At 38.8% G+C, this 72,089-nt stretch overlaps 4 long non-coding RNA genes across 4 annotated transcripts; all 4 read left to right on the plus strand.

Annotated features, from left to right (window-relative positions):
* Positions 1 to 5,497: 5,497 nt before the first annotated feature.
* Positions 5,498 to 12,969, plus strand: LOC113999304. Its single transcript, XR_003544808.2, has 3 exons — positions 5,498 to 5,579; positions 8,559 to 8,692; positions 12,781 to 12,969. It is a non-coding gene; the product is annotated as an uncharacterized LOC113999304 (long non-coding RNA).
* An 86-nt stretch (positions 12,970 to 13,055) lies between these two features.
* Positions 13,056 to 28,738, plus strand: LOC120324610. The gene is made up of 7 exons (XR_005566056.1): positions 13,056 to 13,151; positions 13,743 to 13,862; positions 22,900 to 22,959; positions 23,271 to 23,334; positions 23,905 to 25,859; positions 26,260 to 26,376; positions 28,085 to 28,738. It is a non-coding gene; the product is annotated as an uncharacterized LOC120324610 (long non-coding RNA).
* Positions 28,739 to 30,922: 2,184 nt separating this feature from the next.
* Positions 30,923 to 38,306, plus strand: LOC120324609. The gene is made up of 4 exons (XR_005566055.1): positions 30,923 to 31,106; positions 31,465 to 31,526; positions 33,186 to 33,318; positions 38,220 to 38,306. It is a non-coding gene; the product is annotated as an uncharacterized LOC120324609 (long non-coding RNA).
* A 10,882-nt stretch (positions 38,307 to 49,188) lies between these two features.
* LOC120324611 lies at positions 49,189 to 57,428 on the plus strand. The gene is made up of 3 exons (XR_005566057.1): positions 49,189 to 49,794; positions 50,192 to 50,379; positions 57,028 to 57,428. It is a non-coding gene; the product is annotated as an uncharacterized LOC120324611 (long non-coding RNA).
* Positions 57,429 to 72,089: the final 14,661 nt, after the last annotated feature.

Here is a 72,089-nt window from a genome sequence, read left to right on the forward strand (position 1 = left end):
GGAAAAAATGATGCAAGATCTTCAGCTTGTATTAACTTTCATGGTGCTTCTGAGCACCAGAGTTGTACTGGTCAGGACGGTGAACTGTACTGGAAGGACTGAGTTTGTCAAAGTTAAAATAAAATTATAACCCCAAAAGCCTTGATCCTCAAAACTACCAGTTTCTTAAGCAGTTTAAACATTTAATCAGTTGCATTTAGTATCTATGTATATGAATTGCATCTATAATTTTACACAATAGAGAGATCCCCTGTTCTTTCATTAATGAGGTAGAAAAACACTGAGAAGAGATGTAGAATCAGGCCTATGCTCAAAATGTATTGCTGCCACAGTAAATAGCCCCAACTGAAGAGCATGGCAGATTTACTTCTCTTGCAGAAGACATAAAGCACAACTGTGGCCAAAACCAAGCAACAGGAGAGATTCTGATGTACAATCTGCTTTGCTTTGTGTGGTTTCATGCTTTGCTAATGCCACAGTACCTTCCAGCATGCATAAGCCAAATGATAAACTGTCTTAGGTGGCTGTTCTGTATCAGTGTGTCCCCAAGAAGAAGCATCAGGATGTTAAACTGGCTAGGTTTTTCTTTTTAAAAGTTGTTGAAACAAACTTGCATGGAGGAGAAACCTCAGACAAAATCATGTTTTCTGATCTGTTAATGTATATTGTTATTATGTTGAATAATTTTAATCTATTTTTATCTTAAAAGCCTTTATGTTTAAAAGGCTGACAGGCAGAAATCATCTTGGTAACTGGGCAAATCTCATCTTGAATTCCTTGACAGCTTACAAACCTGCAACTATGTGAATTTTTTTAGAGTAATATTAGGAAGTGTAGACACACTTTCAATCGAGATCAAATATGGATCTTAATATACAGATTGGATAGTCAAATGTCCCCTGGCAAAATCTGATACAATACTAAGAGAGATGGCCCTTGATGCCAAAAAAATCAAGAAATACTTGAGATGTGGCTTATTTCAAAGGCTGACTTTCTGTGAGAAATTCCAAGCCTTGCCAGACGAATCCAAGAGGAGGTCTAGAGGCCTTGGGGTGTGTAGAAGTAGAACATGATTTTATAGTTTATGGTTCTTGATGAAACTTATTTGAGATATTACCAGTGAAAGCATGGTGACATTTAAAGGGAACCTGTGTTTCTGCTTAGAATTTCTTGGCTAGCTTATTGAATACTAAAGTCACAAAACTAATGATCGAATCAAAAATACTGTGTATTTTTTCTGGATTTGTAAACATCTATCCCTACTCCAAATTAGCAACACTGAGTGCAGTAAATTAGTCCTAGAATGTTAGGTAGGTACTGTGTTATATGTGAAAACCATACAGGGTTTGTTGTTTTTTTCTAATAACACCATTTTGTAAACAAGGACAGAAGTCTGCAATTGTCAGTAATATCATAGAATGGTTTGGGGTGGAAGCAACCTTAAAGTTCTAAACTCCCTACCATGGGCAGGGGCACCTTTCACTATTCCAGGTTGCTCAGAGCCCCATCCAACCTGTCCTTGAATATTTCCAGGGATGGGTCATGCACAGCTTCTCTGGGCAACCTGTGCCAGGGCCTCACCACTCTAACAGTAATTTCTTCTGTAGATCTAACCTACCTTTCCCCTCTTTCAGTTCGAACCCATTAGTCCTTGTCCTGTCACTTCATGCTCTTGTAAATAGTCTTTCTCCAGCAGTAATATATGTCCTTAGAACTCAAAGAGTGTTTCTCTAATCAAGGCAATTTACCCCCTTCTCCTACAGTCTTGGTGCTGAGATCAAAAGTCTCCAGCATGTTGGTGCTGTACTGTATAAAATTTTGATTTCTAAGAAGGGAGGACATCTTAAAATTCTACACAGAAAGCAGCTCAGTTCTCTGAGTGGATGAGTCAGTCAGTGATGATTTTTCCTCTGCCAAATCAGTCAGTGGCTGAGGCCCCTCTTGCTGTGCAAAACCAAGGGAATGGATGAGCAATATCTGATGGGCTAGAGAAAGGTCTTTAGATGGTCTCAATAAAACTAGAGAACGCAGGGCACAATATACAAATGCTCTTTCATAAGCTGCGCTGATCAAGTGCTGTTTCCTAACTAATAAAAAACCTAATTGCTTGAAGGGAAGGTCACATGTGGTGAAAATAACCAGGGATTGCACCAAGGACAAAGATCTTCATTAAAAAAAAATCTTTAAAATTAAAATTTTAAATGTCTACTTAATATTGGGTGCAGAACTTACTAGAAGCCAGGAACATTATTATATTCCTCTCTATACAGGAGACTCAGAAGACACCTGTCAGTGCATATTGTTTAGCTCTTGTGGCAGCTGTCTGAGTTCTGGTATTTGTCAGACTGTCCAGTCTGCCTGTTGACATTGGAAAGCCCTTAGGTGCAATAGAAGCAGAGAGCAAGCCAAAATGGATGGTATTGATGCTGCATTATCAGCACTAGGTGTGTTTTGAGGCAGGAATTGGACTGGATTTGGTCTGGTCCCCTCTAATGGAAGTCCCCGGGATCCATGTCATTTGAAGCTGTCAGCAGGGCTGATCTCCTCCAGGCCCTGTGTCCCTGGTAGAAGCTGGAGGACATTTGGTGCACATCTGGAACAATGTTCAGTTTCCTCCTAAGGAATTTAGTCCATGTGTAGTGAAATAACTCTGAGAATCAAACTAATACCCAGCAAATGAGCATGACCTGGGAATTTAACTCAAAACTGCGTGACTGCTCTGAACTGAAACAAATGTAGGTGTCATGTCTTCTCTCCTTTGTTGAACTTTGTGCTGGTAACCTGGTAAATGTAAAGAAGGTCTGTCTTCAGGAATAAAAAAAAAGATTTTCTTTTTCTCTTTGCAGGCAATGTTGCATCGCTAATTTGAAAATCAGCATTTTTGTTGACTCAAATGCTATACAGATGAATCCTATCTAACTCTGAGCACAAGTCAAGTTTTCCAAGGTAAATCCTGTGACTGAGAAGCATTAAAAAAGGGAAAGAAAACTTTTACAATTAACCTCAAATGTGCATTCATGTGTAAATACAATCAGGAGACCTGTCTAAATGTGAAATCTTTAGATGTGTTCGAATTTGTTTTATTTTTCTGAATGCAAATGATCATGTGTGCAAAGAATTATTTTAATTAGCATAACTGATATAGTTTCTTTTGTTTAACTTCAATTCACATTGCAGTAAGGGGGGATTTTGTTTCTACTGACATGGGTACAACTCACCTTTTTGGAAATGAAGTACTGTTACTTCAACAATGAGTGCTGCAATTTATAAAAATATTTTGCTGCTGCCCAATAGTCTTGGAGGGGAAGAAAAATCTTTAGACACTCACAACCTGATTCTCACACACTTTTGCACATAAAAATGGAATTACATGTATCAGTACTGAACCCTAACCCAAAAAAAAGTTCTCCAAAGAGACATATCTCATTAATGTATTACCTTTTTAAAGTCACTTTCCCAAACCTCTGCTACACTTTTAACACCATTCCCTTTCCCCGTGGTATCTGCTTAAAAGAGATCAAAGGATTTTTTACAAATTCATATTGATTATGGTGAACTGGTTTACTCAGAAAAATATTCTGAATTGTTTCAGGTTTAAATTTAAAAAAACCAGCATCTTTTTAGCGTTCAAATGGTTTGAACACAGTTCTGAATACTGAATGCACTACTAAGCACTGCAATACTATAGGAAGTTTAACTCACACAGTAGGCTAGTTTATACCCTCTTTCAAAAGTCAAGCAAAGTAAAAGGTGCTGTTTGTGTAACTCTTAGTGGAAGTTCTCCTGCATGCTGCCAAAAGGCAATTTTTACCAAGTTCTTATATTCTACATATAAAGTATGTAGACAGGATGTGTGTAGTATGAAGATGGCTAATCAGAGCTTGCTATGCTATTCTTAGTAGAGTATGCAAAGAAAATGAGATAAAAGTGTGAAGGGCGAGGTTCATGAAGAACCAAAGAGGGGAAGTGCAGTGGGAAGAGGGATAAAAAAATATGTAAGCTCCTATCTGCCCCAAGGAGTCCAACAGTGGGGGACCAAGTGCTCTGCAGTGAGTGTTTGGGTTTAGAAAGGAGATGGCAGAGAATCCTGACTTGCTCAGTGGAAATCTTGACAAAACGTCTGGTCTCAGACTCATTTCTCTGATAGTCGTGCAGATTGCTCCTGTCTAGTTTTCCCTATGCATTCTTTCCCCTGCTTTACTAGGGCCTTGAGAAATAGAAAAGAAGATGTCATCTCAAGCTAATTCTATAAACACTGCTATCAGAAAAGACATTTTAAACTATCGTAAAAAGACTCATTGTGCAACTGAAGTCTTGGAACAAGAGTGGGTTATAGCTCAACCATTGTTAAAGGTTAATGTTCCTATCATTGCATTCCTTTTTCTAGTTCCCATAACCAGGCTGTAATGATAGATAAATATATGAGCTATTTCTTTGTGTTGGCAAAATCACAATTCAGAAAGACATAGTTTCCTAAGTTATTTTTAAACTAATATGCTGGTTTATAGCTAGATGAACAAACCCATCTTTTTTTAAGAGAAAGGAGAAAGACTTTTTATGTTATGTTGCTTTTGCAGAAAGTGAGCGTTTTTGTCTATCAACACAGAGTAGCAGCTTTATGAAGTCAACTCATGAACTGAAAAGGAAACTAATTAAAACAATAACATTAATTTACTGTTGCCAATTGTTAACCAATCTTGTACTTTCCACAATTATTTTTACGGTTGTAAAATAATTTGACTGTCTTTGCCATTGTTTTGTATTGTTACGTTCCTGTAAGTGCTGAATGCTGATTCCAGGGCAGAAATTTTATTTGCTATTAACTGACTGAGCAACAGAGTGTGCACATCTCTCTTCCCAGCTCTTTCAATTTTCCTGCAAGGAGCAAAGTAACGTCTTCTCTATTTTGGTGGATTTCTGTGCTTCTTGATTAGTGCACGAAGAGTACCTTTTATCAGTGAGGCATTCTGATATAATATTATAATTCCTAGGCAACTCTGCAGATTGAGACCTAAAAGTTTTCTTATGACGGGGGAGGGGTAGAGCATCTTAGCCCAGGCTTTCTTTAGAAGTCAGGAGCAAGAATATTTACTATTCACAGTTTAATCAGATTTGGAGAAGCTTCTGAGTTTCCCTAAAATTCCTCTTGCCCAGCACTACTAGTCTGCTCAACCACCTGCAGAGTCTCAGGTGCTTCTGAGCTGGTAGGTCTGAGTGATGGATCTCGTGTGTTGTTCACTCTGTGTTTTACAGGCAATTTTCTGGTGAGTCTTTAGCACAGCTTAGCTGTGCTGTGCTCAGCATCTGTTCAAAAAGCTTGAATACCATTTTACTGCCACTGCTTACAGGTTTTCTGGTTCAGGGACAAACTGAGAGGAGGAAGCAGACCAGTTGCAGCTACCTCCTATTTTTGGAGTCCAATCTACTGGAAATGTTTCTGAACTAAAAGTAATCTCAAACAATTTTTTTTTTTTCCAGGAAAAGAAAGCATCCTCTTAACTCTTTCCTGGCTTGTGGTGGTTTTGAAGGAAAGTAAATAATTCCCTCTTTAACAATCTCAAGGGAAATACCTGTGAAATGTAAGTCAGATGAGATATTTTAATAGCATGACTCCATGGCAGTGGTATATCCTAGTGAACAGAGCCACTCAAACTGGGGCCCCAGATGGTGTCTGAGTAGAAGACTGTGGTTCCCTGCAGAGGTTCAATAATCAGATTGTTCTTTAGAGTGTGTGTTAAATATCCTTAAGCAAGAGATGGATGGGGAACCCTCCTAAGGAAATTCTTATTGAAACATTCTTGGTTTTTTAACACAAGAAGAAATAATGAAGGTCCTTCTGAAATTGCTTTCTGTATATTAGTGGTATATCTGCTAATACTGTTTAGGTAAATTGTTAGGTAATCTTTTAATGAAAAATTTAGCCTTTTTTATTAAAAAAAAAAAAACAACAAACAAACCAAAGCCCCCCAAAAGACTCCAAAAAACAACCAAAGGGAAAGGCAAACATGTATTAACCTTTCAGCAAAGAACAACCGGTGCATCTTTGTGAACAGTGAACCCTTTATTCATTTTCTGAAATTGTTAACTCTGAAATCTAGTAAGCCCTCAAAAAATTATGGGCACTAGCTCTTTGGTTCCTGCTATATTGACCCTGAATGCAAAGAACCAGTAATAAACAATTTTAAACTCTGTTATCATTAAAGTAACCTCCTGCATCTCTTCTTTTGTGCAGATCTACTGTTCACGGTGCTGTGTGTTGGTTGTTTACACAGAGGAGCACATAGTACTGTTTATAAGCCTCATGTGAATATAACTTAATTTTGCCCCTTGTTAGCACTGAAGTAGCAACTCTAATATGTTTTTCAAATTTTACTTTTTCTCTATAGACTGCTTCTAGTCTCCTGTGCAACCCTTCTGTTGTGTCTGACAGAAAACATCAGAGAAAAGAATCTATGGCATTTGAGGAGGAGGTTATTAGGGAGAGCGTGGTGGCAGTAGTTTGGACTAAATATGTTTTAATAGATACAGGGGTACAAAACTGCTGTTTCCATAACTTTTGCCTCTCTTTCAATGATTTGGTAAAGATTTGAATTTCTGATTTTATTCCCAACTGTGGGGTTTACTATATTAAAATTGAACAAACATTATCTGTAGTATTGTTTTATGTGCTGCTGAGACAGATATCACTAAAGGATGAGACAAATGTGTTGTATCTGTACAGCAGGAGAAACACAGGGCAGGGATACCTGCCCTTTAAAAGAGTTTCAGTGACTAGTGCTTATATGGAAAAATTATGTTCTTCTTTTCTTGACTGACACCATGTACTGAGCTCTTTGCAAAACCTAGAAACTCAGCATCACACATTATGTCTGGTTTGCCTTCACTGGGATTATAAAATTAATATGGTTTCAGGTACTAGTTTGGGTGTAACCTCTTCAAAATCTATGCAAATTTTAAGCAATGAAGTAGGCCTATAGATTTTGGCCTCTGATAAAAGACTATGATAATACAGCTAATTACATGCTCGTTTACCCACAATATGCAAGTATTTGTAAGAAAGCAAAAAAAAAAAAATCAGTGACATTGAAAGAGGTCTAAGAGCAGTTTTATTCAAGAGATCTCTTTAGGGTTAAGTAGTATGCTTTTTGTTTACACAAAAAAGCTCTGTTTAATTAAATAGGGTGATATATAGTATACACACTTTGGTTGATGACACATAACATGAAGAATTGGGAGGTTATGCTATATATAATAACCGAGTTTGCTCAAGGCTGTCCCCTGAAGTTTTACTAAAGATGTTTTCAAAGCCTGCACAACTACCAGCTTTCATGAACTCCCTGTAAAATGTCACCCATGCTTATGCAGTACAGTTTATTCCTCCAATTTTTATGGAATATAATGCTAAATACTGAGGTTCTGCAAAAATCAGCATGACTTTATTTTTTGCACATTTTTATTCAGCATAGAAATTAATCTAACTCTGAAGCATTCTTTTTATTAGAAGCAGCAAAATTATAAAGCAATTTTTGCTAAATTGAAAGTTAGTATGTGATTTGCTGGTTTCAGAGTTAGAGATATTATTTTGTTAAATCCAGTTTTTCTTTAGTATTGCTTTAGGTTTTTAAGCTTAGTTGTGACATTTCTGTACAGTAAATTAAATATTTTTCAAAGTTATAAATTTTTAACTTGGACTGGTGTTGAAATTTAAAACTTCAGCATGGAGACACAAATTTTAACTTTTGAATCTTTCACAAAAAATGAATAAGAGCATAATGAATTGTAAGAAAGGACTGCATTTTTTTTCACTAGGTATTCTAATTAGATTTTTGCAACCCCCAAAACTATTTCTAAAAACATATTTTGCAATCCGTTCCACTCCCTCTGAAAGCACAGTGCTTTAAATAAAAACAGTTCAATTTGTCTTAAAGAAGTAAACACTCAAAATCTTGCAACAAAGGAAATTTTGACAGCCATTTTTAAACTACTGCATCTGATCAGACTATCACATTAAAAATATGAAACATGATTTGTAAGAGGATATGAACAACTTTGGGTGGATTTTTTTAATACATTCATCACATTTCCGTATGAAAAGGAAAATGTCTTTTTGAGAAAGTAATTTTTATTTCATAGTATTAAAAATAGTAAGCCCTGACCCTCCTTTTACACTTAGGTATTACTAAGTAATACTTTTTTGAAATATACATATGGTAGTCCTTCAAGTTCAAGGGAACTACCCCTGCCTTGGAATCAGTAAGAATATTCATTTTAATTTATCTGAATTATCTTCAGTGTTTGAGGATTTAGGATAAAAAAAAAAAAAAGTCTATTATTTCCAAAAGAGGGACAACATTTGTTGTGATATTCATTGATAGGATAAATTATCTTTTATTAAATATGACATAATATGTTTACCTGTAAAGATTTAGTTCAGAGACATGAAAAAAATTAAACAGAGAGAAACTGATAACCCAGAGCCTCCACACATCTTAATTTTTCAGCAAGACTTTATGGTAGCCCCTGAAATTTTTCCATCTTGTTCTTCTGTTTTAAAACAGGCTTTGCACAGATCGAACCCCAGAATTTTCATTGTGAGAAACTGCAGCATTTCAAACCAGATTTTTGTTTGGCACAGGTAGTCTAGATGTCTTTTACATAGGAATTTCAGTCCAGAGGCACTGGATAATTCCAGGTAAGCATCCAGGATGGCCACCATGCTCTTACTGAAATGGTTTTGCTGGTCCCTCAGCACCCTTCCACTGAGTGCTGATTCCTCTCTGCCTTCTGTGCACTGGAAAACGTTGACGGTTCGATCATATTTGGGTTGTTTTGACATTTGATTATCACCTATGACTAGTGTGAAAAAACCTATCTTGCTGTGCTCGTGCAGCTCTATCTTATGGTGGAGCTTTGCAGATCTGCAGACTGATCTGTATGTGCACTCAGACTCTGTACACTTAGAAGGCTCTCACAGATTTAGTTGCCTTGCCAACAACTTTTGTTCAGTAAAATTGGCCGGCTCTTCCCAGCCTAGGAAAGAGAAGGCAAGGCCAGAGTTGGTCCTTACTGGAAAGGGAGAGTGCAGCCCTGCTAAATTGGTGAAGACTTTTCCCTAGCTCTTAAGTGGGACTTAAGCTGGATGCTGCAGTGCAGTTGTGAAGAATGTTGCTCTGCAACCTGAAAGATTGATTAGGGAACTTAGACAAAAACAAACCCATCCTTCCCTTTCTTCCCTCCTCTCTCTTTTCCCAGCCCTTCACTCGAACAACCTCCTGTAACAAAAAAATATTACTTAAAAATGTGTGACACATTCTGAGGAAGATTGCTGGACCTAATTTCCTTTCTGTTTTTCCTTGCCTCCCTATATAACCTTCAATGTCACAGCTCAGAAGCTTTCTTTGGCAAGAGGAGAGGGTTGTGTCAAGAACAGAGACAGCCAGTGATATGCTTTAGTGTATCATGATATAAATGCAAACACATGCCTTGGGTACTGGGCGAGGGAACATCGAGGAATTGCTGGGGGGAGAGAACAGGATGAATGTGGCCCATGAGAAATGCCACTGTAGGATATAGTGGTCCATGGTCCATGTATTGGTCACATCATGAATATTTTTTCTTACAACTGATTTTGTTGCACATATAAAGCTGTTTTTGTAGTAATAGACCACGCAAAGATGGCTGGTGATGAATGTGTCTGTCTCTTACCTGTAAAGCAGATTCAAGTAACAAGAAGTGATTGTCCTGCTCTGCTCTGCAGAATTTTGAATACTGTGGCAGTTTTGGGCACCACAATATAAGAATGATGTTAAACCATTAGAGAGTGACCAAAGGAGGGCAATGAAGATGGTGAGGGGACTTGAGGGGAACCTGTATGAGGAGTGGCTGAGGGCACTTGATCTGTTCAGCCTGGAGAGAAGGAGACTGAGGGAAGACTTCATTGCAGTTACAACTTCCTCAGGAGAGGCAGACACTGATCTCTTCTCTGTGGTGACCAGTGACAGGACCTGAGAGAGTGGCCTGAGGTTGTGACAGGGAGATTCAGGTTATATACTAGATAAAGGTTCTTCACCCAGAGGGTGGTTGGGCTCTCTAACAGGCTCCCCAGAGAAGTGGTCACAGCACCAGGACTGGCAGAGTTCAAGAAGAATTTGGATGACACTCTCAGGCACATGGTGTGACTCTTGGGGATGGTCCTGTGCAGGGCTAAGAGTTGGACTTGATGATCCTTGTGGGTCCCTTCCAACTCAGCATATTCTGTGATTCTGTGAAATGGCTGCCTTGAAAGTGTAGTCAGTGCCCCATTATCACTCTTTGGGTGTTCCCATTTGCAGTGCAATCCTCTCAGCATCACCTTCATCCCTGTATGATGTCAATAGTTGTTAGATCCCGTCAAACATCACAAACAGCAATGACTCATGCTGAGGCAGATGTAATTAATTACAGTTGCATTTTTTGTGCTAATACTGATGTTTTTTGCTCCTTATGTAAAAGAAACAGGGAAGAAGGGAAAGGGACAGCATTCTCCTTTCTAGTAGCAACGTTATAAAGTGTTTGTAGCTTTCAAAATAAATGACTGTTCTTTTCCAATTTTTTTTAAGGGGGGAAAAATATCCTGCTGAGATGCAATCTTAAGCAAAGTACAAGAAGTTCCCAAAGGATGCTGAACATGAACAAAAACATTTCCAGCATTCTTATAATAATACTGTGTTTACTTTGTCAATTAATGATTCATTACCCAAAACAGCTTGTGCATTACAAATGGCTCTGCACTGTATTTATGGAGCTGCAAACTGTAAAAGGCAAAGATGGCTTCACTTTTCTTGCAGCCATTTTTTATCTGAATAGCAGAAAACAGACTTTTAGAGAGAGTTAGTATATTATGTGTTTGTTTACTTAGTCTTTCTTCTAGTGTCTTTGATGAGGAGCTCATATCCTATCAAGTTTACCACACTAGAAACGAACAGGTCTGGGTTATCTTTATTTTCCTTTACAAAGCGACAGTAGGAATGTAGGCAGGACTTACAGACTGGATATACAGCCAGGAGTTAGTCCCCTAAGTCTGGGAGTATCAGGTAGAGGATTTCTAGTCCTGTTTATTTCTTCAGATTTAAAGAGACCCATAACATGGCCTCTACCACTGCCACTGCTCCTGGGTCTGAGAGACACCTGGGCCACAAATTACCTCTATTTCCCCTTCAAGAAGACATGTTGCCCCATTACCACCACGGGCAGAGGAGCAGTGTGAGCCCATGACTGCAGTGTGCCCAGAAGCTGAAGGTACAGAGGCAATGGGTTTCCAAGAGCCATCACAAGTTGGTCATGCAATTACTGCAGGATAGGAAAGAGGTCAGACCAAGCATTCAGCTGGCGTAAATCAGTCCAGCTTGTCACTGACTTTAGTGGAACTGGTTGATTTATATCCGTTGAGAATCTGACCTGTCACAGACAGAGATGGAAAATGTAGCACAGTTGGATTCAGTGGGAGTTGTGCTCCCCTGTCACGTGTGTAATATAACTGAGTTCCTGCAGCTGTGGGAGCTGCATCTCGGATTTCCCCACTCTGGTGGTGTTCTTCAAATTATGGCAGAGCTCTTCAGTCACAGAACATTTTTGTTTTATGTTATTGCCATTAGGCCATCTGAGCTTGGCTAAACATGTGGTTGTAACTTTATTAGACTTCTCCTAAAATTAATTTCACCCTTGATGGCTTTCACCTTGATAAATTGCATCATAAATGGACATAGGTGAAAGCTGGAATCTTCTTAGATTAGTCTAAAATGACAGATTTAATGGTTTTATTTTACATATAATAGTTACAGAATTTGATCCAAAGCCCAACATGGAGAAACTCTCTTGTCTTCAAAAGACCATATTAAACAGACATTGCCATTGCTGGTGCCAAAAGATTCAAGTTGTTTATTTGCAGTCTTATCTTCAGAACAGTTTGTTAGACACAAATCCACAGAGGGATTTGCTCAAAAAGCCTCAGATATTCAACTCTTCCAAGAGAGTCCAAGGTGCACAGACTCCATGTCTAGCATCCAAAGGCAGAGTCAGTACTTCATGAAAAGAAAAACAACCAGGGCTTTTCGTATCAGCAGGTAGAGAGGATAAAGGGCAGCAAATATCTTGTATCTGAAAAGGAGAGGAAGTACACTGTGCTCAGCATCACTAGACTATACTGCTCTCCACTTGGGATTCATGTAATTGAGCTCACTTGAGAGTTGTGAGACATAAGAGCTTTGGCTCCCCTTAGAAGCTATTATTGCTTTAAAAATAAACCTGGCATTTCCTGATTGTGCAAAATTTGCATATTTCTTGAATATTAGTGTATCAACACAGAGATATTAATCAGTAGTATCAGATAGTGTCTGCAAAATCATCTTTGCCTCCCAGAATTTTTTTTATTCTTATCATTATCAGTTTTTATGAACATTATGTATCTTGTGAATGTTAGCTAACTAGGCTGATATAAATCTTTGAGCTGTGAGAACTGAAAAGATACTTGCAAGCAATTGTGCAATAACTATATTAAAATAAAACAAGTTGGGTCCAAAGTCTAGACATTTGCCTTTTAGCTATATGATTCTTATCTCTGTCATACAGTTTCTCCATGGAGATGGTCAGTCCCCACAGAAGAAAAGATAAAAGGTCAGCAGCAGCGTTGGCCAAACAGTACAGTTTCAACTGGCATAGTATAATTTTTCCTTATTGAGTTAATTAAAAGTGTAAAGCCAAATTAAGCATTATTTTCTCTGATAAGCCTTCTATATGTTCCAGTAGTAGCTCTTCTGCTCTTCGAAAAGCCCAGGTCTGGATCCAACACCTTTTGGAAAACAGTAAAATGAGGCTAATTTCCAGCTGAGCAAAAGTTGGACTCAGATATGGAAACTCAAGAAGGACTTTACTCTGCAGGTCAGGATTCCAGAAGAATTTCAAGGTATCACAGGCGAGTCCATGCTCTCCAACTGGTTCCACACATCCTTCGTCAGGGAATGCTCTTTTCAGGATTTTCCGGAACTTACAGATGTTTCACCACTGTGTCGTTTCAGGGCATGGCATTACTGTTTCCTTCCTGGAAAGAACATATGGGGAGTTAGATGGAGATAAGGCCATGCAAACTTGAGATCCTCTTTTGAATGGCTTCTTTTGTGAGTATACTGTGTATCTTTGCAGACTAGTGCTGGGAGCCTTTAATTTCCCCTGCAGAATTTGACTCAGTGACTTGAACTAAGGGCTTTGCATGAATTAACACACAATGGGAGTAAGTAAAGAATACCTACAGGTACAGAAAACTGCTCAAGAAATAATCTTACGTAGAACTGAAAGGATGCTGTGGCTTCAGAGCATGTTCAGTTTGCAGTTACATTAGCAGTCCTACAGAACCACTGGGTGTTGTCACATAAGAGAGGTTATGAGAATTTGGACTCCTAAGCAGATTTTACAGCTATTAAGTGATATATTGTGATTTGCTTTGGATTCTGTAGAGGAGCTTTTGTCCTCCGAACATACAGTGGAGGAAAGAGAAAAAATAATTATCTTTTTGGAGAAAACAGATCAAGATTGCAGGGTTGGTACCAATCCTAAGTCTGATGGGATACAATTGTCTGTTTTCCCTAAATGCTTCTCTGTGTTTCCATTCTGTTTTGATTTATGAAGAAAACTTATGGAAGTTTCATTGTATGGCACTGGAAACTAGACAACCTCAGAATACAGGTGATCTCTTGTTTATTTAATGTTAGGCAAGCAGACAGAATGGTGGAGAATTCCTGTGCTTACATCTTTCTTTCCAAAATCCTGTTAGATGGCCAACTCAGATGCTTTTGTAAACCTGGACTAGTGCCTTCATTTAGACTGTCTAGGTAAGTTTGTATTGCATTCATCAATGTCATAGTACTCCAGCCATGTATTTGATATTTTTTTTCTTTTAACTTGAAAGCATATTTATAAAGTGTATTATTTTTATTTAATGGTTCCTCCTTTTGGAAACTCTGGATAACCATTAATGTATGGGCACTACTGATGACTCTTTTCTACTAAGCATTTACACTTTCAACACTGGAAATAGTTTGTTTAAAGCAAAAGCAGTTTTATCTACCTGAGCTGCAGACAATTCTCTTTATCTTTTCTTTTTTGAGGGGGAATTGGCAATAATTCTTAAGAACAAGTATTTTCATATATAATAAGAAAGACTATGATCAGAGAATGGTTGGAGAATTGCTCACAGCACCTAACAAAGATAACTCAGAGGGTGTTCATTATTAGGTAATAGGTAAATTTGCATGATACTTGGAGGCAAAAAGGAAATGCTTGAGATGTGGTAGAATTATTGCCTGTTGATATGTAAAATGAGTAACTGGTTCACATGGGTTCTTATGAATTGACAAATTCAATAATAACATATTTTCACTGTTTCCACAAGTTTTGCTGTTTTGAGAACAGAAGAGATTTCAATTTGCTCAAGCATAACCACTATATGTTTTTACAACCAAGTTCACGATTCCCAGCTCAGTTTGCTCCCTACTTTATCAATTCCCTCCCACCACGATTTCTTGTTGCAAACAGAGAGTCAAGACCTATGAATAAATCCCCTGCTGTCACCTCAGACATGCTGTTTTGAGGTTGTTTTCTAGCTTATTTCCATGTTGACATCTCACAGTCATGATTCTCTCTCCAACCTCTAATGTTATTTCTGAGCATTTTTTCTTGAACTGCTTGAGACTGTTGACAGGAACCACTTACTGAAGAGCTCTACTGACACCACTCATAATGCCAGAATCAAAAAGACAGAGGATCATATCTTTATAAACTGAAATATTTGAATCAGTAAGAATATTCCTTGTCTTCTGGAACCACATGATTTCACCCTAAATTGCTTCTCTAGCACTGAGTGAAATAGCAATCGAAGTTATTTCTTCTTGGACAGTTCTTTTTTTGCAATTAGTTTAGGTGGGAATTGAGGCTATTACCATCTCTTGGAATGTTTCTCTCTCTGTTAGATCTCCTTCTCCCAAATTGCTCATCTAGTGTGTTTATAATCACAATTAGTCTCCCACAGGGGTTTTCTTTTGGATGTCTTTTTAAAGAAGGCGATTTATGAGGTTACCCTTTTAAAGTAATGAGAATGTGCTTTATTGCAGGACAGACATGGTTCAGCCTCTCTCACAACACTAACTCAAAGTGTTGGACCCAATCTTTTCAGGGGGTTTTATTTAGGAAAGTTTGCATGGAGCTGTGTTCTGTCTAGTATTCACACAGGTGTGTGAATACAAGCAGAAAAAGTGAGTGCCAGCCCAAACATCCTAAGCACCTCCTGACACAACCTCAAGAGAGAGAAATAAAATTTGAAGTTTTGAACTATAATAATTTAATAACCCACCACTTCTAAGATTGGCACTTGACTGCTTGCATCCACTGATACTGGCAGACGAGGGACTTGGCACCCGAAACATTCAAAATCCTTCTCCTTGAAGTTCACAGTGTCAGTGCTATGCTTGGATAAAAATTTTTGTTTTAAATTTCATACCTGCCCTCCAGAATTGGGCCTGTTAGCATCTGAGGTTTTGGATTCAGGCTTTTTGCTAGTGGATGCATTCTCTCCCTTTATAGACCCTGTAGAGTACTACAATTAAACAACCTGAGCTGTTTCTGTGCTCTAACATTTTCCTAATCTCGATCCTGGACTAAAAAACATGAAGAAGTAGCATACTTCAAACCCACTAGAAAATAACTTTCGACATATGATAGTTAAAGCTTAAGCTAGTTCCTATCTTATCCCTCTGTGTATTTATAATCCCTCTTGAATTCCAGCACATTTTGTTTTGCCATTTTTCTCAAGAGTTACCAAGACTAATATGAGTAGTTTCAATCTACTCCAAAACTTTGATACAAAATAAAATACACCAAAGATTTAAATGATATAAACAGCTATGTAGTGAATACTTAACTGTATCATGGCAGGAGAGCTCAGGGACTCAGTTTCAAAATGGAATTTTCTTCATTTTCCCTATCTGTTATAATGCATTTATTCAAAGTGGTTATGATTCTAAACCATGAAACATAAAGCACTGAATGTACAAGGCATCCTTAAATGATTTATTTTGATACTTAAGAGATGTATAACAAACAAACTGGGGCTTTTTTTGATAGGTCACCCTCCTGCAGGAGCTCTTCTAGCAGAGCAAGTGCCTTTATGGCACAGCCCCTTTGGTGTCCCCGTGGTAGCCTGTGTGGGAGATCCCACCACATTTAGCTCTGTTCAGGCTTAAAACTGAAATCAGCCTCACCATGTTTACACTGGGGAAGACCAGCAGCTGCCCTGGTAGTAAAAGGTTGTCTGAAACAATTGGTAGTTTTACAAGATGAACCAGTACTTTTTTTCCCTTCCACACCCCACCCCCCCGGCCTTCTTTCATTGCTTAATCTTGCAAGCCCATTCCAGCAAAACACAGGCTCACTTGCCACTTAGCCAACACAAGCAGTGCTGTTTCCTGTTCATTGCTTACCATATTCCCTGCTTTTGGAGAGCTGGCAATTCCAATATGTCAGAGGGAAGCAGCTGCTGCCCCGAAGTGCCTGTGGGAGGGCGCCTGCTTTTTTTGGTTCTTCATCTCCTCCGATCAGTGAGTGCCTGGTCTGCCTTCCACAACATCTGAGACCTGCACGTCCTTTGCAGCATTGCACCACATAGACTAGAAAGGTTGAATTGTGCAAACAATTCTCTGATAAAATCCCCGAGTTGTCTCTCTCCCTTTGGAGACCTTCTCCTGTGGGAAGACAGGGAGCTGTGCCCAGATGTCCTGATGGACATATTTTGAAAGTATTTCCAGGCAAGGCTGAATCGACGCTTGTGGACGGCCCTGCTTTAAATGCATTTTAACCTTGTGCAAAACTAAGCCACAGTGTAAATGTCTTCAGATTAAAAGTCTTCTTAAGAAAATTGCTTGGATATTACGTTGGGAAGTACTCACAACCCTCAACTTGGATCTTGTGCACCTATGTCTAAGGCACTATGTCCTACTTAGAACCCACCCTCGTAAAAGAGACAGTGAGAAACTGGAGCAGTTTAAACAGTGACATCAACTGTGTTTTGAGCAGAATGTTGGGCCAGATGGCCTCCATAGGTCCCTTGGCCTTATATTATTCTGTGGAGCATTGATCCTCTCAATTTTGTGTTACTGATGTTTTCAATGTGAGTGTCAGGCTGTTCCTAAATTACTGTACTTTATGTGTATGGAGAAAAACAAAAGCACACGGCCTATTGCTGCAGAAATTACTGTGGGAAAAAGGATTTAGGCATGTGATTGCAAATGGTTGTACTTTTTCACTAAAAAAGGAATCAGCAGTAGCATAAGCTCTACTATCATCTGCGTTCTTTATCTTGTCCTTAAGTCACAGAGGTTTGTATGTATACAAATTAAGGACACACTATACAATGGAAGAATCATTTATTTTTAAGTCTCCAGTTGATTGATAGTGCAAATAAAAGAATTTCTAAAATGAAGAAATGCAGTCCTAATTTCCTGAGTTATGCGCTTACCTTTTTGTAATTTATTATTGAATTGAGATGTTTAGATTGCATTTTTTTTACTGTCATATTGCAGTTATGCCTGGTTATTTTGATTTAAGTTTTTTTTAACTATTTGTTTAAAGAACTTTGGAACTACAGTAATTTATTTTTTTTGTCAAATTTCATATGAGTTTATTTAACTCTATCTTGCAATGTTATTGCTGCACACCGTGAAAAATTGCAGTCATCAAAATTGGTTTAGGAGGCCAATGTATGTGTCAATATTACATTTTTTTTTTCCATTCTACAGAATTGTAGGATAAAATGTCTTTCTAATTGCACAGTCCTTTCCCTTTAGGACCGATTACAAAAAGGAGGGCTCTTCCAAAGTACTTATTATGGTTGTTTCTTATTTCTGTTACAATTGTCTGAGGCCCCAGTCAAAACCATAGTCATGTTATTCTAGGCATTAGTTTAATACATAGAAGCAGTTCTTGCTCAGTGAACTCATATTTAAGAGGCAATGCAAATAGATAGAAGAAAATATATAATCCATTCCTTTACAGGCATCTTGAACTTTATCTTCAGTGCAAAAAGGCAGCACAAAATGTGTTCATAAAACAAGACTGCTAACTGAAATTAAAATTTGAGTGAATCGATGGAGCAAAAGTCATAGTTATCTGAAAAGATGTAGCTACCATGGTGGACATGAGATTAGCAAGCATAAAATGTGCTGCCTAGAATTCTACTTTGACCAAAATTACTTGACATAAAAATATCATCTTTCTAATCTTCCCTACCATCCGCTGTTGCTGATACCTCAGCAAAGGGTTTTAGTGTTGCTTATGAGGCTTTTTGTAGTGAGAAAGAATGAACTCCTGCCTCGAATTCTGATTCAATGAGAGGCAAACTAAATGTAAATTGTCATCACAAAAAGTTAGATGTGTCTTTGTTAAGGTCTTCCTTATCCTGTGAAAAGATACTGCCTGGCTTTGGTCTATATCTTTATGAAAATGACCATTTGTTTGAAAAATGCAATTAAGAAGATCAATTAATCTCTTATTTGCTTTCCCTCTCCAATTGATTTTAACCACACCTCCATGTGTAATAGGTCTAGTTAATTGTCATCTGCAAAGTTAAATATTTATTTTGACACCAGCTGTTAAGATAAGAGAGGATACCTTCCACCAAAAACTCATGTTCAAAACTAACTTTCTCATATAACAGAAAAAAAACCAAATTCATTATTCACATTTCAGTTGGATTATAGGTGTTTATAATTTATTCTATTTCTATTCCATCCTTTTATTGTTCCAATGGGGTGCTCTTCATTGCTATTGCTGACCCACTTCCAATAGTGCATTAAGCTATGTGATTAACATCTGTCACATGTCGTTTGTACTCTCATCTTCTCCCCAGGGATGTAAGTGTGTGCAGTGAAGTGTCCTGTTAATTTGTTATTTTAAATATGCATGTTGCTGTGTATTTATTAATGAAGGCAAGGTCAGAAAAATAGACCTTATGTGTGGACCAAAAAAGAGTAGGTTCGTGATGCATTTTTTCCTCAGTCCTGATGTCAAATAATAGTATTGTGAGTAAAATTAACACAGAGACTTCATTTTATAGGGGTAATATGATGTCACATGTTCTTTTTACAGCTTCTGTCACTGTTTTGTTTTGCTACATTTGTTCTTACAGAATGCACGTTTGCTTACCAGTGAATTATCCTCAGTCCAAAATGCTTTTTGGATCATAGATTATATTTATCTCCAGGAGCAACGCTGAAGATATCATAAGCATGTATATGTATGGTACTATCTACCAGTATTTTAACCTTAGAAGAATTAGTACTGCCAGTAAAAACCAGTCCTTCATCAAGAAGTGATGGGCACAGTTTTACAGGGGTTTAATTTTTACTTTATTTTTCTCATTTGTGGTTTCTGAAGTGGTTCCTTGTGCAACTTGTCTTTGCTTTCCTTGCTCATTTTTTGGTCCACTTTATTTCTGGTCATCTTGGCCTATGCAAAAGCTAAAAGCTGTGAGCCATTAGCTTTTAAAAATGTGAAAACTTGTTTTTGTAGTTATTGGGCTGTTTCAGACTAAAGTTTTGGAAACAGCTGGGCGGCTAATCAGTAACTTTCTGAGAAATACTAATTAATGAAAAATTTAGTGGTCTGGATTGCTTTTAGAGCAAGAGGCTTGCTCCTTGTCAGGTTTCTATATCCACTGGATGTTTGCTTTGTTATCCTAAGAGCACTTTCTAAATGGAAAAAGGAAAGTTTGCAAAAGAATGCACGATAACAGAAAATGAGAAGATTATAAATATGAACTCTGGCTCTCTTAAGCGGAATGGCTAAACTTTTGGGGCCAGGATTTCATCCTGAAGGTTTCTGATAATGTTTTTTCAAGCTACAGAATACAAGTGTGAGGAAATACTATTACCAATGCTATACAAAAGTGGAGGATGCCAAGAACTACAGTGTATTTTATGTCACAATGTTTTCTCTGTGTCACTGAGAGTCACCATCACCAGACTTCCCACATGGGACTGATTGTCACTCAACTCTTTGAAACAATCATGATTGCGAAATTTGGCATATCAGGTTTCAGTACTGCCACTTGCATCCCTTCTCCTTCCCTCTTTGTTGCCTGGTCTAATGTAATTCTTCATTTTGTTCTGGTTTTGCCCAGACTAACCCAAAAACTGCAAAAATATCCATTAGCTTTGATTCGGGTTCACTAGGTTTTCAAAGCTTAGCAACCTGATAGAACAGTTCCTATTTCAAGTTACATTTTTCAAATAAAATAAGACCTCTGAGCCACGTTGGTATAGCAAGGATAGCTAAGATTGCAACAGAGAGAAGACCTGGATACAGAAGAGACTATTTGCTCCACAAAATCCATTTCAAGGTTTACCAGACTAGGCTGAGAAGCTGTCATTCATTAAGCTGCTCTAACAGGATACCTTTGAGTGACCATATCCTCAGGCAGAGAGACCCAAGATTAAACTGTTCTGTCAGAAGTAAAGCAAGACAGAAGATGGCCGTAAAATTGGACAAGAATTTTCAAAACTGAAGAGAAAATTCAATTCCTGATGTTAAGCTGAAAGACTGCCAAAACTTCAAGAGCACACTTGAATTAATCTTTCTCTCCTGTATCAGATGCTTAGGAGTCCAGAATGAAAGGTCTATTTTGTGCCACAAGCTCTTTTCAGTCTGCTCCTAGGATTCAGCTCCTGCTTCTGGAACCTCTTATACTCTATGGCAGTGGGAGATGACAGAAGAAGTCTTTCACTTCCAGAAACTAAGTACCACAGATACCTGGCCTACCCAAAAATCCCAGGCCTCTGTGATCTGGGTGCTGGGCCTTTGGCCTCTGTGTAAGGTACTTAATCACTGAGCCAACAGGAACTTTGTGACTACACCTAACAGTGAGCATGAGTTACTGAAGTTGCCATTCTTCCTGTCGAATATTATTATAGGGGTAATTTCTCATGTAGTTAATTATGTCTAATGTCAAATTAGAATTTGCCAGTGTTGATTATAATTGACTGTGTTTTGCTGCACACGGAAATTCTTAATGCTGCGTTGTTTAAATCATAGTTCTGGATTAGCAGTTCAGAAGGATTCTTTGGAGTGAAGAACTGACAACTGTAATTGTGCAATGGACTAATTGAAGCAGGCTAAGCAATTAAGGAATTCTATTTATAGCCAGAAAACATTTCCAACTCTTCTTCCTATCCTCCTCTTTTGTTACCTTATGTACAAGGGAAAGAAATAACGCAGTTTATATTCCCATAGTTTCACCAGAAACGATGAATGTGTTGTGTAAAGGTAGACCCAGTGGGCAGCACTGAGGTCTGAATTAGACATATGTCAAAATGTGGGTTTGATGGCCAAGTCAGGGCCAGGGACAGATTCTGATTTGTGTGAGTCAAAGCACTTGGCAAATGTCTTGATGAAATTTCTCATCTTAAATGGAGTCCTGTTCTTATGCTCATCTTCTGGGACAGTGCTCCTCTTGAGCAATGTGGGTCAGCTGCTCCCTTGTGAAAGTTTCATCACTCATCTTGGTCTCAGAAAAGTGACAGACTGTTCCTTCAAGATTTTGGCAACAGCTGAACCTCACTGGAAGAGGGGCCTCTGCATTGTTTGCACAGGGGCTGGGGCCAAACCCATGAATCTGGTTTATGATTCAGGGGTTGGAGTCTGAATAATCTGCAGGAATTTGTACTTGGAGTTCTGGTTTCGGCCTATTGTAACTCCTCTCTTGTTTTTATTTCTTATATATTGATGAGGTATTTGAGCAGTATAAATCACAAGGAATCAAAAAATATATGACCCAGCCTGGGGCAAAGAGCATGGGGTTTGCTTTGTCCTCTGACTCCTACCTATCCCTTGCCCTCTGTTTTGTGATCCTGAGAAGATAGGGTCCATTTTTCATGGGAGAGGAGATGATTATCACTAATGCAGAGAGGCATAAGAGATTGGAATGAAAGAACCAAGGTCATAGTCCATGGCAATCAGGCGAAATAAAATTTTGGTTGCTATAAAGATGGTAACTCTTTAGCAGTAAGGAATTAGTTCTTGCAATTTTTATGTGGCACTTTTGTGTCAGAGCAGGGTGCATAGCAGCAAAAAGCACTGTGATATCTCTCATGTTCCATTTCTTTGACATATTTTAATCATTGTTCATAATTATACCAAAGGTCTTCTCTTGGATTTCTCTTCCCACAAGAGATGACATAATTTCTTTGCTGCATAATTTCTATTTGATATTGGTATTTTCTTTCGAAAGTTAAAAATTACTTTTCTCGTTGTAGAAGCAAATTCCCTTGCATTTTATTTCATACTGCAATTGAAGTTCTTTTAATTGGAAAGACTTTTAAAGGACTGAGGTGCTAGTAAGACTTAAAAATTATTCACTTTTAACTCAATTTTACCTCACTAATAGGTTAGCATTAGTTTCCAAACACGTATGTCCCTTTCTAAGTTCTTAGGTTACACATTAAGCACAACAAGTATTATGGTCAATTGCCAGCAGTCCAGATAAGATCAGATAAGATCTGCTATTTCCAAAATGACATGAAAACAACCCTTCTTAATCCTCTAAAATTCAAGAAAAAAAATAAACAAAAACTCTGAGGTATTTCTATTTGTCTAGAGGTAAGCCCAAGAATTTCTTTTTCTACAGTAAAACCTTCTGCTGTTGCTATTACATTAACATTTAGGGACTAATCAAGGACAAGGCCCCACAGATGATTTCCTACAATCCTACTAGAGATGGTGGGAAGCAATCTGGCAAGTTATTTCCTCACTGTGGTCTACCATTTTGACAAACCTTCAATAGGAAAGCTGATTTACATCTTCTTATACTAAGTGTCTTTCTAGGCTTTATGGCCCTAAATGTGCCACCAACTCCTTCATCAGCTGGTTTTCCGGGCTTCCTTGGTGAGTAGCTACAAACCCAATGCCACCAAGTTTTGAGCCTTTCACCCTTCTGCAAACATTTTCTGCTTTGCAGAACAATCAGTTATTTGTGTTGGCTCTCACTGCAAAGAGATAGGCATGAAACAGAAGTACTGCTGTTCCTGTGAGAAGGACAGAGCTAGTTTGTTGCCTCAATAAAGAGGAGCCAAAGGCTTGGAGAGCCTTCAGGGGGCGCAGGAGGCTGCCTGTGTGCCAGGTGGGCTTGCTGGGGAGGCAGCCCTGTGCCCCCAAGGTGCAGAGCAGACCCAGGTCCTCCCACTCTCTGTTTGCAGGGCAGCAGCAGCCGTGGTGTTCCAGGAGGACCCTGTCTCTGTGCCATTGATCACACTGCTGACGGTAAGACAGGCTCCTTTGCTGCACACACTCAATACCCACTTTCCAGGTCATGAGAAGTGTGTGGATGAGCTCTAGACATAAGTCCCCACCCTCAATACAGCTGAGAGGTTTCTGGGAGAAAGCCTTTGTGAGGGATCTGAGTGGCAGTTCACCTAGAACTTGATATAGCATTGATGGGAACATGCTGAGGAGTGTGCCTTAAGTCAGACAGTGTTGTGGGAATCTTAATCACGAGGACATTGTGTTATCTTGGAGCTAACAAGACAGGCAATCCCCTACAAAAAATAACTGTTAAGCCAATATATTTACCATTATACTGCCACTGTGGGCCTGCTGTGCTTAAGAGCAAAATCATAATCTTGCTGAAGGCTCCTTTATTGCCTACACCATTTTTCATTGTTCAGAGATTCCAGTTTCTCAAATGAAAATTAGGGAACGTCATTCCCTTTATTGCTGAGATGTGCTTTGTTGCTAAGCATTTTAACTGAAGTGCTTTGAGGCTAAGATCAAGACAAAGCATTTCAGTGTCATCTCTTTGCTAAATCAATTCTCTGATGTTTATGTTTGCAGCAAAAAGGACCTAACCACTGAATCAGCCTGAATATGTATTAAGATGACTCAGGCTGAAGAACTATGAATGCTGCCTTTGAAAACTGTAATATGATCTTCATCTGCCAACATACCACAACATTAGGAGCTTAACATCACGCTGAAGGACACGAGAAACAAGGGTTATATGGATTTAAAGATGTTGAGTTCATCTAGATAGAAAAACTCCATGCAGCTCTACAGGTTGGAGGACAATGCAGCTTTGGAAAAAAAAAAAAGAGACCTGTGGGTCCTAGTGGACAACAAACTGAACAGGAATCAGCAGTGTGCTCTTGCAAAAAAAGAAGGTTAAACAAATACTGGGTTGTATTGGTGAGAGTGGAAGCAGGTTGAGGAAAGGGAATCTTCCCCTCTATTGCTCTAATCACTGCGATAACAACTTTATTTTATAAAAGTCAGAAATCAATAAAATGCCTTACTGACTGTTAGCAAGGAAGATCCTTAGAGAAGTCTTACCACCATACAGAGACATTCAAAAATATCAAGCAACTACTGTCCAACTCCACATTCACCCATTACAATGAAAAGAGGCTGTTGCTGATTATGAGCTATGCACCTTTTTGTGGTTTTGGAGAGATTCTCAGCTGTTCATTAAGAGATGGAATTGAAGCACCTTTTTCTTTCTCCAGAAGAATGCTGACACCAACAGAAAAAAGTATGAATTGATTAAGGGCTTGCCACTCCTAAGGATTTGCTTCAAAGACAGGCCAACAGCTTCAGTCATATTGCTGTGCATGCAGTGATGGAGCTGCTTGTAAGCAGTAATTGAGTGTTACACTAAGTGCTTATGATCACACAACTTTTTGTGAGCCAGAAAAATAGATTGCAAATGCCAGTGGGTGGAGATGACAACCATTGCATATGCCAGATTGTGCTCCTCCACCTGCAGCTGAATTCTCAGTGCTGGAATTCCTCCCGTGCCTTTTCAAGCCAACCATGTCATGAAAATGGCTGCCAACGATTTATCCAGAGCTTGGAATGAGTCCTTGGCTGGATGGGGAGGAAGAGGTTGGCCAACAGAATAAATGAATAGAGTTGAAATAATTTTTAACCCAGCAATTTGATCTGTCTGCTTACGAAGAAAAACTTTTGCTTTGCTATTCCTGCAGGAAATCATCAGATTATTTTTGTTTTAGTTACATTATCTGTAGCAAATTCGGATGTACTGCTCCTAAAAAGATTGACCAGATGTTACACGTGATGCTCTGGAATCAATGCTATGATGGACACAGTTGAATGTGTCAGCCACCAATAAGCACAGTGTTTCCCTAGGATATGGTCAAGGATCAAATTCACTGCCCTGTCCTTTTGAAAGAATTTCTGAGTGTCATAGGTTTCTATACAAAATGGCTTGAACTGATTTTTATTGTTACTGTGAACATTCATTTCGACAGCCTCAGCTCTTTCACAGCTATTTGCACGTCACACTTACTAAATCTGTTGTATTTGATGCCAAAACTGCCTTCAATTCTGGTAAGTTACAGTGTTTTCCCCAAAGCAACCTGGTTTGAACTGTTACTACGGCATCATGCCTTTTCCAGGGAAGCAGTAGGATCAAATGGCTCAGTCAGAGATGTTTAAAAAGGATTACAATAGGCTTACTCCCCATTAGTCAGCACACTTACTCCTATCCAACTACTGGAGTGAGCCCAGATGAGCTAAACTTGGGACAGGTCAAGCTAAAAACCACTTCTGTCAGTTCTTCCTGTGTTAAAATTGTGACACAGGTAAAAATAAGCTGTGGAATCATCTTCTGTCATTTTATTTCCTTTGTGTTTGCAGAGTAAATCAAATCAGAATTGCAAGAATCTGTGAAGCTAGACCAAGTTAAGTTGCCCTGCTCAAGCTTTTGGGAGTCTTTACTGGAGGGAGCACTTTCAAAGTGTCAAGCAATACATAGAAAGATCACAGTAGAAGTGAGTGCACACTGACACATGGCTATGTTATCTATTGGTATGTGCACAGAGGGAGCCTGTAGGACAAGAGGCCAATTGTGCTGCTCTGTTGATATGTGTAGGAGTGTTTTATCTCGATGCAGAAAAATTAATAAACTAATGAATGTTGTTGTTCCCTGTCTCTAGTGCTACAGCAAGAACCTGACATACAGGAGGGCCTCATTCGTGGGGCTTTTTTGGTATTGTGTTGGTGACACTCCAAAAGTCATGTTCAGTACTCCAAAGGTCATGTTCACTTGACTGCCTTGGTTTGTGTCAAAGGGCAATAGGGAAAGAGAGAGAACATGTAACAAGAAGAGTAATGGTGTGAAAACATTGCCTTTGTTCCACTGTTATTTAATCCATCATTTAATCCCTTCAGTAGGCTTGCAGAGGATGGGATCAGCAGAAAGAGAAAAGCATCGAAGAAGATATCTGGAAGAAGGAAGATGAGATTGTCAGAGCTTGGGTGACAAGCACGTGTGAACGTGAGACTAAGGTGAAACACTTTTATCTTTTGTTGTTGAGCTAAAAATTGAGGGGGAAAAAAGAAGGAATTAAGCTGACCTTCTTGGATCCAATTAGCTGTACAGACACATTGCTGCTTTGGTGAGACTGATGTCCACTGGCAGGGGTAGACATGGTGGGATCACAGGTGCCAGTACCTGCCTGGTTGGCTGTTTCCTGCCAGGGCAGAACGCCGTGCTGCTGCCCACAGCTGCCAAAAACTCTTCAGATGTCTAAAACCATAAAGAAACCTGCCAGTCTGAGTTGCCAGACCTACTTGAGCCCTTAGATTGAGGCTCCTGCCAGGGTTTGGAGGAAGGAGGAAGAGTGAACTGCAGTTCTTTTGGGGTCTGGGCTGGTAAGATGATTGTAGTGGTTCTGAGAATCCTCTGTCAATTGTCACCAGCCCTATACAGCCTTCTGAGGTTCCTAAGTGTTAACCTCAGTTCCTAGGATGAACTAACCTTCTTCTTCCTTTGAACTTAGCTTACTAAATTAATTTTGACATAGAATATTTGAAGTACAAACAGTCTATAAAATGTTAGTGAATAATGGTCTCTTTCCCCTGGCATAAGAGTAACAAAGCCAGGCAAAACAACCAAATACTGTGCAGCTGTGCCTAAACTGAATGACATGAGCTCTTACAACAACCTTCAGTGCAGAAATGAAATAAATATTCCCTAAGAGTTTATTGATGATTCCCATTATGACACAGTGCACATGGTTCAATTAATTCAATAAGGTTTTATATAAAAAAAATTGAACCTATAATTCTGCCATAATTGCCAACAATTAATATTACTTCTGTAGAAGGAAAGTCTCCTCAGTTTGATTCTTGATAATTCAGTCTCAGAAATCAGTAATTTGCCTTTATTGCACTGGTGCCCCTTGATTAAAAACAGAGAACACAACAACTTAGAGTGATTTCTAATTGAATTATGTGTTTTTTAAAAAAACTATTTTATATTAATGATTTCTTATGATGGGAGGAAAAAAAATATCACTCTATAGCCTTTCAGGAAATGCAGTATACAGATAACAAATCTCTTAATCATATTTTTCTTTCTACAAAACTTCACCTATGAAGTGTTTTGAGAATTAATATGTAATCTTTTCATCTGAATAATACCATACTGGAAGTCTGGTTTATGTAGTCCTACCATAACATGCCTATGAGTCCTCAGAAAATATTAGAAGATCCCTAATACCTTTTATTAATGTTTTTGCTTCAAATTATAAATTAGTGCTTTTTCTTCATTAAAGACTGTAGAGTTCAGATTGTATTAAAGCAATAAAGAAATCAAAAAGTTCATCAAAAGAGAACCTCCCTAAACTCCTTCTGTCTTTACAGGAGAGAATGATATTAGAGTTACAACTAGCTTTTTACCCTTTTTCATTTTGATGTACATCATGCAAGGTTTCTTACAATGAAAGATATTTCTATGTAAACTTTTTTTTTTGGTTTAAAGTAGAACTTGTATGCTAGAACTCTCTTGATAGTAGTCTGTAATACAACACTTTTTCTCCTCTTAGTTTATTTTCTAGTGAATACGTGTGTTAACTTGAAAAAAAAATGACATGAAAATTTATAAGACAAAGAAAACATAATAATGATCCCCTAAAATAGATAAGTCCGTGTGAGTTTTGCATTAGAAAGATTCTAAGGATGTGTGCATATTTTTGCCACTGACTCTCTGTAGGTGACAGGAAGAGTAGAAGTTCAGAAACATCACTCTCAGTGCCAGAGCTGCCATCAGTCTGATGAACAATACCAGGTTGGATGTGGATCTCTACTGAGGCTCGAGAGTGCTGCATGGCATACTCTGGGGTCCTGGTGATCATTCAGGTCTGCTGATCATTCAGAGCTGGCTGCAGCATGCTGGACATCCATTCTGTTCCTCTTCTTTCTCTAAGAGTAAAGGTGTTGAGAAGTAGCTGGTATTCATCTGGATTTTATTGTCATATGGACCAAGATATTAAATGTTTTTTTTTTTTTTGAAGCACTGCCAGGACCAATTATTTATATATAGCTAGTGAAGAGATAAAAATGAGCTACAGATTGACTTTGATAAGGTAAAATTATTCTCATGGTATAGGATATATTCCAGTACCACAATGCAGGAAAATAGCCCCAAGCAATGAGTCCTGGAAACTACAGTTTCATTCAGTCAGCCCAATGCTGCCATCTCCAAACCAGCAACTTAAGGAAGCTGTGTAAGGAAACCACTTTCTCACACTGTCCAATTTAGTGAGTAGCATCAGAGGGGTTGGGGAACAATCTTGTGCTGACTTTACCCTGCCACCAGTGCTACTCATAGGTCAGGTACTCCTATTATATATTATAAAATCATAAAAGCAGGGTTGAATTCTGGCCTGCATTGTCTATGTCAGAAGATTCTTTCGTCTGAAATGTATGTTTTAAAAATCCAATTCAATATATTTTTTTTTTCCCTGGGAAAAGAGTAATATAAAGCAGGAGTGACTTATGGATGGTCAGGGGAGAGAGAAGAAAATAGGTCATGAAAAAAGGAGAAATAATGAGACCAGAATCATTCCTGCTATTATGGGTTCAGCATTTTTGCCTGTTATGTGGTGTTGATAATGAATTGAAAGAACAGTTGTTTATTGAAAATCTGGGAATAAAAAGAGGGGTTTGACTGTTGTTTTACATGGAAAAATGCTGCAATGTGTAAAAAGAGCTATATAAGTTACTAAATAAATGGTTGTCTAAGAATTGTCATTACTCCATCTGATAGGAACTTCATTTTTCATATTTATTACCTTTCAGGATAATGGAAGATGATAAATGAGTTTGTGAAATAAGTTATGTTTTCCATCAGGTATTTATTAAAATATGCATTTCTGGACTTAGTAAAAATGTGAACATAAAAATATTGCTCATCTAATATTGACATGTGCTGAATAAGGTCATCTGAGCAATCCTATGTCTATACATTATCAGTATTTTTAGAATTCTTTTATGGAATTCATCCTGGCAGGTAGTTGATCCCAGGAGAGACATCAGAATCTTAAATGGGCAGAAAAATAAAAGAACACTGATCACATGAATATTTATGAGAATTATGATTAGAGAGAGCTTTTAGCTACAAAAATTACATCTTGATTCAAATTTACTAAAAATTTATAGATGTTTCTTAAAGTATCCCTGAATTAACACTTAATAGGCCAATTCACTGTTGTGAAGTTGAAAGTCTTGTAGCTACTTTTTCCCTTCCTTTTTTAGTAGACTTTGGGTTCAAGGGATATTAAGCCCACTCATGATCTGTATGAGCAGTCTGTGTCCATATGAACAGTGAGTGATCAGAGATCCAAGTTGTCAAATATCCAAATCATCCTCTCTAACTTGGAAAAATGGACCTCTGAGTACTGCATAAGCCTTACAAGGCTTAGTTTGGGTTATCCCAAAGATTGGATTCCACCCCCCCAGAAATTTTGAAAATAGTGTATTTCCATCTGTTATATCCCATGAGGCAATATTTGGCTTATGTGCATTACCTGTGGTACTGGTTTTTTTAATGTTTCTCAGGTCAGCAAAGGCACCATTCACTTTTTGTATTTATATTCCTGCTCTGATATTTCCCCTCTTCAGAATTCCTAATCCCTTCAGTTCCTTTCCCCCTTTTCTTTGAGGAAAAAAGTCTGGCGGTTGAGATTGCAAAAGCTGCAGACACACTGTGAGAACATCTGGGAATCCTGACAGTAAAGTGTTGAGTCCAGCAGCCAAGTACTTGTCTGAGACCTTTGCTTTGCAACTGCTGGGTTATCTCTGTCCTTGGAGACCAATATCAAGTGAGTGTCTTTTTAAGGGGATTGGTGGAAGTATCATCATGGAAACATTTGCTCATCCTTTCGGCCACTTTATCGAGTTCAGTGAAGGGGTGGAAGAGGTTCAGGCTCACAGGAGGCTTCCTGGTTTGTGTTATGCCCAGCTGGGATTCTGTCCCCATGCCTGATGCAGTGGTGGCACCAAGCAAGGGATATGCTCATTGATCCTCAGCTCTTCTTCATTTTCCCACACACCTTAGGGGGTAGTTCTTATGTTGGCATAACCTCTCACCAGAACTAAACCCAATTAAAATCTTCACCCTGAACTCTGATGTTTTTAGTTTCTATTTGTATCTTTCTGTATCTTTACCCGAGTTTTAAAATTATTTTCAATCAGAATCATTGCTTACCATAAAAAAAAATTGCCATTACTCTAGTTTATCTCGAAAATCAGACTAAGCTTTCTGCCTTACAAGCTCAGCAGACTCTGGGGGCCTTAAGGCTTTCCTGAATTGCTTGTTTTAACACATCATATGACTATAGAGAAAAAGCACAAGGCAAGGAAGACATTTTGCTACTTGTCTTCTACCATGCAACACTGCCATCAACGTGAAGTATTTGAATGAGATGACTTTATAGACAAAGAATAGCTGGTAATAACTAGAGGGAGACAAGAAAACATTTGCAGTAGTTTGATCCTGGGAAGGTGTTCCCTTAGGTTAATTTATTTATTTTCTGACTTTTTGCAGGTCTTTTTACACTACCTTTCCATCAGGTAATATGGTTGTTATGGAGTAAATCAGGGATAATCACAGCACTTGATTAAAAGCAACAAATTCAACAATGATTATTTTGGAGGTAAAGAAGTAAAATTGAAAAGTCTATGGGGGAAGCAGACCGAGAGTAATGTAGAGATACCAGCAGGGGGGAATGCAGGTGAGACCACAGAAATGGCAGGTGAGCAGTCATCCAGGTTTCATGAAGGTCTCCTCACTGTACTATGATCTGACTTGTGTTAGGCACTTTTTAATGCTTGCACTGCCCTGAGGCGCCCTGAAGCCCCCAACCCTCAGGGCACTGCCAGCCTAAGCTGCACTCTGCCAATCTGTGCTGCTACAATTACCTCAAAAGATAGATTTCTAAAATTTTTTAACCTTAAGTTAACCTCAGGGAAGTATTCATAATTCCCCATATCTCTGAATATTCTGTCTTATTGCACCATACACTGAAATACAGTACCTGGAGACACTTGGTACCTTCCAGTGTGGTAATGCCTCTGTTCTTCATTCCTCAGGTCTAAAGATCCAGAACCTTTGAAAGTCCCCAGAATGCTCCTTTCAAGGCTAAGAATCCACAGTAAGTAAAAGTACTTTTAAAACCAGGTTTTTATGATGCAATTAGACATTCTTTTTAATGGTTTCCAGAAAAAGAGATGAAAGTAAAGGTACAAGGAGTAAATTAAACTTTAGCTTTTTAATGTTGATAATAATAGATAAGTATAATTATGCTAAACACTATATCTATTCTGAGAGATACATCTGGAGTACTGTAAGTACTGCTAAATAGAGTGAAGATACAAAGGAAAAACTAAATAAGAGGATAACAAAACTCTGAATATTCACATCATGCTATTAGCATGAATGTCTAAATGACAAGATATTTTAGAGGTAAAGAAAATAATACAGATTTCTTAACATATTTCATACAAATACCAATAGTCTCAGAGTAATTACTGAGTGCAAATGGCAAAATTCCATGAATTATATTTCATGCAATGAAATGGAGCACCCACCTGCACTAGGAAATAATTCTTTCATAAGTACTGGTAAAGATTGAGTATGTTTTTCTTTTTTTTCCCCTGTCACAGCACACAGATGTGCTCATTTTCAGAAATCTGTCAGCCACTTATTGATTTGGACTTTAAAAATACAAAAAATTTCCATCAAAACTTCCTGAAATCTGTCCTGATTTAAATTAATTCCTCTAATACCTGCAACTGGACTCACACTCTGCTATTTCATAGAATCTGCCCAGCCTGTACTCGTACTTGGGATTGCCCCAACCCAGGTGTAGGACCTTGCACTTGGCCTTACTGATTTTCATGAGGTTTGCACAAGCCCACCTCTCATGTCTGTCCCTCTGGATGCCATCCCTTCCCTCCAGTCTCTCCAGTCACCCTCACCACACAGCTTGGTGTTGTGAGCAAACTTGCTGAGGGTGCACTTGATCCCGCTGTCCATGTCACTGACAAGGTTGTTAAACACCTGAAACAGTTAAACAAACATCTCATACATTTTAACATCTAACATTTTAACATGTTTAGTGGTGCTGGTCCCAATAGCAATCTCTGAGGAGCGTCACTCGTCACTGCTCTTGACTTGTACATTGAGCCATTGAACACAACCTGTTGGAGGACAACCCTCCACCCATTTTTTTACCTACTCAGAGGTCCATCCATCAAATCCACGTCTCTCCAGTTTAGAGACAAGAATGTCACGAGGGACAGTGTCAAATGCTTTGCACAAACCCAGGCAGATGACAAGTCCAAGTAGATTTCTTGGCCCTCTGAAAAGAAACGGGGATTCTTCATGCCTCTTTATAAATACCTGATATGAGTTTCCCAGCTTATCCAGAGGGCTGAGATCCAGGTGCATCACATCTAGGGAAAAGACTGGCTACCCTGTCCCTCTTTTAGGTATCAGTAAAGCTCCTGCTCAGACATGGTCGCGTGTAAGTGTGGCTGTGTTATCACCAGGGCTGGTACAAACTGACCCACTGTGCAGCCCTGCCAGAGGTCTGTGACTGCTCATGGAATATTTTGTTCGATTAATGTATTTTGAGATTTTTTTGTTTGCTTTTGGAAGAACTGCTTAGCTGTGTCTTATAGACTGTTCTTAACAGTGCACTTGACCCTTATGTCTGCAAGCAGACAACCGAAATGCCTTGCTGAAGTCTCTTTCCAGTTTCTTGTTTAAGTTCTTAATAACTCCGATGTCTTTTATTTTTTTTTTCCAGGCTTCACACTAAAAGGTTCTCCAGCTGAGTTATGCCCCTTAGTCATGGAATTCACACCCCACCTCCTCCACTGACGCAAACTTTGGAGAGCAGCTCTATGGAGGATAACCTAAGTGCTGCCTCCAGAGCTAAAGTGAGCTGTCCTTGCTTGTTATTGTAATGTTGATATACATATCTTCCTTTCCTCATCTGTTATATCCTAATGTCATTAGGATGAGCCTGCAGCAATTTTAAAAGCTGGCTGCACAGCCTCTTTGACGTCATTACAGAAAGGTCTCGGCTGCAGACCCTGCATATACTGTCTGTGATATAGTGTATAAAAATCCATGTCAGTCCTGGCTCTCAGGGAGCACTGGAAATGATTCAACTGTCTGGAATGGGCAGATGGCTGCTATCAAAGTTTTATTATCACCATCATTATTATTACAGTGGTTTGCAACACATATTGAACTTTCAGACTGGTGTTAAAACTTAAATATTTGAGCAACACTTTCGGAAATTCAAATCCTTTCCAATTCGACTCCAAAAAGCGGGAGTACGTTTTTAAAGCTAATTAGACAGATTGCTTGGTTCCACTTCCAACTTTCAGAATAATTATCTCAAAATTCTTGTTCTCATGTAAACACAACTGTTAACTATTTTTAATTGCTTTGATTTATTGCAGAACTTAAATTCAGTACATATTGAACGTTCAGCAGGGTGGAAAGAAAATCTGAGTTAGTTAAGGGTGCATATGGGTTGGATTGTCTACCAAGTCTTTTTCTCTTTGGAAATGCTTGTAGTCAACACAGGCTGCTAGATACTGCCTGCTGCAGGCATCCTCTATAACCAAACATATTAAGGGATATAGGATTAATTGGTACACATTTCTTTAAAACAACTGAATTTGCAACACATGTAGGTTTGCTTGGCAATTGCAAGAGTAACATCTTGTTTTTATCTTGTAGCTACTGCCTGCATTCTGTTGGGCATTTGGGCATTTCACCTCTCATGATTCTCTTGTGATACATCAGCAGATGGCTGAGGATTTTTCTGGGTCATCATGATGGTGGCCCAGTCTGAGCTATGTTTCCTGTCACTGAATTGCACTTGTCCTTAGTTTTGTCTCCACTGCTGTCCTGCAGCTCACCAGTGTGAGGTATACATAAACCACTGCTGCTTGTGCCATTGCCTTTTTATGGGTTTATTTGGTCAATGACCTGAGTGCTGCAGTGTTGGCTCTTGTATTCGTTGTTTGGGTCAAGCTTTCTGTTTGACTTGGTGTGCTCTTCCCTCTGTCTGCAGCTGGCCTGACAGCAGAGGTCCTCTCAACTGAGGTATGATTCACTGGCATATTAATTTCCATTTTCAAGAGGGCATATTGGCCAGAATTTCTAGGCAGACATCTTCTCCTGTTTGTTTTTCCTTCACCATCTTTCCCCCACACCCAGTGATGTCTCAGGCAAGGTATCTAGTAGGCAAGCTTTTATTTATTGACTAAGAGAAGGTACCTTCTCTTCTTAACGTCATCTTCTCCAGCACCTTCATAACACCCTGGAGTTCCTTTCAGTGTCAGAATCCCCTGTTATGCCCCTGAAATTGCTTTTGTTGCCTACATTGGGTCTGGGAACAGAGCAGCCAAGCAGAAAGGGACCTGGAGTTTGGATTGACAGGAAGCTGAACAGGAGCCAGCAGTGTGCCCAGGTGGCCAAGAAGGCCAATGGCATCCTGGCCTGGATCAGGAATGGTGTGGCCAGCAGGACCAGGGAAGTGATTCTGCCCCTGTACTCAGCACTGGTGAGGCCACATCTCAAGTGCTGTGTCCAGTTCTGGGCCCCTCAGCTCAGGAAGGATATTGAGGTGCTGGAGCAGGTCCAGAGAAAAGCAACAAGGCTGGTGAAGAGACTTGAGCACAAATCCTATGAGGAGAGGCTGAGGGAGCTGGGGCTGTTCAGCCTGGAGAAGAGGAGGCTCAGGGGAGACCTCCTCACTCTCTACAACTCCTTGAAAGGAGGTTGTAGCCAGATGGGGGTTGATCTCTTCTCCCAGGCAGCTATCAGTAAGACAAGAGGGCATGGTCTTAAGCTGTGCCAGGGGAGGTTTAGGTTGGGTATTAGGAAGAAACGGCAGTGTTGGGTGAAGGGTTGGACTTGATGATCTCAGAGGTCCCTTCCAACTGATTCTATGATTCTATGGTTCTATGATTCTATGATATGCTCTTTCACAGAGACAAAGGGAAATAAAGCCACTTTTCATTCCTCCTGTTTCTAAGTGTGGTTCTATTCTCTCTTCTGTAACAGGGTTTTGTATCCAGGTAAGTATAACAGTAGTTGTATGCATAATTTCACTGCCCTTCCTCTGTGCTACAGTTGTGGAAAAGTCCACTGCAAATAAAAAACTGGGTTTGAAGTGGGGGAGTAGGGGGGAGGCAGGCAGCTGTATTACCTGACTGACTAGAGCTGCTGTACCCTGGATTCAACACATTCACTTACAAACTATACTGAACAAAGCTTTTCCTGGGCATTGATTTCTGCCAGCGGCAGGAGCTGCAGTCTGTAATGGATCCAGAGGTCAGCTCCCAGTGACGCAGTTTCAAGGAACACGAACAGAGCCAGTCTGAGCTCCAAAAAAATCAATCACAGGGAAATGGCCTCCAGTTTGTAGCCGTCAGAAAAAGTGGCAGCAGTGGGGCATTACGGGCCATTACCCCACTGCTTGTCAGCTCAGTGTCTTCTCCAGAAGAGCAGGGTCAATCCCTCTGCAGAAGTTTGGACCGTGTCACCTGTAACCAGGCACAGCTGAGCTTCTAGGAAGTTTGTGTAAGGAAGGACTAGTGATTGTCACAAATGTTTATTTTTCCTCTTTTTCTCTTCATACTTGATTTTTGGCAAAATTGGGCGTGTGAGTCTCAGTGGTGCCAGAGCTCATCTCCTTCTGCTGTTGAGGGAAACTCACTGTGCCTCAGCTCTTTTCTTCCCCTTTGCTACCTACAAGGCATGGCTCTGTAGTGAAGGTCACGGGCACCACAAATCTCAGACTGGGAAGGAAGGGGAAGTGTGTGCTGCTTGCTATTCCAGATATGACCGCTCTCAGAGGATCACTAATTGTCTCTTATCGCGCTACGTTTAAGTGGAATGGAATCTCCTGAGAGATTTAAAATAACCTAATCACCAAGTGAAGGCAGTTTAGGGAGCCTCTGTCTGCACTGTTTTCAGTTAATTTCCCTGGCAACCTGGAGCTGTCTGCCTAGGAAGCTGTGTCTGTATTGCCTGAAGTTTTTCTCAAACTCTACTCCCACCTGATAGCAGGCAAAAAATACATTTTGTTGGCATCTTTCGTATACATTCTCTTGTCTTTCCCCACTAATTAACATGACAGATAGTGGCATAGGGAGATGGAGTGAACCGTGTAGACTAATTTATACAGTGCTTAGGGTTCAATGTATGATTTAGATATGTATCCTCTCTTCTACCCCCTCACCTAAGATATTCAGCCTGACTTACTCACATCTGTACTTCTATGGTTGTGCAAGCATAAGTTACTTGTCAGATGTGTATCTGACCTTGTTTTCAGAGGAAAATAAGGCTGCAAGGAGAGCTGAAAAAAACACCAATTAATGATCAGATGAAGCAGCGTAAGAAGAATTGACTTAAAAGGATAAATGAATTTAAGTTGTGGGGTGTTGCCACTGGGTTGCTAATGACAGTCAGGCTAGTTCACTCACAGATGATTCAGGAAACTCCTTGCCCATTTCTGGGACAACCAGCTTTTGACACAGGTTTGTAGGATCTACAGATGTGTGACCAGCTTTCCACACCCTCCGAACTGCATGTCCACATCTTCTGATGGTCAAGACCACAAACATATGCTTTTTGAGCTATGAGGAGAGTGATCTGAAGGAGACTTGCATGTGCAAGACGTGATGTTAATTCCTGAGAGGTCCCATCCCTGTACCCTAGGGCTGAGTCTGGTGTGCGGCTGTGCCCTGCAGCAGGCTGGTAGTGTCTGCCTTGGCAGCTCCTTCTGGCCCACTTCCCCTCATAGCCATGGGTGTGGATTGACAAAACCGTGCTGCTCTTGGCCATGGTAAAGCCATGCTTAGGGTGCTCACAGGCAACATGTGGTTTGGGAGTAGCAACTGGCCCTCCTGGAGAAAAAAGGTGTCCCAGTGAATGGAGAGAGGATGAAGAGGGAGTGCCCTGCACAAGTTGTATCTCTCCCAGGCAGGTCAGCTCGTAGCCCAGGCATATCCAGCAAGTGGTACCACTGGGGGGGGGCTCCTGAATTCCAGTCCTCAGCAGCCTGATTCTGGATGGCTCATTCACCTCCACAGACTGCTACAGCGGGCTGGAACCAGGACAGACTGTTCAGATTAATCCAACTGTGAGCTCGAGTCTCCGTGGTGTGAGTTAAGCGCGTTCTTCAAATAGGTTTGACACAGATCAAAGGGAATTAAAGCAGAGTTTGCATATCACAGAGTCATAGAATGGCTTGACCTTAAAAATCACCTAGTTCCAATCTCCCTGCCAGAGGCAGGGATGCCGCCTGCTAGACCAAGTTACTCCTTTGTGATCCCACCCACTTGAAACCAGTGCTAATTCCATGAAGTTTTTCAAGTGTATCAGCTACCGATTATTGCTGGATTTTCAGCTCAGCAACCTGCTAATCCCTGAAATTTTCTCTGTGTTTCAGAGACAGGTACATTGCTATCCCAGAACTCTTAGGGTAGAACCATTTATTCTATCAAAAGTTTTGTATTTGTATTTGCTGCTAGATTAAAAAAATAATCAAGAAGAGTAAAGGGTAACACAAGATTGCTTTGTTAAGTTTTTCCAGTTTTTCACAGAATATTCTGTTTTTTCTCAATAATAGTTTTACTCTTTATTTATTTACTTATTACATGACATTTTGCCATAGGACTAGAATCAGAGAAGTTTGAACAGCAAACAGATATTTTCTATGTTTGGGTTTTTATTCTTTAATGGAAAATTCTAACAGAGTGCTTCTTTCTTATTGCTTTTAAAAACATTGCCCCTTGACCTATTTTATTTTCAGGTTTACCTACATCCAGCATTCTCTGGGAGAATGGAAGAGAGAACATGGAAGCTTGGGAGAACATGGAAGCTTGGGAGAACATGGAAGCAACAGGCAAGAAATAAAAAGCATTGGCCTCATAAAATTACAATATGATCTCTGAGTTTGGCTGGTGACCATGCTCTAGAAGCCACAGCAGACAGGACACAGAGTCAGTTGTGAGAGACACTTTGTATTCTCAGGACTGTTCATATAAAGAAAATCATTCCTTTAATATGGATTAAAATGCACACAGGTTTAGTGGTCCAGAACCAGATGTGTGACAGGTGAGGTAGAAAAGAAAGGGAGTAGGACACCAGGGAAAGAAAAGAAAAAATGAGGTGCTCAGGTAACCTGAAAACACCATTTTTCTTTAACAAAATAGTAGATGTTTTTGTTGGGGTCAGTATTCCATAGGTGTATAATTTCATGGATATATAAGAAACAGTATTTTTGAAGATGTTAGAAATACATCTTTGTGAACTTCTAAAAACTCTGAAAAACAAACACTTATGGGATTTTAGCTTATTGGATTTGCTGATGTTTTTTCTGTGGACCAAGAGATGACTTGGCATTTGAAAGAAATAGATGAATGGGACATCCAGGGTATGGACATTCATTTTCATTTGAGATCATTTGACTGCGGCTCACAAAAAGAACATTTTCATCAGTCATTGCTTGGTTAGGATTTAAGACTATGGAAAAAAAAAAAAAAGAAAAGGCAAAACCAACTGTGAAATACAGTTTCTAGATATAGTTAGATTTTTTGGCCATCTTCATTTCCTGGTACCCTGTATTCTACACACAGTACTGTGGCCAGAACAAGCTACTGTAGATGTGAGAAGAAAATGCAGGTCATCCTGATCTAAAGCACATGTCTCAGCCACTCTATCTTTCCTCAGAATTTAGCCAGTGGTAACACATTAAAACACTTATGAGTCCATTCAGCACAGGGCTGTGTTGCATATGTATGCTGGCCTACTCATTAAAATTCATGAGTAGTAGTGCCTTAAACTTGCCTACTACAAGGATTTTTTTGTTTGGATAGTCCAGACAGGCTCATAAAAGCCACCAGTACTTTATATTCTAGATCCAACTCTGCAGCAATAAAGCTCCTTAAAAATTGCATAGATACAGAACTAAACTAAATGCCACAATATAAAGAAAACTGTAAAAATCCCACACTGTATTCTTAAACTGACAGCTTAATCATTCCCTGTAAGATTAGTGTCTGTGCACTGGCTGAATTAAAGCAGATCTTACATTTCATGGCTAGAATTCCAGTAAAACTGCAGCATGATACGCAAATATTTTCTTCTCCATTGAAGACTCCACATTAATCGTTTCTGGAAAGGGGGCTATTTTTTTTCTTGAAGAATGGTAACATAAATAAGTTCTTAAACTAGGCTAGTAGGATATATACCAGACTGCCACTAATCCTTTTAGCTAATCCATCTATTTTGTCATTCTCACCTGAGAAGAGGTCTTTTTTCTTCATTTCTTACAGAGAGTTTAATGTTGGGGTTTCACACGTTAGAAAAGACTTCACGATGTGTACAACGTGACAAATGTGTGTAATCCTGCTGATGTGATAACCACTGTGAGGGAGGTTTTGGACCTTGTGGCAGAGACTCCTGTGACAGCCTCCGAGTGAGTCTGCAGGCAAGTTCAGCTCTAGAAAGGCTTTGCATTTAAAATGGTTTGGTTTTAGAAACTATGTACAGACTACTTATTGGAACTAAGTGAAGTATTTAATGAACCTGTCTAATCAATTATGATGAGAATAGATGATATGAGTTTCCCACCTAAAATGGCAAACCTAAAAAGTAAAAGAATCTTTGAGTCCTGGATTATGGAAGAATTTCTAGTTTTTTTAAATCAAGTTTGATTTAAATTCTCAGCAAAAATTACCTTCTAAACATATGTGAAGGATCTTAATTATATCTTTTGAATATGAGTTCTGCAACCACCTACAGACTTTTTAGCAAACCCTGTAAACTAGGAAATGCAGCAATGATGAGTAATCACTGATATTTCCATATTTTTAATGCTTACATTTCAATTGAATTTATTTACTGCAGTTCCTTAATTTTTCACTCTTACATTTTCTAATTTTTTTTTCTTTTTGAATTGATAACCTAATAGTTTGAACAGGTCTTGGGAAGGTCCACAGATGTTAGTAAGGGATTTTGATCTCTGGGCATCACAGAAAAGGGAGATCTGGAGTGTTCTGCAGAGCAGTAGGAGTCAGTGCTTGAACAATTAATGCAAACTTGCCAAGGATCACCTTTACTCTTTCCATCCCCTGTGAAACATGATGACAAGTGACTTTATTTGTGGGTCACTTGAATTTCTGGTGCTTCCCTTGTAATATAGGCAGCCTTTCCTCTGCTTTTTTAATGAAAGCTACACTTTTTGTGTCCTCTGCCTTTCCAAAGGACAGGTTTTAAGTTTTCTGTTTGTCATGCTATAATGTGTCTGTATTGAGTTGTTGGTTTAGACTAGTCAAACCCCGTAGCAGTGCAAGGAATGCAGTGGTGATGGTGCAGAGCTTGGTGTGTGCCAGCTGCTTGGCTATTTACCCAGCATTTTTGGGACAGGGAGTAGCACCCATGTGCCTGCAATTTGCTTTTTTACTTATCAACGTAATTTGTGATTTGCAATTAACAATCCCTGGCCTCTGGTACTGCAACACATGTCCCATTGAGCCTCATCCTTGCTGGGATTATGGTAACCTCTGGCAGAGGAGCAAGTGGGAGGCTGGGAGTGATGACTTCTGTAGCTGTCCCAGTGCCAAATGTGATGCAAGGGGTTGGTTTGAGAACATCTGTGAGCTGCACTTGAGGAAATGACGACTCTGCAGGTATCTGCTTAGAAGAGCAACTAAAAGCACATTGCTCCACTGGGGAGTCCTAAAGGAGATGTGGCATTAGATTTTTTTGTCATGTGATATTACTTAATTTAATAAAATAGGCTAAAGGAGAAAAGACTTGTCATGGTTTAACCTCAGACGGCAACTTAGCACCGCACAGCTGCTCGCTCACTCCTCCCTGTGGGACAGGAGAGAGAACTGGAAGGGTAAAAATGAGAAAACTCATGGATTTAAGATGTAAAGCAAAGGCTGTGCACACAAGCAAAGCAAACCAAGACATTAATTCCCCACATCCCATGGGCAGGCAGGTGTTCAGCCATCTCCAGGAGAGCAGGGCTCCATCATGGGTAACGGTGACTTGAGAAGACAAATGCTATCACTGTGAACATCCCCTCTTCCTCCTTTCCCCCCCAGCTGATATGCTGAGCCTGGTGCCATACAGTGTGGGATATCCACGTGGTCAGTTGGGGTCAGCTGTCAGGGCTGTGTCCCCTCCCAGCTCCCTGTGCACCCTCAGCTCAGTCGCTGGTGGGGCAGTGTGAGACGCAGAAAAGGCCTTGGCTCTGTGTAAGCCCTGCTCAGCAATAACTGAAACATCCCTGTGGTGTTGACTCTGTTTCCAGCACAAATCCAAAACTAGGACAAGTAACCTAAAAGAGAAAAGACCCCCTCTCCTTTCCCGCTTTCTGATAAAGCAGCTGAACTTTACATGTAGCTGGACATTCCACAGGCAAATAGATTGCACTATGAATGACTTCATGTAAACATAAAATATCAGAGAAGCCTGGTCCTCCTTTGAATCCATTTCATACTGTGGCCAGAGAACATGCCAGGTGTGTCTAAACTTTGTCACCTTGAGAAAATCTGGAGTCTTTCCCTTCTCACAGGCCTGATGTTCTTTCTTCCCCATTCCCACTCTCCGTGTTTCCCTGTTTGCCGTGCCCTGCTTTATCAGTGTTAGATCAATCTTTCAATGGGAATGAATCTTTGACCGACCTTCCTCATACCTTTTGCTGTGCCATATAAGTCTGGCAGGTCTGAAGTGGTTTATGGATTTTATTTGTTTACATAACTCCAATGTGAAGATTACTCTGTGAAAGTTCTCAGAGTGTCCTGAGCAAAAGCAGGAGTTCAGCTCCTCCTTCAGGACTCTTTATAATTAATGTATTTTGGAAGAAAAAAAAGGTGGGATTTTTTTCTTGTAGGCTATCTGGGAAAGTCTTACTTTCTCACAATAAATATCAGAGTACCTTTCATTTTTGACCAACGAGGTGGCTTACTGACAGGACTCTGGTTTCTGGTGTATGTAGGAAACTCAGGCTGAAACTCATAATCTGTCTATCTCGTTGTTATTACGGGAAGAAATTTAAATAATATATATCTGTTTCAAAGAAGTTGCATAGTTATGCCATTGCCTTGCTCTACTGCAGCATCTGGGATTCATCAAATTATTATACAGCTGGTTAGATGTAAAATACATTTGTGTACTCAGTGCCTGTGTTTTCTGTTTCTGTGAACTGTTGGTGTTTTATTGTCTCTTTGTTTCAAATAAGCAAGTTTTTAGTACTCTATATTTGGATTGTGAGGACAGCTGAGTTTGGCAACTTACATCATTCTAACCAAATTTTGATTATGGAGAGAATTAGGTTACATTTTATAAAGTGAATCTATAATTCATTTGAGTCATTGTGAGAAGCAACAGATAATGTTACCCTTATTGGGCATAAATAGATATGCAAAGACAAACATTATTCTGTTTATCCGTTATTGGAAAGAAATTTTATTTATGCTTCAAAGTATAGCATCTCTAGTTTTAATGTTACACTTCAATTACAACTAATTTTGTATCTCTTTTTTTTTTTTTTTTCTTGAAGTAGAGGAGTTAATTGCAGAGAAGACTTGATCTTAGAAGCTGAACCAGATGGTGATCTGGCCAGCAGGGACGTGTGCTCCTTCAATCCGCCCGCCTTCCCTCAAACTGAAAGCAGTACATCAACACTGGTAATGCCAACTTCCATGACCTCAGTATTCAATGATGTTTTTCTTACAGTCTTACCATTTTTCAATCCCATAATTTTTTGAAGCCCTGCTCATAATTTTGGAATAGCTGAGAGTTTAGCAAAATGGATTTTCACCAGGGATAGTGATTATAGAATATTTTTGAAGTCAAAGTTGTTTTGACAACATAGGAAAGGTTTCCTTGCTTTCTGTTTCTTATAATGCTTACTACGCTGACAGTCTTTCCTAGAGCAATTCAAGAGTTTAGGTCAAGAGATTAAAAAAAAAAAAATCCTCTCAAACTGCAGTACCAAATATTCTACTTGTTCTTGTACTCATGAAACAATTCTTGTTGTCTCACTGCTGATGGAAGAGTTAAGGAGTCTTTCACTGATTTTGAGCTTCATGAAACAACACCCTGCCTTCTTTGCATCATCAGCCCTTGGGTTAATAAACTGCTTCAGAGCAATGTGGTAATGAAGTTTCTGTAGGTTGATGATAAAGGATGTGTTGGCCATCAAGAAAGAGTATGGGGTTTAAGAGAGTCTTAGATGAGCTTGGCAGGCAGGATCTCAACCCCTACAGGCAGTCTGCTGTGGGATCACATGCCATTTGTGCAGTGATGTGTTTGTTGACAAATGTGACATAAAGAAATTTAGGAGGAAAAAGAAACCACATTTTCTTAAAGTGTTTTAGATCACTTTGTGGTCTAACCACATGCTCAAAAACTTCCTGAGATGGAAACAGTCTCCAGATGACCTACAGGCTTTAAAACTTACCAAAACAAAAAGTTCTCTACCACAAAAGCATTCCAATTGTTGTACTCTGGTTGAAAATAGTTTCTCATCATATGCTTAAATACTGAAAAATGTTCTGGTTCCTTGTCACCTTTTATTCTTCTGCAGAAAATGTAAACTTCTTATAGTTTAACATAGCTTTTGCCTTATGGGATAGCTTTGTATACACAGCAATAAATTGGGGCATACAGTAAAACTTTAAGGTAACTTGCCAAATTATCTCCAATGTCAGCCAGGCACAACTGTTTTTCTTGGCATCAATTTCCACAGCATTTAAACAGCATAATGCACATTTCTACCATCTCTTTTTTCAGAAACAGCATTTTCATTGGAAAACTAATCTACCGTGAATCTGGGGAATAATTGACCACCATGTCCAACAGTAATTTCAATTTAACAATATAATTTGTCCTAGATTTCAGTGGGACTTTGAGGATTTATCACTGAGGCTAACATGGGCAGAGTTTTTTTCTGATCCTTGATATGTATGCTTTCTTTTACAAGTTTCTACCCTGTGAGAGCATCGACACTGTACCTTTCCTTGAGATTTTGGGTTTCTTTGAGCATACAGAATTGTGCAGGTTATATATTTCTCCTCTATACCCTTGTGTCTTCTGTAGTCAGATGTAAATGCACCTCAATTTGACTTACCTGGCTGTAAACCAGGGGGCTGTTAATCTAGATCTCTGCACAGCCTACATCACCTGCTGAAGAAACTTGGCTCTCTGCTCCCAGGACTACATTGTTATCGATACTGGAAGTAGCTGGTCTCAACCCAGTTTGGGAGAGTTTTCATGAGCTATTCACACCTTTCATTACAGGCTAATATGCCCTTAACTAGTCAAATGTTTATTGGAATCCAAGCTAACGTTTGGAGCCTGATTTTTAGCTCTAGTTCTCTCAGTCCTATCTTGGCAGTTCAAAGGGACCCTAAACGGGATGCGTGTTATGTTTGTATAAAATTATGGAATATTAAGGCAGGAGTAAATGATCAAATTTTAAGGCTTCTTATCTTAACATTGTAGAAGTATTCCCTGCTTATAAGTGCACTTGTGCATCTTGTGCAACCATCTCAAAGCTTAAATAGGCACAAGTCTTCAAGATCTGTGTTCACGGACATTAATACATGGCAACCCTTCCCTCTCTCTTTCCCAGTAAGCAGCTGATCTTGTCTCTGCTCATCTGAGAAGATAAACATCCTTCAATCCACGTCCCTCCAATCACAAGTATAGTTAATATATTTTTCTCCAGCTGGTCAGGATTCGTTCTGACAGTCTCTCTCTCCTAGTCAATAAGCTTAATCATTTGGAAGGATTTACCTTTATGTACTTCAAAGATCTTTATTTACCTCAATTTTATATGTGGCTTCACATCTACTCCTAAAAATAAACCTATGATTTTTTTTTTTTCAGAAATTGGAAGCTAAACTAACAATTCAATAGAGAGACTTCAGCTTTTCTGTGAAGGTGATTTTATTAATGATTTAAAATAAAACAACATGATAAGTTTGAAGGTCAAAAAGGATCTACTATTTTTCAATGTTCTTCAACCTCTCAACTTTTAAAATTTAGGTTGATGGTGGAGGTAGAAACCTATAGAATTTAGACCAACTAGCAGCATACTTTAATTATTTCTGGCTATTTTGTATTCCTTAGAAATAGTCTGTAGACTGCCAGCACTGGATATAAATGTGTTAGAACTGAGAGTTCTGGTTCTTGGGGTCCATTTTTATTTCTTCAGGAGTCATCCCTTACTTTTTGTCAGTTATAAGACCCTATCTTTAAGTTTTTTAAACTTACAAATTTGTGCAGTTGGGATATTAGCTATATCCTTTTAGGAGATGTTATTAAGCATCATTATCAGTGAAATACTAATCTTTTTACATCTTTCAGAGTAAAAGACTAAGTATATTACAAACTAAGCAAACATGATTTAAATAATAAAGCAACTTGAGGTTTGAAAAACTTTAATGGTTTGACAAACTGTATCTGACCCATATAGTTCTAACGCTTGCAATTCTTGAAGATGAAGTGGCTGCTATAAGGATTCTTTTAGTGTCACTTTAGATATTTGTCAGCAAAACAGCATAGGATAGTTCCCAAACTATCATTTCTTTCCTTTTTGAAGCAACAAATGCTTTCAGAAAGTTGCCGTGACTGTGGGAAACATATTAATAACATTTCTAAGCAATATTTCAGTTTTTGTGGAACTTTATATCAAGTTCTGACCAGCTGTACTGTTATGTCTGCTAAAAGCTGGACTATAATAAGTTCTGGGGAAAGGGCATGCCTTCAGTACATGCTTATGCCTGTGGTATAAGGTTCTGCTTTCTGCTCCCAAGCCTCCCTGACTCTCAGACCTGCTGCACGTAACACCTCTGCGGTTCTGCTGACGTCTTTGCCTGAACTTTGTGGTGTGGTTTTTATACACTTTGTTATAGCTGAACACAATAGAGGTTTGTCTTGGTTTAGAATTCAGTGCACAATTAACTGTTCTCTCCAACAAGATAAACAATACTGGTTAACTATTTCTTTGTGTGTAAAGATAAATCTCTAGACGCAATTCCTGACTCTTTGTGCTGTGTGATACGTCAGCCTGAATACCCAAAGAAAATAGAGCAAGAAATCATACCCACTTTCCCACTTGCATTTTTTTTTTTTTAATGAAAAATGTGGGAAGTGAATTAGAGGCTACATTTTCAAACTTGATCTTTTTAGGGTATTATTTCACCAGGTAGATTATATGCAATTAGGAAATGAATGGACAAGTGTATAGAAACAACCCGATTTGCCACACTGGTTTTAGTAAGAATTTCTGTGCTAATTATTCTGATTTAATCTGCAAGTTCACATTTTCTACCCAGAAATCTATTGATTCTTACAGTTTGTTGCTTTTTGTCTCATCATGGAGAATCTATGAAGATGGAAGGTGCACATCTTCCAGCAGAGTCTCTATTTGGACTTTGAATTACCAAGCGCAAACAAATAAGATGTTTGGAAAATTGCAAGTTCCATTGCAAACATTTTACATACTGTTGTGCCCTGCTGCCATTTTTTTCTATCCTTGACAAAGCAACAGTTTGGGTTTAGTGCTCATTATTTCCTTTGTGAACTGCTGAGCAGTACATGTCGTTTTGTATCTCCTTGTGTAAATCAAACCAACGTAACACTAATGAAATTCTTGAATACTCTTCCCTCCTCTTGTTGTGACTCTTTTTTTCCCTGTGTCCTGGATTCTTATAGCATAGAATTACAGTATGTGAAATGTGAAGCAGATATGCAACATACAGCAAGTTTTGGTATCCCTCAAAACAGAGGCTGTTCAATTACTGATACAGAGCTTGCACTTCTTGATCTAAAAGTTTCAAAAACTTGCCATGCACTGCTTCTTTTCATACACCTTTCTCTTTTTCACACCATTCATATTAATACCGAGGAATCTCCAATGGAAAAAGGGGCATTATTTATCTTCTCTTCCATTTTTTCTGCAACAGGATCAGATGTGATTTTTCTCTAAGTAATACATCTTGCTTCAAAAATACACATATCTCTTTTTATGTTGCCATTGATTTCAAAGGAGATAAGGCCTTTAATGGAATCCACCACTGACCTGAGACTTCTGAAATATAACACACGCCCTCAAGTTGACCAAGGGTCAAATACACTCCTGTGCAGTGGCTTAGCACAAACCTTATCACTGTAAGTGCCTCATAAATCTTGAAAATAGGAATTTTCTCTTTAGGGGGATAAATTTTGCCTAACTCTAGGTACACCTTGTAGTGAATGTAGATGTTTGGAAAGGTCTTTGAACTTTGATTATAGTTAAGAAATTGAGAACACCACAGGTACAAATATTGCAATCCGGTCTTTATTATCCAGTGTTCATAACACTGATTTATTAACGAAGCTCAAAAGAAAGAGATGTGACTTAATATGTTAGATAGTAGCTGTTCCTAGTGTAGATTTACCATTGTTTTGTGCATAACCAGGGTGAGTCACTTCACTTTTGTAGGTATGAAAAATATAAAATAGTATGCATGAGAATATTTCCTTTGTGCCTAGTGTGGCAACAGAATAAAGTAATATTAGTTACTAATCAATTACTATTAGTTAATGCATTTGCAGCTTTATAAGGTGTAAGTAATATACAAAAGCAGCTCTATGGAATTTTTCCCTAAAGGCATAGAAAGCCATATCTACTTTGGATGAGTTCTATTTTCTCCATGTCAGCTGCTTTAATCTTAAAGCTCTGGAATTCAAGCTGTGTTTATGGATTACCACTGATCACAATCTGTAAGACTTTTATATCCTTGACTATGCAAACTTAATTCCGGTCCTATGTTTCTAGAGAAACTGCTTGTGAAAGCAAGATTTAAAATTTGTTTTCCATTAGTATTTAAGCTCGAGATTAAAATTCACACTAATGAAATGCAGATGTACAATTTTACTTAGAAGCTGGATGTGGGAGGATCACTAAGCTGGCTAGAATTAAAAAAAAAAAAACAAAACAACAACGAAACCAAAAAACCAAAACAAACAAAAAACATAAACAACCCCCCCAAAAAACTAGAACTAACTGGCAAATATTTCAGAAAATAGTCAGACATTGCTTATGTGGGTCTAGCAGACAATTTAGAAACAGAAAGTATTGTCATGGGTTTTATTACTCTCCCCTATCATCTGGGGGTTCTGTTGGTGATTGTTTGTGTGAGGCTGGATTTTACATTCAAAGTGATCTCTGATTGTAGAGCCACATACTCAGTAAAGTTAGAAAAGGCCTCTTCAGATCATCTCACCCAAAGCCCAAGCTTTGCATGACCCCAAATAGGGTCACCTGGAGCAGATTTCCCAGGACAATGCCCACTCAGATTTTCAATATCTCCAAGGATGGAGACTCCACAGCCTCTCTGGCCAACTTTACGGTGTTTGATCACCCTCTCAGTAAATAAGTGTTGTTTTGTATTAAGATGGAATTTCATGTGTTTGGGTTTGTGCCCATTGCCTCTTGTCCTGTCACTGGGCCCTACAGAGAAGCATTCTGGCTTAATATTCATCCCATGTGCTGATGCCTGGCGTTATTCCTCCCCAGACTTGGCACTTCCCTATGTTCAATTTAACGAGATTTCTGTAGGCCTTTTTCTCCAACCTATCCATCTCCCTCCAAACACCAGTATAACCATCTTGATCACAATTTACTCCTCTAATTTTCATATAATTTGAAAACTCACTGCAGATGTACTCTGTCCAATTTTCCAGGACAATAAAGAAGAGGTTACATGGCAAGGACATGGTATCAACCCTGAGACACACCACCAGTGACTGGCTTCCATCTGGATTTTCTGTGACTAATTATGCTTCTCTGGGCTCAGTCATTTAGCCAGTTTTCAATCCACCTCCCTGCACTTATCTAACCTGTACTTAAACTATTTATCTATGGATATGTTATGTGAGAGAGTGTCAAAAGCCTTGCTAAAGTCAAGTAAACATCATCCATGGCTCTCCTGTCACTCACCAAGATCGTCAAGCTATCAGACTGGTCAGGCATGATTTACTCTTACCTGCTTCTGACTGCTCCGGATAACCTTAATATTCTTCATGTGTCCAAAAAAGGTTTCCAGGATTATTTGCTTCACCAGCTTCAGAGGGATGGAGGTGAGGCTGACCAGCTTGTAGTTCCTTGGATCCACCTTCTTGCTCTTTTTGAAGATAGAGATGATATTTGATTTCTTCCATTCCTCAGAAACCTCTTCAAATTGCCATAACCTTTCAAAGATAAGCAACAACATCAGCCAGCTTCCTCAGCTCTCATGGCTTCATCCCATCAGCTCCCATGGACTTGTGTGTGCCCAGTTTGTTTAAGTGTTTCCTAACCTTGCCCTCCTCAATTGAGGGTAAGTATTTCTTGCTCCAAAAATAAGTCCATTAAAATTAAGTTAGAGCAGCATACTGCCATCAGTATTAAGCCCTTTGATTTTAATCTAATGGAGCATTCTGATTTGGGTTTTTTTCCCATCAGAACAAACCTGGAAGATGCTGAGCATCCAAAATTCCACAGGCATTTTCTTGGCATCTGAGTTCTCAATAGCATTTTGTAGGATCAGCCTCTCCAGAATTGTTCATAAATTTCCTGTATATACTTGAGGAATAAATCTTGGAGATATGACATTCATTTTGTTTGTTATTTTAGGCCACTTTATACTTGATCTGATCTTCAAGGTCAGTGTTCTTGTCTCTTTTTTTTTTTTTTTTTTTTTTAAGATAAACAAATTTGTATCCTTTTTTGACCAGGACATCACATCTCAAAAGTATGTGCGACAGAGCTGCAGTTTACATTTCATCTGCTTCAACAGTTGGTTCTGACAGCTGCCAGGAAAGGAGCATGGCGTTGTTCACTGCCTGGATTTATGACTGTGCCTTCATCCTTTCTGTAATTCCATGTTGCAGCAATGTCCTGGGAAAGTTTTTATCTGACGTGGGTAGGTGATAACACAGTGGTCACACCAATGTGAAAAAATGGTGATGTTAATGTACCCTTAGCAGGGTTTGCCAACAAACTGTTGTCTTCCCTCCACGCTGTGTCTGTGCTCTTTACCAAGAACCTTCCCACTGAGGGATATTCTTGCAATATTCTAAAATTTCCACACCAAACCTTTAACAGAAAGAATTAGTGACAGTAATCCAGGCAGTTTGCATGTGCCTCGATATATTTATACTACAGTTTTTGTTTGTGATCTCCTTGTGGATTGTTTCGTTAATCTTCTCTCACTTTTCAGTCTACCCATTATCACTTTCTGGAGATTTCCCATTGTTTGGTCCCCTTGGACCAAAAATTTAGGCTAAAATCTTGGTCATTAAACACAATTTCTGGTGGGAAATGCAAAATTTTGGAAATTCCCCAAATGACAAAAAGTCTGCAAATTTTCACAGGTCATTGTGATTCGTTGTTTAAATGTATTGTGTGTATTATATGTAATATAATATTGTTTAAAGGACTAGTGGCACAAAAGGGATCAAAATTACAAAGTCTAAACTACATACTTTCTTTAGAAAAATTATCAGAAACTCTGTTTCATTTGAACATTTTTGCTGTTGAAAAGTTATTAGAATTGGTATGTGAATTGCAGTAATTTCTTCCTGGGAAACTGATCCTTTTTAAAAACTATCATTGTTGTTTTATCAGTAGCAGCATTTGCACAAGATTTTGCATGATTTTTCTGTCTTCTGATTGGTGAGCAAGTAAAGTTAGCAAAACCAGTCTGTTATTTACAAGGAGTTTTGTCCTAACTCTGTAGTCTGTTCTTTCCCACTTCTCTCAGCTTTTCAAAGAAATTCTAGGTATGTTAACAGAGGTCATTTCTCTGGGACACTGTGCCGGGAAGAGCTGGCAATCTAAACAAAAAAGGGAAACAAGGGTAGAAATGTTAATGTCACCATTTTACTAATGGAGTTTTGATAAACACACTGAAGTCACCGATTAACCTTGTCACAGAGCCAGAAGCTGAACCCTGTGACCCACTCCCTGGGTCTAGCACACTAATACCATCTTTTAACAAGGAGTTTTGCCAGAAGTGGCAGTGAACAAGAGGCAGTAAAAACGAAGCAATTTGTTGTTTATTTCCTTATGATGGCTTACATTTTACAACTGTAGCACCAATACTGAAATTCACTTACAGCCACCACAATGAATAAAGCCATTTTCAATAGCATAGACATATGTCCATTATCAAGCAATAGACATAATCTATTTACCATTTAGGCTAATTTTATTTCATTATTAAGACATTTACATAACATATCACCTTTCCCCCCCCCCCCCCCAAATATTACTAGTCTTGCTCTGACAAAAGTAGTTAATGAAATACTGGCCCATATTTCAAATTGTAGATAGGTTTACTTGTCTAATTCAGAAAGCTGCCATTGCCATCGTGGAGAAGCAAAGAGAACTTCCTTCTATTATTTGTAAACTGCAGGAGGCTAAATAATCTCTTACATTATAAACAGCACTCACACACAGATATTCACATACACTGCAAAAGAATTCATGCTTTGTCTGGAGTAAAATGAAGTCCCAGAGGTAATTTCTGGACTGTGTGGGAAATAGTGCCTCCCGCAGAAAATTTATAGCCATGATTGTTTAATAGAAATGAAAAATATAGTGTTAAATGTTTTTAACAAAAGCATTCAATTGTTTCATATTTTTCATCTGACTCTTACCACTGCCAATTTATAGAAATTACAAATCCTGGACCAAGTTTTAGGTCACTTCACAGGAACTAGTTTAACTAATTCCAATATATTGTTTTGGTCACATCATAAAATTATTCGTTGAATATGCATTTAATTTGAATTTATTGCTGGCCTACACTGAAAATAATAGAGTTTATACCAAAGCTCATAAAAAAGCCATTTGGGAGTAGTATTAGAAGATACTAGAGAATGTTTTTATTTCAGTTTATAACGGACAGGAAGAGTTGTCTGAGGAACAGCAGATTATTAGTCTTGAGAATGATCTTTTCCACCTCTATTTAGGAGTAGCTGAATGCTGTAGGTGTGATGACCAAACAGGCAAAAGCCTTCCACTGCAGATCCTGAAGCATCCATTCAGTTCTTGTCCTGGGCTGATACCACCAGCCTCCTCACATGACCCTGCTGCAGTTGGACTGGAGGCTTCACATTGATCAGACATGATAACAATTATGAGCTCCCTTGCCTGCTGTTTCCTATAGAAGCTGCCATGGGCACGCTCAGCCTAATGAGTTCTCTCATCTGTTATGATGAATTTCTCATCATCTGCATAGAAAAGGGGAAACACTGAAGCGAAATTCAAATTTCCACTCATTTTCTTTAATCAGAATGCAGCCCGTTTTTTTTTTTTTCTGAAAAGAACAAAGTTTGATTTCCCAACCTGACTGCTCTCTGAAAAAAGCCCAGAAATAATCCTGTATGACATATCTTTCTCTCTGCTTGTCTCAGAGTCCTTTGCACACTTTCAGGGAGGTGTATTAAAACCCACTCTCTTACCTTTACTGTCTTTCCCCTTTCCAGCTGTCCTTCCCTTCTGAGATCTCTGATAAGGTTTCTTTGGAGTTTGGGGGGATTATCAGCAGGTGCACAATTTCCCTTTTGCTTTAGCTTCTCTGTCAGTAAAAGGAGCATAAATACAGCTTGCCTTTTCCACAGCAGCTGTGAGCCAAAAGCTCATGCTTATAAAGCACGTTAGGCTGGGTACATGCTAATGTCAGATAAGGGTAGGTGGGTGATTGTTATTTCTTTGGCTTAATTGACAATAGGAATAATTGAAAGTGAAGATAAAATTTAACCCTTTGAACTTATGTAGATTTGAGAGGCTGTATTGTTTTCATCCACTGACTCTGATGATGTGAGTTTTATCCCTGAGGAAAAAAAAATTGATCCCAGCAGCAACACTGAAGAGAAATCCTGTGATATGCAGGGGGAAAAAAGTCATACATGCCCTTTGAATCCTCTGTCCCTTTCTCCTCCAATCTGAATTCACTTTTCCTTTGTATAAGACTGGCATTAAACAATGAAAACCTCGAGACACTTGTGGTCTTGCAGTCACCATTTAAGGGATGCTGGGAGCGAGAGAGAAGCACTAAATTGCTTGTCTAGTGATAAGCCAAAGCTATCATTCACTACATGGGTTTTGGACCAGGCAAGGGGTTCATTTTAACTCTGTACTTGCAGAGATTCCTTGTAGTATGTTTTCTACTGCATTTCAATCCCTTACTATTAACCAATGATGCCCAGAGCAGCTTTTGTTTGTTGTGCTTTGAGGAGAGCTGGGAACTGTAGATGGATGATGCAGACACAGCCAGGTATTTCCCTGCAAAATATCTATCCAACAGCTATTCAGCTTCTCTTGTTTAGTTAAACTAATAATTTAAAGATAACAATCAGACATTTTTCAGCAAACCCCTCACTGAAACAATTGCGTGTTTCATAGTTTCCAAAAGCTTCCGCAAAAGTCAGCAGATTTATGATTTAAAGAAAAACACCCTATCACATTCAACAGCTTGCAAAAACAAACTTCCTCCCAATTTTGACGTTCCCTGATCACAGTGTAACCTTGTTTAAAGGGCAATTACTGGGTAAGACCTTTGCAACTGTTTAGTTGAAAGCTTCTTGCTGTCTCGGTGAAGTGTTCACAGTGAGTATCTACTGCTGCTTGCCCTCGTGGTGCACTTGAGCTCCGCTTGCTCACAGCAGCTCATCGCGAACAGGTTGTGAAAGAGCTGACCTTTAGCAAAGAGGAAATAATCCTCAGCCCTTGAAGACACAGAAACTTCCACAGAAATTAATCATCACTTCTCTAGTAACTCACCAGGCCTTTAGGGGCTGGACTGTGCTTTTGGGACCCAGCCCTAACCTCACGGGGTCACAGTTCTTCCCACGCGCCACTCTTGGGCTTGAGAAAAGGAGCTGCGAGCGGATCTGGAAAAGGAGCAGGTTTTTTTCTCTCTGGGTAGCCAATTCAGTCTCCCAGGTGGGAGTATTGCCATGATACTCTCATTTCTTTACTCGATGATTCAAAGTGATGTGAGGAAAATACAGCACTGGAGCCAACCCAGTGTGTAGTTAAAGCTCGTTTGTGAAGTCAATGGGGTCTTCACCATTTTCTGGCTCTTCCTAATTAAAAAAAAAAAAAGTTATATTTTTGTTGCATAACTAATCTTTATTTTCCTAATGCATGCATTGTCAGGTCCCAGTGTATCCCTGTCCCTTATGGACTGGCTAAAAATAACAGTGTAATCAAAAATGCTTTCAGTTGCTCAGCAAACCATAGCCCATAGAATGCTGCATACTACTTAGGAATATAACCACAGTAAAATCAGGAAGCTAGGACATCTCTCAGAAAACATAACTGGACTCTATTTCACTTATTCTCTGAGGTACCTTTAAAAATTCAGTTATGTAATAAATGTGGTCAGGAATTATTTGTTGAAATTTGTTGAAATTTATATGTGTGTTGGAAAGGGGCACTTCATCAGAACCACAAGTCGTTTGTTTGCTTTTTTTTTCTGAAATGTTATTCCAGTTTCAATAAAACTTTCCACAACACAGATACTTAGAGTCCAAGGCACAATTTGGTGGGACTAGAGCTGGAGCTGGTAGCTGGGGATGTCTGTCCAGGAAAAGTTGTTAACCCAGAGGCTGCAGTGTTTGCATAAAATGTAGCAGAAACAAATCAATGCACTTTGCCCATAATTAGAATCTAAAAGACAATGTGTAGTGATGAGAAGATGAATGTAATGGAATACCTTTCCAACAGGAATAGCAAAAATACTCATCTGATAAAGCACAGGTCCTATTTTAATTAACATTGGGTTTCATAAACTTCTGTTTGTGCAAGGGATTATTTATTTGTTTGCCTGGAATTGCAGAGAGGGAAAGAGAGACACCAGCAGGCCCATTGCAATCTTGTATTTTAAAAAAGCCCCTAAAGTCTTGTTTTCATCTTGCTGACATATGGTAGCAGGTTTTGAGCTTAAGGTGAGATGGAATAATAAAACTGTTCCCTTTGCAAATTTATTTATGAACTCAGGCCTCATACAAGCATTGAATTAGTTGCCCAAATGGTAGCTAAGTTATAACATCTAAATTTTGTGCATTTTCATGCAGTTGCATTCCTAGTTATACTTGCATTTCTCAGTGTACCAAAGCCCAGGGACAGGGAAAATGTGACAAAGAGCTGCTGTGAGGAACAGAAATTATCAGCTTAAGTATCCTGAAATGGTCTTCATCAGCAAAAGATTCTTTAGTGTCTCTTTTCTCTCTTTTTATTTCTGGGCTGAAATATGTGCAAAATTTTAAAAAGTAAGGCATCATATTTTCAGCAGGAGAATCTGTGAAAACCTTGAAAGGTACAATTATTAGTGCAGTAAGGCATATTATATTCCCTTTCTGTTCCTTTGAAATTATAGACAGAAGTAAAAACTTGTTCTTTATGTATTGTGAAATTTTAGAATTTAATAAAAACAACCTGGTGTTGTTAAAAAAAGAAAAATAATACTTAAAAATTACAGTAGTTCCCAGTGAACATAATTGTCATCACCAGGCCAAAACCAACTCTAAAATTGACAGGTCTGTCAATTTTAAGATGAAAGAACCTGAAGTCATTTGAATTTTAGGAAAGTAATAGAAAATGGCAGGTGTTTTTTCTCCTGAGAAAAGAGGGGGTTAAGATCTAGATAGCCTATTCTGATAATGACATATTAAATAGAGTACTTATTTTCAAACTGATGCAGGAAAATATGAAGATCTACAATTAATTAATTAATTTAAAATAGTTACAGGTGCATCTAATCTGCTAGGTAGTTTGTCATTCACATTCTATAAAACTAAAGAGTTCTAGCACCTAAAATGCTAACAGAGTGAAAGGTTACCTGATAAGATGTACCAACAAGCATTTATAGAATTGGGTGCTGGATAAGGAGAACCAAGGTCATTAAAAAAAATTGTGACTATTAATGAACTCTAATTTTTCTGTCACCTTTGAACACATGGTGGTATTATCCTGACAGGATACAAAAGAACCCATTCCTTCTGACATGATTTATGGGAGATCAGTTCCAGTAATGTGTCCTGGCTGTATCAGTTTTAGCTGATAGAAGAAAAAAAGTAAGATTTTACCATGCTTTCAACTTTGTCAAGAGACCAGAGGGAAAAAAAAAACACAAACAACCAAAAAACTATCAAGGGCAATTTGCACATATTATTTTGAAGATGTGCTTTAGGGCTGGGGTTAGTTTCTCTGTCTCTCACTATGTCACACAACGAACCTAGATTAGTTGTAGGGCTTCACAAGGGAAGCTCCCTCCAAAGATATGCTGCTTGAAATCCAAGAAAGACCTTCTTTCATTTCGGATTTCTTGTACTTTTGAAGGGGATGGGGATAGGGGAAGGGAAAGGCATTCCTAAACAGAAATTCCCAAACTGTGATTAACCAGCCACATAATTGATGGTGGTAGCACTTGGCACTGAAAAAAATAAAAGATATTATAACCATACATTAGTATGGGGTAATACTAATCCTAGTTCAGAATTTACTGGTGAGGGACTGCAGCTGTTTATTTTAAAATCTGTTTGTTTGTTGAATCTTGCAGGATCCTTCCCATTGACATGAGAAAAGGGTTGTGTTTGAGAGAAATGTCCATCTAAAGGGGACCATCAAGGCACCACGTCAGGGGCTTGGAGACCTGTGCTCAATTTTCACCTTTGACAAGTTTTTCTTGACTCAGTGTGAGCGATTTGCTTTTCCTTGGATTGCATCTGCACTTAGAAAATGAGCCCACTCCTGAACAGAGGTGTTGAAAGGCTACATTAATCTTTGTGGGGTGCTCAGACACGTCACACTAAGTACCTGGATAGATGGCTGACAGCCAAGATGAGGCAAATTACTAATTACTTTCTTTCAGCTCAGGTTTTTGGGTTGCTTTGTAATCCGTTGTGTGGGAAGACACCAAGATACATGTGTTAACTATTAAATATGAGGCTGTAAAATGTAGATTTGTCTGTGACAGAGCCATGACAGAATGACAAAGAGAAGCTTCCCTTTTCTGCTCTACTATTTTTCTTCACACAGCAGGATGAAGGTTGGTTACATGAAGATTTGAACAACATTGTGCAGAAGGAAATGAGAAGAAAAATCTGAAGAATTCTGTCAAGAGTACCTTTCTGAGATGTGATCCCTCTCCCAAATAAAATTTGTAATGGGATATAGTAACACATGAATTTCCTTGTAATTCATGTGTTACTATACATGAAAATTAAGCAGGCAATTAAAAGCTGAGCCAGCTTTTAATTGCCTGCTTACAAAGATTTGAATTGGACTAGAGCTGATACTAATATCTCTTTCCTTTCAAGGATATCTATTGTGTACATTTTCTTGAGTGACTGCCCACTGTGGTTTTGTATTTTTGTCATATGCTACCATCTGATTTGTCTAATTGAGTACTTTGTAGGTGTTCCTGTTCCCCAGGAAAAAAAATCCCCAGACTCAGAACAATACATAATCATGCTTCTGAAAAGTAATTGTGTTTTTTAAAAGGTAAGAAAATGAAAGAAACCAAGAATACCTGTAGTGCCAATTCCATAGATGACTTCTCACAGAATTATTGCTACAACATAGGAAAACCAAAACACCATTTTTGTGCTAAATATTAACAGCAGTAACACTGTTACTCTGAAATGCTGACCATGTGAATCCAGAGGTAAATGATATATATATACATATATGTTTGGGCTTTTGACCTTTTCAGTATTTGTTTGCCATTTCATTCTCTCACCTATAACCTGGAGATTTATGGCAGAGTAAACTTGTTAATCCTAACAACCATATTTTCATTTGGAAGCTGGACTGACCGTCAACAAACATCAAAGGAACTCCTTGGTTTTCAAGGGACACCTGTTAAAAGGGAAGGTTCATGCGTCACCCAGCACTGCTGGAGTAAAACATGTTTACTGTGCTACTGATGGCTGTTATCACTTGGAAACCTTGCAGGTCTCCTCAGACACTGGGTAGATGAAGAATTAAAACCTCTTCAAGTGTGGAGGGAGCATGTATCTTCTTGGCTTGGGTTTCAGCAAGTTCTTCATATTTTATATTAGTCAAAAGTATTTTTTAGACCTAGGTCTGCTGCTCCTCCAAAGACAAAGAGTCTTTGCAAAGCTGACTGGAGCTGGCTGATGTGGGTGAGTGTGCCTCGCACCATGGACCTGGGCCAAAGCTCATTAAAGCCAACTGTGATCTTTCCACTGACTTCTGTGCATTTTGCCTCAGATCCTCGGGGCAAAATAGTGCCTCTGTGAGTCACACAAATGTGTTTTGCCCCACAATTAATTAAAATTATTTGAATTCATGAGACTTCTCATGAGATCAAAATGGTAATCAGTATGAGAGTGAGGAATGTTGTCATTATCACTATCTAGTCCATGTTTTATATTTTTCCTTTGACTTCTGTGTTATTTTATGATCAGGAAGTATCAGTTTTATTTTGGGAGTATCCTGCCTGATTGTGTTTGTGCAGTGTGCATTTGTTTAATGTTTATGCATCAGTTTGTGAGGTTTAGTTGAAGATGAAAGGGTATATCTTTTTAAAATTTCAGCAGTGTTAGTGCAGAGGGAAATCATACAATATTGCAAAAATGTATAAGATTTAAGGCACTAGAATTAGAAACATGATATTGAAGTAAGTGGTCTGACCTTTAAAAAATTCAGTCCCTTGTATACTTGGATAATAATTTAAATTTTTGTGTCTGAATGCACCTTTTAAAAATGCTCTTTTTTTCATGAAGATTAAGTATCATGTCAAGAAACAGCTTGGGACTTGACAGGCCATGCATTTTATGTTCCATTTATGTGCAGGATTCCTAGGTGCCAGACCCTACGCTTACAGAAATGAAAGTTGATTCTCTTTGGTGCCAGCAGTGTAAGTATTCACCTACATGTAAAACTATTTCATTTTATTTTTTTTTTGTCTAACTATGCTCTTTAAAACAAACAGCTTAATGCAGCATCACCTGTGAAAAAATTCAGTGGGGAATGCCACCTACACTCCAAATGTTATCCCAAGCGAAGTGTACCTTATGCTTTTACAAACTGCTTCAGGGTGGCTTCCCAGACAGACCAGATTATCCTGCTGCTCAAGTGCTCCAAACCATCTTCCTGTCTTCTGTGACTCTTTTGACCTTTGCCATCCAGGTGACCCCAGCATGCAACAGCATTCCCAAGCTTGCTTGGATCCAGGTGCTACACAAAGGACTGGTATGACCACTCCAGCGTAGGTGGCACGTGTCTCTGGGAGTACTTGAGCAGCTCCACACTCTTCCCACGCTCATGTTTTCTGCCATCCACGCTGCACTGACACTTTCTGGCAGCTGCATAGACCTGCCTGCCAAAGCAGGCCATCCTGTGTGAGGGCAGCATCCAATAATAATATTCTATGAGATCCGCTTCTGGTTATAAACAATTTGCCGCAAAACCAAGAAGTACCTACTGTTCTCAGAATTTTTTTTTTTCCCCTCCTGCAAATTCATGCTTCGTTAATCTTCCTAGTTTTCTATCAGTTTGTTTTTCAGGAGTTTGTTTAATTTATGGGTTTATTAATTTTCCAAGAACTTTTGCTAGTAGCATGGTTTGCTTGTGTTTTTCCAGCAGGAAATGAAATCAAGACTGGTGAATGATGCCAATTGTCAAAACTTTATTAACAGCAGAGAAATGTTTCTTGGAGAAAAGTTGAGCTTTGCCACCTGTGTTCTCAGTCCTGAAGATAGTTTTCTGCGAGGACTTGGGCAAATCTCCTCACAGCACTCCACCTCTGTGCAAAATGGGGATAATGCCTTATCCAGTCTAGAAAAAACACAGCTGAAAGTACAAATGGAAAGCCTGATGGTAGAAATGAAAACTGTTCTAGCTGACACAGATCTTGGAGCCTTGAGGTTTTTATAATTAGCTTTTGATGTCCTGTTCATGATTCTCCGGAGTTTTAAAAAAATAAATTAAAAGAGTAAAACAAACTGAACGTGACAGAATCCTTCACTCACTTTTCACTCGGACAATAACTGAATTGTCAGCCAGAACTTGCTTACGTGCATGCTGAGCAAAAACTATTAGGAGTGCCTAGAGGGATAAAACATTTTTCATTGTAATCTGTGAGAGTGTCTTCTCTGACATCCACTGGATTAGATGGGTTGCACTGAGTTGTACAGGAAGAGAAAAAAGAAAAGGCAACCAAAACCCAAACTCAAATACTACATTACTCAATGAAAATTTTGCTTTCAAAGGTTTTAAGGGTTACCCATGTTACAGAATGGCAGTTGTTTCTTCCACCCGAATAGTACAAAACATCTCCTTTTACCAAGATAATGCTAGCAAAAATAATTTTTCTTTTATAAAACATGCTAGTTCTACTGTAGGGTTTTGGTTTTATTTTGTTTTGGTTTGTCTTTTTTCCATGTTTAACTTAGAGTTATCCTTTTTAGAATTAAAACTGGTCTCCTGATACAAGCAGAGGAATAGAGTTATGTTCTGCCTTCTGGAGTTTGTGCCTTGATTAACAAATGCAGGGGAAAATGGAAGGATGGTTATCATCCAATACAGCAATGGCATAGTTTGAAGCTTCAAGAGTGCTAAGAGATGGACAAGGGCCTCACAGTGATAGAATAGCTTTTTTAGCAAACTCCTCAACAGCAGTATGCTGGCTTTATTAAGATAAACTAAAGGAGATAATAATTGGAACCATCTGTATCCTTGACAAAATAGAAGAAAGAAAAATGTTTGAAGGAGAGATAGAATCAAATGAAAAGATTGGGTCTAACACATATTTAATATGATGCTGACAAGCCTGAGCAAATGCACTGGAACTTGACATATGATCCCAAAAAGCTTTAAGGGAGGTTCTGAAATTGAAAATTATAAAGCATATCTTATAGACTGACATACAAACTCTTTGAGGGTTTGGCATCAAGCCATCCAAGTATTGAATATAGAGCAGATGGTGAGGGTGTTACAACTCTCAATCTGCTAGAGGTAATATTTAAGAAAATTAGAATAATATTCATCTTAAAAACAGTGTTAAAATGATACTTTTTCTTCCTGACACTACTAGCAAAAAGAAAAAATATGAATGCAAGTGCTAGTCTTTCCTTCCACCAGAGAGTTTTTCTTGTCTTTACTGGGTTGACTCACAAAGTGTCTTTTTATAACAGGTTATTTGGATTGCATTTTCTACATATAAAACTTTCTTCTGTAAAATGTGTGTTTGCATTCCTGGTTTATTATGCTCCCATTGCTGTTCCTAGTGGGCCTGTAATATTTACAGGGTGAAAAGAAGAGGGAACTTGTTTTTAGTACTATATGCTTTGTGTCATTTGACACAGAATGAGGGAAGACTGATTTGGGTATGAAAGTTGTGCGTGGCAGGCCTGAGATAACATGCTGCTATAATACCTACAGGGAGGAAGCAGTGAGAAAATCCTTGGAGCTCTGTATAAACAAAGTCAGGATTTTGATGGCGGTATGTGGAAATTCACATTCGCTCTCTACAAGAAATGTCTTTCTCCTGTAAGTTTTGGAAAAAAGCCATGCAGGTAGTAATATTTTTTCCATACCAATGGATCCCAAAACACCCTATAAAAGCTTACATATGTAGCAAAACAAATATGCCTCTGTATGGGTTACAGCATAAACCACACAGATAACTATTGCAGAGCAGACTTGCAGATATAAGAATATTTTTCTCTCCCCACTCTTTTTCATCCTTATTAAAACAACCCACATTATCAATGCACCACAGACATAACCAGAATTTTTAAAGTTTGCCAATTAGTTTTGTTAAAACAGCCTAAATTAAGGAGGTAACATCAGATTTACCAGTCTGGGTTGTACACAGTGATGTGACTGGTGGAGTTAAAACAGTGTAACAGAGAAATGAATTGAACCTTTTCTTTCGGAAGAGCCGGGTTTTGTTAGTGAGTTTCAGTTATAAAATTGAATTATACATTTGTGAATTATGAATTATGGAATTAAAAACTGTGGGTCTAGGTAGCTCATACTTTAAGAGCTACCTCTACCCTTCAGTTAGAAAGAATCTCCTCGAAAAAAACACGTTTAAGTCTGACTAATGTTTCATAGGAAGCAGAGACTGTGCCATACGCTTTTTTTATGTGGAACAGAACCTATTAAGCACCTCATGATGTGCAGGCAATTCCAATTACATGAACAGAATTTTCTTGATTTACTGGCAACGTTACTTTTCACTGCTACCTCTAGTGGCCACCGGCATGCTTTAGAGCCAAAACAGCATTCAAGTAGTCCCACCCTGGTAATTTTCTAGCCTGGTTTGGATGCAAGTCACTTAGAATTCCACATCCAGTAAAAAAAGGGGCAATAACAACTTGCCTGTTCCTTCTTCGTAGTTCAACAGTATTGCCTTTCTGGAAAACACGCTCTTGTAAGTCAAAGCTGTATTAAAGAAAAATGGCCAACATAATCATCTTTTTAATCTGAATCACGTCTCCTTTTAAGAATTGACTAAAAACCAGTAAATGTTAGTTCATTTTGGTCTCCGTGACGCACACAAGATAGGGCAGAGTTGACCAGCTGAGTTAACCTACTGCTAAGCTCGGCCAATAGATTGCTCCATACTCCAAGCAGATGTTTCTCTTTTAGGCTAATGGAACCCTTGCAGACCATATCCCTCCCCAAGAGAAAACACCAGCACAGTTGGAAGCTGGAAGGACTCATCTCAGTAACAGAAGCAAGGTGCCAGCAGCATCAGCAGCAGTTAGTTAATAAAAATCCACGAACAGAACAGGAATTGCATTTTGGTTTAGCTTGTTTAAAAAAACACCACCACACAAATGCTTTTTCTTCTCTGCATGACCCTCTTAGATGTAGCGGGGCTTTTTCCCGTAAAAATTGACTGCTGGGTGAGAGAAGAGGAAATCAATCTCTCCCTGTTAACTGTGCTGTTGTTCTGTGTCAGCCATAAAATGGGAGAACTGCATTTATGGAAATACTCATTGCTAAAGTTCATGTCACAGGTAATAATTGATCTTTATATTCTAGGCTAAGAGAACTTTATTGTAGCTTGAACACATAGACTGGATTTGATTTGAATCTTATACCTGAAGTAGCTCTTCTAAAGTCAACCAATTCATGCTTGTTTGTGACACTGTAAGAACAGAGAAATGCTTATTATATTTGCTCCAGAGGATGAATGGCAATGAACAGAACTAGGCTCCCATATTGGACTTTGAATAAGAATTGTTTCCAATTCCTGGAAACACTCTTTTCTCTTGGGACTTGTACATCCGTTTTTGTCTAGTCAATGGCTCTGAGAGCTACTTACGAAATGATAATTAATGCCAGGGCTTTATATCTTATGTAAATGTGACCTGAAGCCTGGAGAGCCAAGTTTCATAGAAAGTATATTAAAGACAAGGAAAGCTGGAGAACAGTTTGCATGGCTTTACTGCAGTTTTCCAGAAGTGGTGGCAAAGACTTGAATCTCCTCTCTTGGTATAGCTGTTGGAGAAGATGTTATAAAATTCTGCTAAATCTTTGGAACAAAAGCATCTCTACCTCTATCTTTTTTTGCTCTAATGGCAAGAAGACAAGAGTGAGGAAAAACATGTTAGTGCCAGAATACCCCTTTTCAAAGGGAAGGCAGAGCGAGCACCCAAGGAAAACCTCGCCACAAAATGGGAACTGCAGCTGCTTCCAGCAGCCTGGAGTGGAAGTGCTGGGCAGGTTGCTGTTCATTTTCTCCTGCCATTCACATTGGGTTGTGGGACAGGTAATACTTATTAACCCTCCAGTGTGTGGGCTCAGCTACACAATGAGCATTACACTGTTACTACCAGCATCATTTGTAACCTGTTTTGCCCTGGTGAAACCTCTGTTATTGATGCTGAGGGAAAGACTAGGGAAATAAGTAGTTTCCATTATAGTCCAATTGAAAGGGAATGGCAAACAACACCATATCTCCCTGTTCATTTGCTGCGTAGAAGTGTTGGCTTTTAATAACATCTTCTGAAAATTATTTATATAGTCTATTTGCCAATATCCGTATCAGTTCATGCCCTTTGTGTGTTCTAGATAACATTGTTGTGTTTCCTTTGACTTAACATTTAGTGTGCTGTGAACTTGCCACTAGCCAGAGCAGTTCAGGGTTTCCTCTGTCTGATCCCTTCCATAAGCTGTTTATTAAGGAATGACTCATTTTTAGAGACTGTAAATTTGGCTTTCACGCTGGAGGTCTCTGTAGCTACACTTGCAGGGGCTCTTTGCCTATGCTTCCTCTGTTTAGATTTATATTGGGTGTTTAAATGCTGAGAGATCTTTCTAGAGTGAAAGAGAAGAACTCAGGCAAAGCTCAGCATCTTTTTCTGACTGATTCTTGGAGACTGTGCAATGGCCAAATCTGAAATTTCCTAAAGCCTGATCTTGTTCAGTTCTGGGAGTTAAACTTGGCTTTCTCTAAAAGATTGGCCACCCCCGTAAGTTTTAATCAGATCCAAACTTCTTCTGCCTGTTCTATACTCTCTTCTGCCTATTCTCCAGCCAATTTCTGTGCAGGATCCATGAAGATCCATTGAATACACCAGTCAGAGAAACCCCACTGTGCATCCTTGTGGTTGAAGAGCTAGGGTAGGTCATGGGACACAATCATCTGAATCAAAAACTGTGTATAGTAAAAACCCCTGAAGATATCACTTAATTGCAACCAAACAATTGGCAAAATATTGACTGGATTGCTAATGACCAACTGATGCTGATTGCTAATGATTAGAAATGTAAAGATAAGAAAGAAAGGAAGATGCTTTCGAGCCCTACACAGTCTAAGTAATTGCTGTACCTGCAGAAAGAAGTTCCTGATTAGATAGGATGCAAACTAACACAGTTCTCCCTTGCCTGCCTAAAAGCAAATCCAAAAAAGTGCATCAAGGACAGGAAACAGCTCTTCTCAGAGGACAGGCATCTATGAACCATCATGATGGCTTAGTCTCCCCATTTCTGACTCCCCAGTTGTTTGAGAGTCAAACCCCTTTAAAGGATTAGTACTATATCTTAAAATTTATGAGGATTAAGAAAAGTATTGTGGGTTTGTTGGTTTTTTTTCCCCTCCTTTTGGATCTTATACTACATGTGAATCTGATGGCCAAATCACAACTGTGAGACCGTGGGACTTTCACTTGTGCTGACAGTGAGGCACATGACATTTCACTTGTTTAGTTTTTGTTTTCAGTTTCTAGTGTTAAAAAAATATTCTACAGGGTAGACTTTAATTTGTATTACAAGACAGACTGCCTCTACCATGAGAAAAACTGTATTTGATGTAGAAATTCCTCCTCAGAAAAGGTTCCAAAATTGAAACAAAGGAGGAACAAATTATTCTTTCCAGAGTCTGTGTTGAGAAAGACTCAGCAAGTTCCCTCAGAGAGGGAACTTCCAAAGAAGCTACTTTTCTCTTTTTAGGACCATAAAAGCCAGTGAAGGTACTCCTGTGTCATCAAAAACCAAGAACAGTAGAAGGACTATTTGCAACATTCTAGGTCGTTGCCTCCTGATAGTCACCTGTACCCAAAAAGCAGCCAGGTGTCACAGGAAGGATATGTTGTGTTGAATGGATTCAATCATATGAGACCCCACCTGCAGTGCAGCTTCCTCCCAGGAAGGACATGGACCTGGTGGAGTAAGTCCAAAGGAGGTCACCAAGGTGTATATAAAGTCAAGGAAAGGTGTTTAGTGTTTCCTGTAGGCTGGGTGGAGTTTTGAACCAACAGTAGTGGTAATTTAAAAGGGAAATGTAGATATGTCATTCTGACTCTGTTTCCTGCCAAGTACCTTGGAATAAGGATTACATTTCACCAGTCTATTCCCACTGACACATTTCCACAACTCACTTGCAGCCCTTTGCTAGTTGCATCTATGTTCTTTCTCTAAACCTTATTCCCATTCTGAAGGTTCATCTCAGTTATTTCTTTGCCTGCACCTCTGCTGTCCCTGTCTCCACTGTCCTTCTTGTCCTCCATTCTTCCTCTACTCCATCAGATCATTGCTCATCACCTGCTTTTCCCACACTATTTTGCAGTTTCATTTTTATTCCCACTATTTGCTCAACAACTGTCTCTCTTTTCAAAGTTTGCATCCAAAGTCTGTCGTGTTCTGCATTGCTGATATCTTGATCTTACAGGTGTCCTTCTGTAAGTGAAATAAGAATCCTGTTTGCCCTGAAGAGATTTTAAGTGCTCTGTAGAGGAGACAAATCTGTGGTATTATGTGTTGCAAAACACCAACGGCATTTTCAAGTTTTTGGTCTTAAGAAATGACACAAAGGACAAAAGACTGGAGTAAAGCAGAGACATGTAGCATGCTCCAGGTTTCAATTAACTGTTCTGACTGTTAATTCTCTGGGAGACAAAAAGAGTTAAGCTGAGGTATGCTCCAGGCTTTTGTGATAGTGGAAAGCTGGAGGGGAATTCGTTTGTGGATTTCAGGACAGAGTTCACATTTACTCACTTCTTAACCACTCCCATATCCTTCGTCCATTCAGCAGATAAAGCTGCTATCTAAATCAATAGGTTTTAGGCTTAAGTTATTTCCTTATCATAATTCTGGAACAAAAACAACTTCATTTGTTTCAAATTGGAGTCATTCCCAGTTCTTAGTGGTAAAACAAATACATATATACACGTCTATGTAAATGCACATGTACACAAGGATACACGGTGGCGTTAAGACTAGATATATAATGTGAAAAATGGAACTAGAATCATCAAACTGTGTTTATTAATGAATTTTACATCAACAAAAAGTAATAACCTCTCTAGAGGATGCTGTTTGTTCACTGGGCAATTAAAAACTGAACCTTTAACTATCTTATCAAAGGGATGCTTGATTTCTGAGACATTTGGAAGATTTACCCTTTAATATATTTTTATACAAATTTACATTTCTATTTTCACTGTACTTTAATTCAGTACTTGATTTTGGATTTTAAGAGCATCAGCCAGATCTGGTTTCAAAGGAGGGTTTCAGCAACTACTGTTGCTGTTTTGCTCTTAACTCAGACACTGAACTGTGTCTGAGTTAGATGCCACTTCCTTGCCTTTCCCCCAGAAATTTCCTAGAAAAATTCTGGAGTTGCTACATGCCTCTCTTATTTTTCTTATACTTTGCCTTCATGCCTTAATTCTGGAGGAGGATGACCAGCTCTACAGCCAGTATAATCCAGCACAGAATTCCAGATTTTCTCTTGCCCTACTACCTGCTTAAAAACGCTTTCCATCTCTGCATGCCACAGGGCTTCCTCCAGAGGTTATAAGCATCCACCTTGCTCTTCCCTGACTGCTGTCACCATTCTCTAGCTTCATAAATGAACTTTCAAACTGCAATTAGTAGCATGTAACTGACTCTCTGCCATGCCAGTTAGACAAAATCACTAACCATTCCACCTTCATCTTCTGCTGATTTCAAGTATTATTCCTGTGCATTCTGAGATGCCTCCTTTTTTTTCCCCTCCTGGAAAACGCCTATCAGAGTCTTTTATGGCAATCTGCAGTTATCAAAACCTTTTGTTATATATACATTGCTTTTTTTCCTGTCTAATCAATTTGTAAGGCTATTCCAGGATTTCTTCTTTCCAGCAGTCAGTAGTGAATAATTTATACCTACAAGCTGGTTATGCACTGACATTTCAATTTGTCCTATAACTTTAACAGCTCTTAATATCAAAGTATTTACAGATGTATCAATTAAACTAACCTTTTGCTAGTCTAAACAATTAAAGAATTTTCTGTTTCCTTTTAAAATAGACGTTCTACTTCCTTGCTCATTCTGTAAGTCTTTATCTCTACCTGTTACAGTTTGAATTAATATTTACTGAACATGAATGACCATGTCTGGGAATTACTACTATGCCTCAGTTTATTTACCTAGGAAATTCCAAATTCCCTTCATCCATCTTGAATTCATTTAATTTTCTCCCACAACTACTGATTCCCAGTCTTCTCTGTCTTAATCAGAGCCTCTTTATTGAGCCATTCCTGGCCTGATTAGTTTCTGTATTTGCATCCAGGTGTTGTTTTCCTCTGTATTCTCAGTTCCTTTGTCTTCATTCCTTTGTCTCAGTTTTCATTCCTCTGTATTCACAGCAGGTTTAACTCAGCAATCAAACCAGGCTCTGAGGTGTAGCAAAGTGGTTGCCAAAGATCCAGAGCTTTCAGGTGAGGTGATTAAAGCTTAGTCCCTCAGCAGCAGTGCATTCATGTGCCCTCACCTGGGAAACACCTAGCAGAGAGTGAGTCTTTAGAAGCTGATTTGGAAAAATTAAACAATCTCTTTCGAGCTTGTGTTAACTGTGAATTTCCAAATGACTGTAACATGGCCAAATTTGGTGAACTTCTAGAGGATGAATAAAAGACCAGTGTAAAGAGCTGTTCCCCTTCTGTGTCAGGTTTTCTGCTCCCTTAAGAATGTTCTCTCTTTCTTGGAAGAAGGTAAGTAAACTGTTCTTAAAATGAATAATAAGTCTCATTTTCTTCTGCTCTAGTTTTTAGTAATGATTGGACTGTTTTGGCTGGAATCTTACATCTTCCTTTCCATTTAACTAAAACAAAAAGTCAATCTGAAACAGAAAATGAGCCTGGAAACTTTCAACCAGAACAGTTGGTTTAGTCATGTTTTAAGTGACGGGAAACAGTGTTCAATGAACTTTAATAATATAAGTAGTTCCTATTTTACTTATAACAAGAATTTCAGTGTAGAATACGTGTGTGTTTCATTAAATACAGTAAGCTGAAGTCCCTATTACTTTTACTATGTAATGATTATTGTATATTTAAATGTAAGAAATGTACCAAAACTTACTAGAAATCATGAAAGCATGTGAGCTCTCAAGGTGTTTCAATTTAACAAACCACTTCTATAGGACATACTGGATAGTTAAATTTGATGCACTTCATAAAACAATGTATTTTTTAAAGATTTATATCCTATTAGAGCAAAAGCCTGGTGGGAAAAGAATTTTAGCTGCTTTCTTGGGTCTGCCATGGATTTCCTGAGAATGAGCACGATAATTTAGCCTTCTGTTTTCCTTTGCCTTATCTTTAAACATTTGTCTATACAGAATCCTTTTTCCTCCTCTGTTTCTCATAAATGCTTCTAAAGCCAGGATTGTTTTTTAAATGGGCCTGCAGTAACTTGCATGCTTAATGGTCCTACTTTTTCTCTTGATTACTGGCAGAATTTTAAATAGTGCTGTCAGCTAGTTTTTTTCTAAATCTGTTCCAATTCCATATGATGACATGCGTGGCTTGAATTTTGGTTTAAATTTATCCTAAATAAGCATAATCCTGTGTCTGGAGGACATAGAAGTGATACTATGGTGATTCCTTCACTAGCCTGACTGGAGCAGCGTGGATTTTGTACTTGCAGTGTAAGTTACTGGTTTTGGTTTGTTCCTTGCTTGCAGACAATAGATATTTTGTTAATGCCCTACAGCCTCTGAGAAACTTCAAATTGAGTTGACATAATAATGTCTGTTAACACAGTTCTGTGGCATACATTCCTGGAATACTCAGCTGATTGTTGATGCCATAAACACATGTGTGTTACTCATCATGAGGTGCACGCTCCTCCTCAATGTGTGCCAGGAACTAATGGCCTGGATGAAAGGGCTTTGTCCAATCTTTAAATACAAGTTGTTCAGTATGCTTATATACAAGTCATGCAGCCCAATGGGTTCAAACACACACCACAGGAATCTGAGATCACAAGAAACTTCCTTTTGTGGTCCTTTTGTGAGGATCTGCATTTTGATTTAGCTCAAACAGAAAGTCCATGTGAATGTAATTAAATGACTTTGATAAGATGGAGTTTTTTAATAGTAAACTGGAGTAAATTGCCTCCAGCAGTCTGGAGTCGATTTAGAAACAAGCAAAAATGCAAGGGAAGATGGTACATGGCATTTTGTTTTCTCTTTTGACTTGTTAAACCTGACTGCTTGGACCTTTTGTTGTCTCTGGGTACTTATCGATGAGACTTCCTTTGAGCATCAAAGACTTCCATTAGGAAAACAAAATTCTTGGCTTATTGAAACAGAGACATGTTGACTGAGCTGCCATAATGTTATTTGTTTTTTCATTAGACAGGTGAATTTCCCATGGGGTTAGAGTCCTGTGTAACAAAATCACCTTGCTTCAAAACCATGTGCTTCAGTGTAGTGGTTTTCTCCCTCTTCTCCCTGAGGTTTGGGGGGGGGACTTCTGGTGGTAAGGTTTGGAGACTTGGCAGGGAGCCAGCTTCAAACCATATCATTCAGTAAATGCAAAGAAGTGTCACATTTATCTGAATGTCTCATCTGGGGCTATCTGAGCATTTAAGCTTCTCTTCAGAAGGCAGAAAGATCTTTTGCTCTCTTTCCAAGAAAAACTCAGGAACTATTGCGTGAGTGTTTTCCAGAATTATGAAAACACTGGGAAGCAAGGGGGGCTTGCTCACTTTGCTTCAGTGCCTTTAGTACCAGGCTGTTTTTTACCTCTACCCTGCTTCATATGTTCTTTCCATTCTTCAAGCCTTAGCTTTTCCTCTCTCTTCTTTTTGTTGACCAAAATGGAAGACAACATGCAAGTGTGTGGTTCATCCACCCTTTTGAGTAATGGGTACATTTCCTTAGTATCAAAAGGGCATCATTGAACTCGAGTGCATTCAAAAAAGGCAGCAGGGATGATTGATTCCACAGCATCTGGATAAGGAATGACTGAGAAATTTACACATCTCCACCCTAAATTTTGACAGTAGATGACAGATGTTGACCCCAGATGTTGACAGTAGTATTAAGGCAGTTGATAGATATAGGTTGTTTACTATCCCTCCCAACTGAGTGAACCTAACAGGAGACCAGCTCAAAAAAAATGGGGTAGTTCCTCAGGAAATTGAGAACAGGCCTGTGGAACTCCTCAAAAGAGGATGCAGATGCAAGATGTTCGTGTGTTAAGAGATGCCTGCATAAGTATTTAGAAATCTTAACTAAATCATGTCAGGTTTGGGGAATAACATGAGCTGAAACAGTTAGAGAGGAGGATACTTAGTGGAGCTGTGATAAAGCCTTTCCTCAGTGGGTTATGGCTGCTCTTTGACTCAGGATCCAGGTTCAGATGTGGACATTTAGTCTGAAAAAAATATGGCTATTCTACTTTTCCCCCCAAGTGCAGTATTGAGAATACTTCTCTTACATCAGAAATTGTTGTCATTAAGTAGGAAAAAGACCATAATATTATCTTGGTGATTGCAATGGCACCACTTTGTCAGCATAGGAGACCTTGGTTCTCCCATGACAGAGGGCAGGTTGGATAAAAAAGCATTCTTGAAAGACATTCTGATTCTTCTCCTTTGTGTGCTAAGTGTATGTGGTAGCATAAAATTTTCAGTATTACCTTACTAACCCAAATGTTTGAAGACAAAATATTAATTCTCTAAGCATGGGTTTGAAACTTAGCCTGGGGGAACACAGATCAAAATTTCCTGCCTGGATGTAACTTGGAGATGCATAGAAGCCTCCAGCGGTTTTGCAGATTGGAACCTGATATATTGTAACTAGTCAGGAGGTGTTCCAAGTTGTTTAAAAAGAAAGCTTGAGAAAACAGGCACAGGGAACTCCCA

Source organism: Pipra filicauda, unplaced genomic scaffold, assembly GCF_003945595.2.
Source record: "Pipra filicauda isolate LSUMZ 115617 unplaced genomic scaffold, ASM394559v2 scaffold604_size233181_pilon, whole genome shotgun sequence".
Taxonomy (NCBI): domain Eukaryota; kingdom Metazoa; phylum Chordata; class Aves; order Passeriformes; family Pipridae; genus Pipra; species Pipra filicauda.